The 72,089-nt window shown below is 43.6% G+C and overlaps 2 protein-coding genes and 1 pseudogene across 3 annotated transcripts; 1 reads left to right on the top strand and 2 right to left on the bottom strand.

Annotated features, from left to right (window-relative positions):
* Positions 1-27,706: 27,706 nt before the first annotated feature.
* On the top strand, positions 27,707-55,873 carry LOC110522298 (protein dispatched homolog 1). 2 transcript variants are annotated; one of them, XM_090232914.1, is made up of 8 exons: positions 27,707-29,542; positions 31,395-31,986; positions 48,887-48,916; positions 49,307-49,430; positions 49,634-49,761; positions 50,468-50,565; positions 50,678-50,775; positions 51,029-55,873. In XM_090232914.1, the coding sequence occupies exons 1-8, from the start codon at positions 29,533-29,535 to the stop codon at positions 54,629-54,631; spliced, it is 4,683 nt and encodes a 1,560-aa protein (XP_090089040.1). In that variant the 5' UTR covers positions 27,707-29,532; the 3' UTR covers positions 54,632-55,873. The 2 variants fall into 2 exon arrangements, with proteins under 2 accessions (XP_090089040.1, XP_021456251.3); XM_021600576.3 differs by having other exon boundaries at positions 27,881-28,154.
* A 5,783-nt stretch (positions 55,874-61,656) lies between these two features.
* LOC110521058 (toll-like receptor 5) lies at positions 61,657-64,942 on the bottom strand (annotated as a pseudogene).
* Positions 64,943-66,330: 1,388 nt separating this feature from the next.
* LOC149984121 (thrombomodulin-like) lies at positions 66,331-68,208 on the bottom strand. Its single transcript, XM_090232908.1, has one exon. It carries the CDS (start codon positions 68,088-68,090, stop codon positions 66,474-66,476), a length of 1,617 nt encoding a protein of 538 aa, XP_090089034.1. The 5' UTR covers positions 68,091-68,208; the 3' UTR covers positions 66,331-66,473.
* Between the last annotated feature and the right edge of the window lie 3,881 nt (positions 68,209-72,089).

The raw sequence follows: 72,089 nt of genomic DNA, 5'->3' as shown, positions 1-72,089 counted from the left end.
GGCGCCTATTCAATAAACTTGAGGTTGATCGGTCAGTAGGTTGGGTTCAAAAACCTGCCCTGAGGCTGAGAGCCCTCCATCCTCCTCCCCTTGCGGGAAGCATGTTTGGAGCAGGTGTTTGGTGACAGGGTCAAGGATGCATTTTCTGATTACTGTCGCTGGTTTCTCTGCCAAAACAGTTGGGTCTATGTGAGTATATGGAGGATGCTAGAGAGCCTGCTGGCCCCAGCAGCTAAAGCATGGAGACATATGCCCAAAGTCTGTTCTCACTCCCTGTGTGCCGGAGTCAAACGGCAGCATCACATGCAGACTTTCAAAATAGCAATTAGCTTGAGTATAGATCAACATGAGATGGCCTCAGTTTGGTGAAACTAATGATGAAGTTACATAGGCTTTTTCAAATAATTTCATTAATATATCATCTGGTTGTCCCAAAATGTCGGAACTCTCAATGAATATCCAACTATTTTTGGTTTTTAAGATATTTTCTGAAAATGTCTGTTCCCAGCAGTGGAATTTCAATGGAATTTCTGCACTATACCTGCGTTGTTTGACTGAACCCTCATTTGTTGGTTCTTTTTGGCATCCGGGCTGCCCCAGTAATACCATGGAGACCAATTAGAATATGCCTAGTGATATAATTCAGAAACTGTGTTGATGGAAACATGGTCCTAATGATCATGTCAGAGACCCAACCAAAGCAGAGGCCTCTTCTGCTGTTGCTCTTATCGTGGCCAGACGGGGCCCTAACCTGTTTGCCCTCTCCATTGCTGATTCATAGCCTGAAACTTCTCTTTCATAACCAGGCTCCCATCATTCATCACGTCTGAGCTGAAGCCTTTAAGAAAAATGTCAGTGCTTTAGTCCTCTACGTTTTCTACTGAAAGGCGTCCAAGAGTCTGAACTCTTAATTCAATAAGAGATAAATTGAAAAAATTTGCAAATGTAAGCCGTATTCGCTGGCCAGAACCTAGGAGTGGGATTTTATTCCCCCTCGCTCTCTGTGCTGTAAATCTTCCAAGAGTTCCATGTTCTTGGCTCCAAACAATTAAGAAACTGTTCATTAGACTGACACAAACCAGAGAGAACCATGAGGGTGGGAAGTGGCTCTCTGTACGCAAGAGTCTTGGACGGGGCCCAAAGTCCCCCTGAGGGGCCTGCTGATTTGGTCACCATACAGAAGGTGGGACTGGGATGGGAAGGCTTTGGGTTCAACTTAATCCATTTATTTTGTTTCAGTCAACAGAGACCTTTGTAAAGTCTGAGCCTATCCATACATTGAGTTAAAAGGCACAGCGACTGCCAAACAAATGATTTAGCTTGCGTTCCATCCCCTAAGAGGAATACTGGTTTTGATTGCAGTAGCCAATATTTTTGTTGAACTGAAGTATTTAATTTAATTGTGGTTTGAAACTGTGTGTTTCATTTCACTACTGTGAGCTGACTGTTTGGTAGAGTTTGATTGATAGACAACCAGAAATGTTTATATATCAACCAATGGAATTCAAATGTTTTTGGATGTGTTTTAGTGATTGATTAAAAAGCACATTCAGCAGACAGGTTCCAATAAAAGGCAACATTTTGGGGGGAAATGGTAGCCCGTAAGGGTAACAGTCAGAACTTCAAAGGTCTTCTCTCTTTTTTTAGTACTGCGTTAAACTGATGCTGATTTTGTTTTGGATTCCTGGTGGAATGGCAGCTCAGCCTCGCTCAGTAAAGTGGATGACATGACGTTGCCCAGCTCCCGGCTTTGGGGTTATTTTTTTCGTTAAAGAGGGAGCTCTGGTTAAGCCACAGTCAGGGCCTTGTGTCAGTGTTTACTAAATGGGATTCTCTGGAGCACTGGCAGCTCTTCAATCCCCATTATATGCTCTGTCTGGACCCTGATTGTGTTGTGTAGTGTAGTGGAGGAGCTGCTTGCTTTCTCCCAGCCCTGAGCTCCAGAGATGGCCAGGTCGTTACTGGAAAAAAAGAATGTGTTCTCAATGGGGTACCCTGTTAAATGAAGGCAATATTAATCTCATTCCTCCTACTACTCCTCTTCCTCCTCCAGATATCAGAGTTTGGAGTGAACAGTAAAGGGAAATAGTAGTTTAATGGAAACCTGATAGGATGATGCATTTTGGCCTTGACTTTAGATTGACTTTATTTCCTCTCTTTCTCTCCTCAGTCCACCCATGTCTACGTAAGTGATAACAGGGAAGAACGGCTGATTTCCTCATAGGTGAGGGTAAACGCTGACGGACTGTTCCCTGTTGGTGCCCTTGACGTGGGCTCCTCTAGGTTATCACACCCCGCCTTTGGCACTGGATCTGTTCTCATTAGACTGTTGTGGAACCTTGTAGCCATCTGCAGCGGTTCCTACAGCAGGCCAGGCCACCCTCTTTTTCTCTGTGGACCTGGCGTGCTACCAAGCGTTAGAACGGGAGACTGGCCTTTGTGATTTGTCTGCTTGTACCCAGGCCTGAGTTATGCCATCCATCCTGTACTGTAAACACAGGGATTGGATGGACCCCTGGAGACCAACTGGATCACCTCTTCTTTTATTACCTCAAAGCGAATCCACTGGTTGCCATTAGCTTGGAAATATGTGCTTCATCTCCAGGGTCAATCACATTCTTATTCATGGAAGTTGTGACTTTTTCATTGATCATCCAGTTGAATGATGGAGTAGGCCTATGTGTTCAAATAATTTTACTTCAACTTTGTTTTTAGAGCTCACTTCTTCAAGTAATATTTTCCTAATTTTACTCTGTAATTTTTGTTAATATAGAGCAGGTCATTTTGTTTGACAAGAAACTTCTCAAAGGTCACTGGTCACCAATCGCTGGTTAATCAATTCAAAACCCTTCTGGTTCATTATATCTATTGTTTTGAGTGTGGAAACATGAGCTTCCTGTTATTTTTGGAGACATTTTTGGAGAAAAAAAATCTAAGAATATTCTAAAACGTCTCTCTCCATTTTTACTATGGTGGCTTCAAACAATGGGTGTTAACCATGCTTTGAATTTCATCCCCCAGGGTTGCCTCTTTCTGTCCCTCTCTCCATCCAGAAACAGAACCAGCTTTGTTTTTGTAATGATCACTTAAATGACACTTCCAAAGCTCAAGGTCAGAGCGACTTCCCCTTTCGGTTTGATTTAAGTGGCACCTAGCCACGCTACTGTAGCTAATCAAAAAGATTTATGTAGTGCATCACTTTGGCCTGGAATAAGGGGTGTTTGTTGACACCCTCCTCCAGGTGTTTTGGACGTTTTTGACTCACTATTATTGTAGCTGATGGAAGGCAGCTGGGGAGACCTTCCACTTGTTTAGTTTTAAAGTGTTTGGCAGAACGTGCAAACCTCTCCTCCCGCTTATCCGGAAAGTCTGTGTGTAAGCTTCCATAATTACATTGATCTTGAGAGGGTTTTACGACCTGCTGACGCAGTCTATCACATTTCAACATGGCTCTTGTTAACGGCCGCGGTGTTTTGCATATTCCAAGTTCACGTACAACCACGTGTGCTTCTCGTGTTTCCTGGTAATTGGGATTTTTCACATGATCCTGAAGTAGAGGACCAGAAGTAGGGAGGATGGGACAGACAGGCAGACGAGGGGTGGGCCTCAGAGCATTGCCAAATGGTTCCTCTCCTTGATTGAGTCAGAGAGACTGTCAGGCCAGAGGCGTGGACTACGAAAACCAGATGTTGACTTCCACTCTACATCTCCATAACCCTAAAAACGGATTGCAGTATAGTCCTAGTATTAGAAGCCTCGATAAAACGCTGTTTCGCAGCATTGTGTAGTATGCTTTTGTGTTTTGTTTTTTCTTTAAATGCAGGATGCCAGGAAGTCATTATTAGGCCCCCTTATCCAAGGAAATGTATCGTGCCCCGGAGTTTCCACCCAATCTCATCTTTTGGTCTGGTTTGAGTGAACACAACAGCCTGGGACAAAACCCTCCAAGCGCCCTAAATCTATCTTAGGCACTTATTTGGAATTTATGTGTGATTACTTACCATTAAGTGCCTAATAAGTACCTTAGAAGGGTAACGGGAGGAGGATTTATGTCACAATAGAATGGCCGACAGGGGTACGACGTCTTAGGCCAACTTAAGATGGACGACCACAGTAAATGAAAGTGAGCAGTGAAGGATGGGTTGGATTGAGAACCTTTAGTCAAACACTGCCTCTGGCTGAGCTTCGCAGCCCCCTGAGTCCCTAGAGGCAGCAGGTCATTGTTGTGTTCAAATATCCTGACCTTTAGTAATGAGAAGGCAGGTTAGAGGACGACCTGGAAGCGCTTTGTCTGCATCTCCTGGGAACACAAACACCATCAGTATGCACAGGAACAGCTGCAGGGCGCTCCATGTCAATGAACACGTTGTGACACCTATTTGTAATTTCACTGCAAAGAAATTTGGGAACCCTTTTATGGGAGCCTTGCTGTGTGAGAAAAACAGATAGCCAAGTGTATGTGTTGTGGGAGCGGATAACTGGTAAATCAGTCACTCAAATGTTTGATATTAAACTTGAATCGAACAGTACACATAACCTAGGCCATGACCTAACATTGGCTTCCTAATAGTACATGTGTCATGGTTTGTTGATTGTTCTGGACGTGGTGGAAAAAATTAACGCTGGGGCGGTTAAGCTGATAAGTCGTTTTCTTTTTGATGAGAGCTCTGGGTTTGGCAGGGATGTAGATTTGTATGCCCTTCCTTCAAAAGTCCTCTTAAAATGATGTTATGTCACCTGATAATGATATAGGCTAGTAGGCATTGTGAGACAAGAATGGGTCCCAGACCCAATATTTGCTTGTCTGGTAACTCTATTCATCTCTTTATCTTTACAGATAATCCATAGGCAACTTTGCTAATAGCTGTTCCGCCCACTAAAGAATGAAGGTGTGTGTGTGTGTGTGTGTGTGTGTGTGTGTGTGTTGGTCTCAAGGTATTTTAGTAGTTCACAGATTCAATACTGGGGATTTAGTTTTAGGTCTGATTTTACTCCAAAGGGTGTCCGCTACTCCCCCTTTTCATCCTGCCATTATTTGATTTGTTTAGAGGATTACTCAGCCTACTTTGGCTTTGGTGTTGCCTCTCCCCACTGTGCTTTCATCACTGCAGATTTCCCATGTTGATATCCCCATGTCATCCGATCCTATTTCTTCCTGTCCTAAAACCTAGTCCCATACCATGTACAGTGTGAGTTTCAGAAGCAATTTACGTATCTAGCGTGAAATTGAACAGCTGAAATAAGGCGCAGCGCAGAGATGTTTCTTGGCAGCTCTCCAGAAAGGGCTGCGGTTGCTAATCTGCTTTCTGGGCTTTGCTTTTCCCCCTGTCTTTGGTTGTTAAGCACTTTAGGAAAATGTATCTTAAGTGCTCTTTCATGTGTTTTTGTTATACTTATTGAGTTTAGCTTGCATGTAAATTCGCAGCATAGCATGCTCAGAGCAAAAGTCAGCGAATGGAGAGGAGGAAGAGCAGTGCTACTTGGCATTGATCCTGGGAGATGTTCTCTCAAGGCTGCCTGCCTGGGTTTTTGCTCAGTATAGTTGATCCTATAGCAGAGGTTGCTTTGGCTTTTGGAGTTTTCTTGAAAGAAAAAACATTTGAACTTTGATCCAATACAATTGAGAGAGACGTCCATGTTGAATAGAATAAGACAGTAAGCCAGCAGGAATCCAAATGTCTATGACTCATTACTCAAATATAAAACAAAAATGGGGAAAAATATCTTTGAAAGCAAAAAGGGGATTACTTTTTCCTCAATGGTAGTCCGTCTTTTCCACAAAAGCTTTCAGGAGTTGATATAGGCATAGGCCTACCTTTACTCAGTGGTGGAGGAGACCAAATACTGCGGCGTCTTCGAACTAAAAACAAGAAGAGTTTTGGAATCTATTCATGCCATTGGAAACTCCAATGTAAGCCACGTTTATGATTTAGAAGTGAACAGTTTTCTCATGTCATTACTTGTTTTGAACCCCCAACCACCTTCATTCTCCTTCAGCAGACTGGGTGATTTGTTATTTTTCTATATTCTTCTGTCCTCCCGGGGTTTTGTTGCCAAGGCAATGGTTGACAAATGCGGCTTTGGATTTGTGCGGGTATGTATCTGCAAAATGCTTGTGTTAAACACGACCAGAGGATCCGATCAGACCCTGAGGCGCGGGAATAAGGGAGACACACTGGTGTCTGAGGATGCCCTTCACTCAAAGGAAATGAGCCTGTGATAAACAGTCGTTGCCCGAATTCCTCCCCTTCTGTTGTCATCGCAAAAGTAAATACTCTGGGTGATGGTTTTGTTGTCTAAATCAACAGGCTTTCTTGCTCAGCTTAAGAGGATAATTTCCCCGAATTGAGCTCAAATGTAAAGAACACTCGTTTTTTCCGAAACATCCATTTACATCAAACTAAAATGACATCAAACTTCTCAGAAGAGGATTCGTACACAGGACTCAGTGATTCCATGGTTTTGAACTTGCCCAGTGAATTGGAGTGACTCCTTTGGAAATGAGTGCTGACTGTGACTCAAGCCAAGCCTCATTGAAGTAATTGGCTTGCACCATGCTGGGACTGTGCCGTTCAGTGACCAGGCAGGGGGAGATGGAAATAATTTGTGAGCAGGATGTATGTGAATTAATTGGGCCTGTGTTTAGGACTTCATCTAAATTAGTATGGAAGTGTTTTACCCTCAAAGATCTTACAGACACATTTTTGTACCAAAACAGCAGAGACCAACTTAGTTTTGCCGCAGGAAACAACTGATGTTATACTGGAATTGTAAAGAAAATTTAGCCGACATAGAGCATTGTCTCTCTTACTACCCTTCAAAAAATGTTCAGCAAACTAGTGCATTTGTTGGTACCTTGGCTTGTCTTCTTGTGATGTAATAAATAAAGCCAGATGTTTTCCTTGTCAAATGCTAATGATGTTCCTTTCCCCTCCTAATACAGACCACATGGTCTATGTTGTAAATAGTAACATGCATAGAACATGCAGGCTACATATCTGGGAGACAGAAAAAAGCATGGAATGTAGAAGTGGTTTCCATAAAAAGTCAGGTTGAACAACTTAAAGATGCATTTTGCAGAAATCGCTCCACCATTTCCTAGTTGCTAAAATTCGAATTGTTCGCCTAATTTTAGTTTGTGACAAAACAAGCAAGTATAGTGTAGAGCAGGTATTCCCTGGGGGTACGCACAATGCTGTCGGGGGCACACCAAATAAAAATGTGATTCACATTTTTTTAATTTTTTTTTTTATCTTCACATTTTCAAACAGTCCATTTATGTTTTCCAACGGGGCTATACATTTGGGTGAGGTTTTTTTCTCACCTGAGTAACCTCGTTTCACTGCCAAAAATGAAACTAAACCATGTTCAGAGAAATAACAATACAATGTCAAATACAGGTAGCCTAGTCAAATAATTAACATCCAATCACATTAACCGTTAATCTCTCGCGGGAATTCCAAACGTAGCTGCTGATCATGTTGGTATCTGTACTGATGGCGCAAAAGCCATGACAGGGAGACATAGTGGAGTGGTAACGAGCGTGCAAGCAGTTGCTCCCGACGCCACTTGGGTACACTGCAGCATCCACCGAGAGGCTCTTGCTGCCAAGGGAATGCCTGACAACTTGAAATACGTTTTGGACAAAACAGTGAAAATGGTTAACTTTGTTAAAGCAAGGCCCCTGAACTCTCTTGTATTTTCTGCTCTATGCAATGATAAGGGCAACGACCATGTAACGCTTTTACAACATACAGAAGTGCGCTGGTTATCAAGGGGCAAAGTATGGCACAGTTTTTTGTATTGAGAGACAAGACTGGTGTTTTGCGGGAACTATTTAATGAAGCTGCCAGTTGAGGACTTGTGAGGCGTCTGTTTCTCAAACTAGACACTCTAATGTACTTGTCCTCTTGCTCAGTTGTGCACCGGGGCCTCACACTCCTTTTTCTATTCTGTTTAGAGACTGTTTGCGCTGTTCTGTGAAGGGAGTAGTACACAGCGTTGTACGAGATCTTCAGTTTCTTGGCATTTTCTCGCATGGAATAGCCTTAATTTCAGAAGAAAGTTATTTGTTTCTGCCCATTTTGAGCCTATAATCGAACCCACAAATGCTGATGCTCCAGATACTCAACTAGTCTAAAGAAGGACAGTTGTATTGCTTCTTTAATCAGCACAATGGTTTTCAGCTGTGCTAACATAATTGCAAAAGGGTTTTCTAATCATCAATTAGCCTTTTAAAATGATAAAACTTGGATTAGCTAACACAACGTGCCATTTGAACATAGGAGTGATGTTTGCTGATAATGGGCCTATCTAGATATTCCGTCAAAAATCAGCTGTTTCCAGCTACAGTAGTCATTTACAACGTTAACAATGTCTACACTGTATTTCTGATCAATTTGATGTTATTTTAATGGACAAAAAAGTGATTTAAAAAAAAAAACAAGGACATTTCTAAGTGACCTCAAACTTTTTAACAGTAGTGTAGGTGAGAGTGGATTCTCGGGCCTCACTAGAATGAACACAAAAATAAATGCACAGACTGTGTGTGGAAAATTATTTATGACTGAGACTCTCTCCAATACAAACCAACATTGCAGAGGTCTGTGCATCCTTTCAAGCACACCCTTCTCATTAACCTCTGGTGATTTAAAAAAAAATGTTTGATTAAAAAAGAAGGTTTTATATGTAAGATTGTTAAATAAAGAGCAAAATGATACATTATTATTATTTGTGCCCTGGTCCTATAAGAGCTCTTTGTCACTTCCCACGAGCCGGGTTGTGACAAAAACTCTCACTCATTCTAATGTTTAATAAATGTATCGTATAGTGTGTGTGTGGCAGGCTTACAATGATGGCAAAAAACAACATTTGAGAGTGCGCTGACCCTGTGCTAGAGAGGGGTACGCAGCTGGAGGTTGAATGTTTGAAGGGGTACGGGACTATGAAAGGTTTGGGAACCACTGGTGTAGAGAATCATTGTACCATCTAAACCACTGTAAAAGACGCAAAAAACGGAACTTGAGAATGGGAAGCATAGAAATAGTGCACATAGCCTTGTTTTAAATGAGAATGACAGATCTATAAAACACTTTTCTATGTGAATTTGGTCAGGTTGCCCCAAAAAGTGACATATTGAAGCTTTAATTGATGTAGAATTGTGGTGAATGTAGACGTAGGCATATGTCAGAGAGAAGTTCAGGTTTTGAACTGTTAGGTCTACTGTGTGAATTAAGTTGTTTAGAAAATGAGTCAAGTCATTAAAATCTTGAATTTATATTGAAGGAATGTCAAACAATTTGAGGATCTTGAAGACTGCACATTTATGTCCATTATGGTAATGTCCCTGTTACCTAAAGTTTTTACACCAATTTACCCCAAAAAACTAATCTGTCCACATTTCCCTTCTTCACTTGCTACAGTTCTCTTGATCTTCTTGTGGCTATCTCAGCACACCTTGGTAATTGGTGATGTGGACCACATGTTGGCTTTCAATAGCCCTCTGTTCAGTCAGTGGCACCAGGACCTCTGGCACCAGGACCTCTCTTTCCCAGGCACATAGTTGTTGGCATCATCGTTAAGGGAGGGAGGGGGAGGAATAGCTTCCTCTCCTCCCCCTTCCTCCCTCCAAACCCCTCTTGGTAGAGCGTTGGTTGGATGGAAAGCTGATCAGTGGGCAGGCTGTTTTGAAAGAGGCTCCACAGCCCTGCTGCTGCCAGTGTCTATAATCTTCACGTGACCTCCGTGACCTTATTAACGGGGCGAGAGTGGCAGGACTGCTGTTACCCCTCCTCTTGGGGGTCAAGGTGGTTGAGGCGGGGAGCAGCTATTAGCTTGAGAGCGTCCTGAGGAGAGGCTCTTTTGAAACCCCCAGGAAACATGTCACGTTCTCCTTTCCCTTTCTCCTCCAATTAAAGTGATTTTCCTCACTGGTGGTTTTTCAGGCCTGTGAGTTGGGAGTTGTTTTGAATCAGTATTTTTTGGGATGTTTTGTTGGGAGTTTTCTTTTTCTGTTGAGTAGGTAGGCTGTGTGAGGTAGATTTAAAACGTTTCTATCACAATTCTTTGGAATTGTCGAGGTAGGATGTTTTTTTGTTTGTTGGAAAGGTATTTTATATGGGACTGATGAAGTTCATGCATGCTTTCTGGTTGTTCTTCTTTGTAATGTCTGCTGCATACACTGGCTCAGCTCAGTGTTGGCTTTGTTTGGGGAGCCATAAAACATGCTGTGCCATCAAGTTTAAAAAGGAAGAAGTACAGTATATCACCATTGAGAGCCAGTTACTCCATCATGATGAGATTGCCAGAGTGAAACTTCCATTAAGTTTTGCTTAGAGACCCTCACATTTCCCAACGGAAGAAAAAACTGTTCTGTGGGGGTTAATTTGGTCTTTTTGTCTCTCTTACAGCTTACCCATTGGGAAGCTCTTTCCAATCTGAATTCATGAACAGCATCACTAGGTTGGACAATATCTTTCCCCTGGTAAGGTATTTTACTACATCTTTCTCTTTCCTCTTATACATGAAGCAAAACATTTGCCTTTGCAACACTATGCATGTTTGACTGATAAACAGATACAGGTCTAAATCCTCGGAATCAAGTACATACGCAGTATTTTCTTTCTTGACATTTCAGTTACTTTTAAAAGTGACCAATCCATTAGTTAAAATAAACAAACTTGCATTAACTAATAGTTACCAGTACTTTGTCTTCAAAGAGCTGTTGGATAATAAAGATTCCAACTTTAATGTAATCAGATACTGAGTATGTTTTTCACAGTGAATACACTCTGCTTTCCATTGTACCCTCTCCCCCTTTCCCATTCCTCTCTGTCTGGCGTGCCCAGACAAGCTGTCAGTAAAAGTCAAACAAAGTTTTTTTTTTCCTGCTCTTGCTACAACTGGGTCAGTGAGAAGCACAAGGTGAACATGTTTACCTGCAGCTCATGCAGGCAGCCCTGCTGAACCACTGAACCACCTCCAGAGCCATGTCAAAAAGCCCACAACTGTTACATTTTGCGAGAGGGTTTCCCAAGTTCATGTTGAAGACCATGAAGACCACGCAGTGTTGCGTGTTGCGGTCCAATATCTGTGCGTGTATGAAAGGTGGAGAGGAGCAGAATGGAACAGCTGGGTCTGCTATGTGTGCTTGTTTTGAAAATGTCAGAGTCTGGTGTTGATTCAGAGCAAAGCTGCATGCTCTACACCTTTCCTGCACAGCTGCAATGATTCTGCTCTTAATAAGGCCCACTTATGTACCCAAGACAAAGCTGGAGGGAATGGGATGGGGGTTAAGGGGTTGGAGGTGGGGGTGTACGTAGGTGGGGGTTGCAGTGCAGCTAGCTAAGTAAAAATATGGCTGCTGCCTGCGAGGGAACCTAGCAGCTGTGTTGACCGTCTCGTCTGACTGCGAAGAAAGGCACTGATTATAAAGTGCAACATTCTGGCACGGCCGCAGTCACAGCGAGGAGCAGCTTTGATCATTTAGCATTGTAAACTGCTCCATCATCTAAGGCCTCAGGTAATACCCTGGTTTATTAGCTTATGAAGGGGTTGAAATCTTTATCTACAGTACTGGGCCCTCAAGCACTTTTGATGCCAGCGCTGAAGTATCTTTTTCGTAACGAGCTCAGTGTTTTCCTTATATTCAATTAACAGCGGCGGGCCGCCACTGCTAAATCGCTGCCGCCACTCAAAAAAAAGTGTTTTTTCTATGTATTTTATATAATAATTTCTGTGATGGTAAAATGTTTTCAGTGTAAACTTAAATGACTAAAACCAGATGTAAACTATGTAAAAAGTTAAGATAATCTTTGAGAACTAACAATCATTAAAATAGAAACTAGACAGTCAAGGAGAATCTGTAAATTCCTAAAATGTCATGATTTTGTTATAGTGTTTGATTCACTCATAGCATAAGAATCCAGCATAATCCTTTGCAAAATGTGTAGAATTGCAGAGAATTTGCTTTAAAACAGTGAACTCCAAGGGGAAACACTGGAACTTTTGAGCAGTTTGTTTGTGCCCATTTGTGGCAGCTTGGAAGGAAGATATACTAGGCTGCTTAAAGTTTTTAAAATCTGTTGATTTTGATACACAATTGGCAACTATCTCGATGAGCTTGTTGATGAATGTGTTGAGAAAGTATGAGATAGTTGCCAATTGTTAGTCGGCAAGATGACTTTGAGTAAATTGAGTCATGTGTGACCTTCATGAAGGGCCTTGGATGTTTCAGACAAATGGAGCCCTGAGGTAAACTGATAGTCTAGATACCAGATGGCCCACAACATGCTGCCAGAGCTGCTCCTCTCTGCTTTGACATGTTCAAACCCACAAAGCATACAACCTCTCTACCCGCTTCATGAATGATTCAACCCTAGCAGGAGATTTTTCACCTAATGCTCAGTCACAGCTTATTTCTGGCAGTGATCCCATCTGTGTTGGACACCTCACCGCTGACTCCAGCATAGGCGGTGTAGTGAGTATATTTGTTCAGTAACGGATGCCCGAACTCTGAAACTCCCGGTCGGTCACTCTGATTGGAGTTTTCTTTTCCCTTATTGGGTTCCTCGCCGTCCTAGAGGTTTCATCAAAGGGCAGATGTAGGCTATTCATAGCTAGGGCAGCACTCTTCCCTATAATTCATTTTGGCTGTTGTTTTGTCTCATCTTTGGTCTATTGTGTTGGCAGTTCTGCTGGTGGTCCCATATAAACAACTCTGAAAGGGGTTCCCCTCTCTCTCTCTCTCTCTCTCTCTCTCTCTCTGTCTGTCTGTCTCTCTGTCTCTCTGTCTCTCTGTCACTGTCTGTCTCTCTGTCTCTGTCAGTCTCTGTCTGTCTCTGTCTGTCTCTGTCTCTGTCTGTCTCTGTCTGTCTCTGTCTGTCTCTGTCTGTCTCTCTCTGTCTCTCTCTGTCTCTCTCTGTCTCTCACTGTCTCTCTCTGTCTGTCTGTCTCTCTCTGTCTGTCTGTCTGTCTGTCTCTGTCTGTCTCTGTCTGTCTCTGTCTGTCTCTGTCTCTGTCTGTCTGTCTCTGTCTGTCTCTGTCTGTCTCTGTCTGTCTCTCTATGTCTCTGTCTGTCACTGTCTGTCTCTGTCTGTCTCTGTCTGTCTCTGTCTGTCACTGTCTGTCTCTGTCTGTCTCTGTCTGTCTCTGTCTGTCTCTGTCTGTCTCTGTCTGTCTCTCTATGTCTCTCTCTGTCTCTCTCTGTCTCTCTCTGTCTCTCACTGTCTCTCTCTGTCTGTCTGTCTCTCTCTGTCTGTCTGTCTGTCAGAGAGCCTGTGCCTCTGGTTTTAATGGGGTAATTGAAGTTAGAAGATGCCTGGTTCTGGTGTTGGGTGCCAGGAAGGACCAGCTCTGTGTCTCTGACCCCTCCAGTACAAAGGGACATTCTCATCCTCCTCTCTGAAAGCTGGGAAAAGTAAATATTTAGCAGGCTGCACAACAATGGCTGGCCCAGAGAGAGAATGAGACTTTCACCAGAACTCATGGCAGAGGAGGGGACAAGTTGGCTATTTCTGGAGGAGGGTTTTTTGGGGGAAGGAATCTCTCAAGCAGAAGTCTCATTTATAGGGCGAGGTTTTCACCAGAACCCACAGCAGCCACGAAGGGGACTTTCTGTCTAAATATATATTTAAGATCTTTCACACTGTTTGAGCGATCAGACATCCTTTCTGTCAGCGCTCTCTCTCCTCTGTTTGGAGAACTCCATTATGGCACATCTTTCTTTCTGCTGTTCTTTTACCCCCCTCTTTGACATTCTAACACTGTCTGTGTCTCTCTGTGTGTGTGTCTCTGTGTGTGTTTGTATTTATCTTTTTAAAAAGTAAAGTTACCAGCCTTCCTTTAGACACACTCTGGATTAGAGGTCGACCGATTAATCGGAATGGCCGATTAATTAGGGCCGATTTCAAGTTCTCATAACAATCGGAAATCTTAAAAAAAAAAAAAATTTACAGCTTTATTTAATCTTTATTTAACTAGGCAAGTCAGTTAAGAACACATTCTTATTTTCAATGACTGCCTAGGAACGGTGGGTTAACTGGCTTCAGGGCAGAATGATAGATTTTTACCTTGTCAGCTCGGGGATTCAATCTTGCAACCTTACAGTTAACTAGTCCAACGCTCTAACCACCTGATTACATTGCACTCCACGAGGAGACTACCTGTTACGCGAATGCAGTAAGAAGCCAAGGTAAGTTGCTAGCTAGCATTAAACTTATCTTATAAAAAACAACACATGGTTGATATTACTAGTTTATCTAGCGTGTCCTGCGTTGCATATAATCGATGCGGTACGTATTCGCGAAAAAGGACTGTCGTTGCTCCAATGTGTCCCTAACCATAAACACCAATGCCTTTCTTAAAATCAATGCACAAGTATATATTTTTTAACCTGGCTCGTTGCGAACTCTGTGAAGACTATTTCTTCCTAACAAAGACAACCAACTTTGCCAAAGGGGGATGATTTAACAAAAGCGCATTTGCGAAAAAAGCACAATCGTTGCACGAATATACCTAACCATAAACACCAATGCCTTTCTTAAAATCAATACACAGAAGTATATATTTTTATACCTGCATATTTTGCTAAAAGAAATCCAGGTTAGCAGGCAATTTTAACCAGGTGAAATTGTGTCACTTCTCTTGCGTTCATTGCACGCCGAGTCAGGGTATATGCAACAGTTTGGGCCGCCTAATTTGCCAGAATTTCACTTAATTATGACATAACATTGAAGGTTGTGCAATGTAACAGGAATATTTATACTTATGGATGCCACCTGTTAGATAAAATACGGAACGGTTCCGTATTTCACTGAACGAATAAATGTCTTGTTTTCGAGATGATAGTTTCCGTATTCGACCATATTCATGACCTAAGGCTCGTATTTCTGTGTGTTATTATGTTATAATTAAGTCTATGATTTGATAGAGCAGTCTGACTGAGCAATGGTAGGCACCAGCAGGCTCGTAAGCATTCATTCAAACAGCACTTTAGTGCGTTTTTGCCAGCAGCTCGTCCCTGTGCTTCAAGCATTGAGCTGTTTATGACTTCAAGCCTATCAACTCCCGAGATTAGGCTGGTGTAACCGATGTGAAATAGCTAGCTAGTTAGCGGGGTGCGCGCTAATAGCGTGTCAAACGTCACTCGCTCTGAGACTTGTGGAGCGATGGGTAACGCTGCTTCGAGGGTGGCTGTTGTCGATGTGTTCCTGGTTCGAGCCCAGGTAGGGTCGAGGTGAGGGACGGAAGCTATACTGTTACACTGGCAATACTAAAGTGCCTATAAGAACATCCAATAGTCAAAGGTATATGAAATACAAATCGTATACAGAGAAATAGTCCTATAATTCCTATAACAACTACAACCTAAAACTTCTTACTTAGGAATATTGAAGACTCCTGTTAAAAGGAACCACCATCTTTCATATGTTCTCATGTTTTGAGCAAGGAACTTAAACGTTAGCTTTTTTACATGGCACATATTGCACTTTTACTTTCTTCTCCAGCACTTTGTTTTTGCATTATTTAAACCAAATTGAACATGTTTCATTTTATTTGAGGCTAAATTGATTTTATTGATGTATTATATTAAGTTAAAATAAGTGTTCATTCAGTATTGTTGTAATTGTCATTATTACAAATACATTTTTTTTAAATCCGCCGGTATCGGCTATTTTTGGTCCTCCAATAATCGGTATTGTTATCGGCGTTGGAAAATAATAATCGGTCGACCTCTACTCTGGATGTCCTTTATCCCCCCCTTCTCTCCTATGATAGATTAGTTGTTAAGTTGTAAACCCTTGTACACTAGGCCTACATCACAATTAATGCCAACAATGAAAATGGGGGTTACGCTGTCTTTAGGCTTCAGCCGGGTTCCATTGGAAAGGCCTTAAAGCAGGTCTTTGTCTCCCATGCGCCATCAGTGTGACTGACATGAACAGCCCAGAAGACTGCGGGCGGCGTAGGGCTTAGTGTGCGAAGGTTGTACCCTGGCCAGGAAGAGAGGGAGCAAGCATGGGGCCCTATAATTCAGATTAACACAGTGGTTTACTGTAACTCCTAAATCCTCATAATTTACTGCCATTATTACTCCTCCAAAGGTGTGAGGTTCTTCAACAAAACGCATTGTGCCGGGGTGAATGGGCCTGACCCCTCATTCCAACCGTTTCCACTCCGAGAATCATTACGTTACGGCTTAGTGCTCACTGGCTGCCACTGCAGAGAGAGGTAGAGAAAGCCCAGTCCAGGGTCACTGAGCCTCTCTCAACACTGGGACAGCTTACTTCTACCACTGACACATAGTGGGGGGAAAGTAGAAGGGACATTTTGCCATGGTGTAGATGGCAGTTAAAAGAAACTCTAGCAACAATTAAGAACACCCCCGCACCCCACCCCCACAGGGATGCTGGCCCATGTTGACTGCAAAGCTTCCCACAGTTGTGTTAAGTTGGCTGGATGTCCTTTGGGTGGTGGACCATTCTTGATACACACAGGGAATCTGTTGAGCATGAAAAACCCTGCAGCGTTGTAGTTCTTGACACAAACCAGGGCGCCTGGCACCTACCACCATAACCCCGTTCAATCTTTTGTCTTGCCCATTCACCCTCTGAATGGCACTCATACATAATCCATTTCTCAAGGCTTAAAAAAATCTTCTTTAAACTGTCTTTACACTGATTGAAGTGGATTTAACAAGTGACATCAATAAGAGATCATAGCTTTCACCTGGATTCACCTGGTCAGTCTATGTCGTGGAAAGAGCAGGTGTTCTTAATGTTTGTACACTCAGTGTATATAATTGCATCACTGAACGTTAATGTTAGGTTGTTAATGATGGATTGCATCATGGAACAGAGGACAAAGACCAGTCATCACTGGCTAGAATCCTCCAACACTCCTCTCCAAACAAGCAATTTCTTTGTTAGAATTCATAAGCATGAGTAGGAATCAACACTTCAAAGGGAAACGAATGGAACAAACAAACAGACAGGATGAATATGGAAAATAACAGGCTGGCAATCTGTCTCTGTGTAGGGTTTTTAATTGGTGTGTTGTAATTAGTCCAGTTAAAGCTGTGTTGTTGGTCATGCTGCTCTAGCAGACTAATGGGCTGAGTATGGAGCTAAGTGGGTGCATGTCCACGGCTGTGCCAGCCAGCCAGCCAGTGGTTTATGAGCCACTCTCATTCACTTGTTCCTTAACACTCTCCCTGCTTGATTATGGATGTGTAGCCTTGGTGTGTGTGTGAGTGTGTACGTACATGTGACACAAACCCGGGGGGGGTATTGCATATGCGTTTATGAAAGGAAAAAAAGCATTTCCAATGCCTTTTGGGGGAGGCATGTTGACCCAAAGCATGATGTAATTCAATAATCCTGTCACTATAATTTTCCCACTTCTTTTAATGGGCAGGAGTTTAATCCAGGTTCTGTAGTAGGGCCCCATAATTTTCTCTGGGCGAGGAATTTTTCCTGCTCCATCCATTTTACTGTCATATTTCACTGTTTATAAATATTTATGCACATAACAGCTAATAAAGTCAGGTCTGACTAGGAACTGGACGGCTTTCCAGTTTTAATTTTGAAGATATTATATATTGTTGGTGGAGACGCCAAAAAGCTGTATCCACCCTTTTAATAATAATAATAACAGCTTGTTTTCTCATGTAAAATGAAAATGACAAACAGACCTTCACCCCTATAAGTATGCATATACATACACAAACATACCCTCATATGTCCATGTCTGCTCCGTACCCTGATGCTGTGAAGTGGGTGGATGGATGGGCCGGGGCATTCTATACAAACAGAGGGAGTTGTGAGGAGACACCTGTAGCTCTCAAGCCTCTTTCTCCTCGGCTCCTGGTACAGTATCAGTGTCCTTTTGATGTACGATTTGTTATTGGTTTTGGGGCCCGGGGCAGCAACGTTTCAAATGTGTTAAGTGGATCGGCTGTCAGAAAGTTCCACAGCCATTCTTTTTGAGTGATTCTTTTAGTATTATTTGTTTTTACTTTACGGATAGGGACTTTGAGATTAGCCCCCCCTTTCCCCACACTGCCCCCCTTCCCCCAGTGCACCTCTTCTATCACAGTGAAAAGACACACACACCCCATCCTCCACACCCGCAGTATCAGGGCCACATGTGAATGTGACAGACAGGAGTACACACATGTGAGTATTTACAGTCTACATGTCAGTGCTGCGTTCCCATGTCTCTCTCCCTCTGCTGGTACTCAGCGCGACACCCAGCACCTGCGCACCTGATACACACACGCACACACACACACACACACATTTTGCCTTACATTGATAAATGCACCCCTCACCACAGAAATCACTCTGAGAACTCACAATCTATCCAGTCTGGTACAGGAGAACTCGATGGGCCTAACTTTTCTACAGTCATTTTGTTGTTTGGTCTTAAGATTGTAAGGGGAAGAATTTGAAAGGTTTGCTCCATCCAACTTGCGTCCCTAGCCATTCTCTACATATGGCAGGGATAAGCCTTAAAGAGAGAGAAGTGTTGTGCCTACAGGGCTGAAGTGATTTTTATTTGGAACCACTTAATTAGATGTGTATTTGTTTTAATTTTTATTTAACCTTTATTTAACTAGTCACTTAAGAACAAATTCTTATTTACAATGACAGCCTACCCCGGCCAAACCCGGACGATGCTGGGCCAATTGTGCGCCGCCCTTTGGGACTCCCAATCACAGCTGAATGTGATACAGCCTGGATTCGAACCAGGGACTGTTGCACTGAGATGCTGCGCCTTAGACCGCTGTGCCACTCGGGAGCCCTGAAATTGCTTATTTTGGCAAGAATGGTAAATAACCTCTTGTGCCTTTTAACCAATCATAAAGTGCACAGAACTGTCTTAGAGTGCCTGTAAATTACACCAGTCCAAGACCAGCTTTTTACATTGGCTGCCATTCTTTACTAAACCCTCATAACAACGTATAGCTGGTTAGCTGCCAATAGCTAGCTGAATGCCATTACTCAGTCATTCTGGGAAAGGTTAATGCACTGTTCTGTACTGGTCTTGAGGTGTATAGAGTAGTATTACTTAGCTGTGAACAGATCTAATAACTGGGCCTGCACTTACCATGTAAAAACCAAAAAGAGAATGAGGTGGGAAAGGAAGAGAGATGTGAAAATCGTATTGTGTTAAAATGTCAACACTTTTCTGTTTTTTTTCTGTTCTGGAGGAGCAGCTGCGGAGGCCTAAGCCCCGTCTCAGTGGTTTACCCCCTCCGTAGGGAGCATGACAGAGTCCAAATGCCAACTCTGCCCCAACCCTCCTAAAAAGAGAGAGACCCATTAGTAAGGCTAATACACATACACACACACTCTAGCCCTCCCAAACCAGAGTCTCATTAGTGAGGCGAATTCACCCCAACCCCGTCAGAAAGTCTGCTTGTCCTTGGGCCGCTGAGTGAGATGACACAGGATGAAGTCATTCCATTTATGTTGGCACAGAGACCGGGCTGATGCCATGCCTGCCAAGAGTTCTTGGACACGTCTCACGATGGTGAGAGGGACAGGAACCAAGAGGTTTGTGTCGCAGTACGTTGGACCCACGTCCAGCATTGGCTTTGTAAAGCCTGTGTTGAAAACCCCACTGAAATAAGTCAGGTGGTGACGTTGAAGAATGCATGTCGGTGAGAGTTGGGAGAGGTTCCTGTTCATGTCTCCTCTCCTAAAGCATCTTTTTTTACATGATTATTTTTGGATAATGTGTGTACCTTATTATCCATAATTCCATTCATTTTGTGCTCTCCCAGTATTTCTGAATGACAGTATTATGTCAGTGGTGTGTGATCTCACACCTAGACTGTTTTGCCACAGAAAATGTAGCGTCGTGATTTTTCCTCTCTCTGTCCGGCACTGTGTGACATACCAACCGTTGAATCAGAGGGTCCCAGAGAAATTTGACATCCCCGTCCCAAAAGGTAGCCATCGGAGGCTGGATTTTGACAGACATCCCCCCACCCCTCTTCCTTCCCATCAGAGGCCGGGGAGGAGAGGAGCTGCCCTGTCCTGTGTTTGTAGAGCAGGGGCTAGGGGGAAGTTTGACTGGAAAGCTTTGGCTGTGTTTGGGCAATTCATCAAAGGCTCAGCCGACCTGATGAACAAACGCTAAATTTGGGCTCCTCAAAGAGTCTCTTTCCATTACCCCCAGAGGCCAACACCAGCCTCCTCCTTTTCCTTCCCCGTCGGCTCGGCTGGACTGCCCTGTCTGTCTCAGCCCTTCGTTAGCATCTCAGCAAGCCCAAGGTCAAACAACTACTCTTTCCTTCCACTGTCACTCTCCTCTAGTGTCTGTAGTGCCAGCCTCAGTTTGTTAGTGCTCTGAGAGCCCCCTTCTCGGAGAGGCTAGACAGGGATTGAAACTGTCATTGACCAGAGGAGGAACTATACCACAGTGTCTCTTCTGGCACGGAACGTGTTTTTTTGGATCAAAAATGTGCTTAGGTGGTGGGCGTGGCAATGAGCGTTTGCATTTTAAGCCAATTTTCTGCAATACTATAATAGATTTTTTAAAAATTTGTTTTTATTTGATTGAATATCTGAAACATACAATATACTTGCAGTATATATGACACCATACCAGTCATCCAACAGACTCCCATTCAGAGCAACACACAAAATCATCCAGGGTCAATGCTAATCTATAAGTACCTAGGTGTCTGGCTAGACTCTAAACTCTCCTTCCAGACCCATATCAAACATCTCCAATCGAAAATCAAATCAAGAGTCGGCTTTCTATTCCGCAACAAAGCCTCCTTCACTCACGCCGCCAAACTTACCCTAGTAAAACTGACTATCCTACCGATCCTCGACTTCGGCGATGTCATCTACAAAATTGCTTCCAACACTCTACTCAGCAAACTGGATGCAGTTTATCACAGTGCCATCCGTTTTGTCACTAAAGCACCTTATACCACCCACCACTGCGACTTGTATGCTCTAGTCGGCTGGCCCTCGCTACATATTCGTCGCCAGACCCACTGGCTCCAGGTCATCTACAAGTCCATGCTAGGTAAAGCTCCGCCTTATCTCAGTTCACTGGTTACGATGGCAACACCCATCCGTAGCACGCGCTCCAGCAGGTGTATCTCACTGATCATCCCTAAAGCCAACACCTCATTTGGCCGCCTTTCGTTCCAGTTCTCTGCTGCCTGTGACTGGAACGAATTGCAAAAATCGCTGAAGTTGGAGACTTTTATCTCCCTCACCAACTTCAAACATCTGCTATCTGAGCAGCTAACCGATCGCTGCAGCTGTACATAGTCTATTGGTAAATAGCCCACCCATTTTCACCTACCTCATCCCCATACTGTTTTTATTTATTTATTTTTCTGCTCTTTTGCACACCAATATCTCTACCTGTACATAACCATCGGATCATTTATCACTCCAGTGTTAATCTGCATAATTGTAATTATTCGCCTACCTTCTCATGCCTTTTGCACACAATGTATATAGACTCCCCTTTTTTCTACTGTGTTATTGACTTGTTAATTGTTTACTCCATGTGTAACTCTGTGTTGTCTGTTCACACTGCTATGCCTTATCTTGGCCAGGTCGCAGTTGCAAATGAGAACTTGTTCTCAACTAGCCTACCTGGTTAAATAAAGGTGAAATAAAAAAAATAAAATAAAAAAAAATGCCCTGCTCAAGGGCATGTTGACAGATATCCCATCAGGCCAAAAAACGTGAACCCGAATCCCCCAAGATCCCCCCACAGTTCCCCAATACCTGTCCATCAATCATTCGAGACCCCTCCCACAGTCCCCCCCCCCCCCCCACAAGAAGAAAAATGTAAATTAAAAATACAATGAATTCCATTCCCCACCCCCAAGAACCCCCCAATGCACCAACAACCAAGAGAATGAACTAAAGAGAACAAATATAAAGACAGAAGAAAACAGCAAACAGCAAGGCAAAAAAAAGAAAGAAAAATAATACATTTCAAACAAAGGACATCAAGGACAACTAACATCATTACAGCAATGCCAACTGTATATGTTTGTGTGCATGTCTGGCACTATTACATGTATGTGTCTGTGTTCTTGTATGCGTTTATTTGACTGAGAGTGTATATGCATGTGTACAAACACCTGCACGGCATCAGCCTCAGGCAAACCGGCATTAGCGGTAAAAACACTGCCCCTCAGTGTCATTCAAACGTACTATTTATTAAGTTTTATTTTGACTTTATTTTTGACTTTTATCTTTGACCATCATTCTATCTCTCACACAGCAACTCCACTCCCACTTGTCTCCAATTCCACATCCCAACCCTCAGCCCATCCCATCTATCTCTGCTGGCCACCCTCTTTGGATTTCTACGCAACATATATCTTTCAACTATGCTGTGATGGTTAACGTACAATTTCAATCTATCTAATCGAGTAGAATCCACAGATTGTGAGTTGAAGATAAATACTTTTACTAAGATTATTAGTAAATTGGTAATTGACTGACCCGGTCTCTCCAGATCTCCTAACAGTACTATTTATAGGGTCAATTTTAGATCAATGCTATGCATTTTCAGCCATTCCTGAGACCAGAAACAGGCTACCTGAGGGCAATACCAAAATAAATTGTCTATTGATTCTGTATCCTCACAACAAAATTTGCAGAGCTTCAATGATTTTATGCCCCAAATATTCAACGTTTTGTTGGTGGCAAGAATTCTATATAATAATTTTAGCTGAAAAGCACGAAGTCTTGCATTGTTTTATATATCATCTCATACACCCTGTACCATGGAATTGGTACATCAAAAATCTCTTCCCAACTATTTTGCAATCTGTATGGCACAGTTGTCAACATCCTGGTCCTCAAATTAAACTGGTATACTTTCCTATTTATGCTATTTTTTTCCTCCGCCAGTTTGAATCCTTTATATTGGGCAGACAGACCAGTTCCCTACCTCCTCCCGCTGCCACCTGCCTCCTCCATTTTTGGGGTAATTCTGTAATCAATTAGTTGTACTCTTGGATTCAGCAGACCTTCCCGTACAATTCTGATAACATAACTCTACCATGCCAATTTACAATATAATTTAAGAACAAAATACCCTTTTCAAACATCTTTCCCATAAATACAGGTATTTTATCAAGCAGCACATTTGAGTTCAGCCATAATATTTGCTGTAATATTTGTTCTATCTTTTCAGGGGAAAATTGTAGCCAGCTCTGCAATGCTTGTTTGAAAAAGAGAGACACTTTGAAAAAAGTATAATTTTCAATGAGACATGGCAATCTGCACAATGGATGAGCTTTTCTTAGTAATCTGCTTGGGAAACCATTTAGGGTTCAAGTAAAACTTTTGAATAAGTGAAGCTTTTAGAGAGAGGTTCAGTGCTTTTATATTTAATAATCTCAACCCACCTAATTAATATTCATTATACAGATAGGCACGCTTTATTTTGTCTGCTTTAGCGTCCCAGATAAATCAAAATATTTTTTGCTCATATGATTTGAAAAACGAATCATCAGGAGTGGGCAGCGCCATAAGTAAGTGAGTAAACTGAGATATGACTAAGGAGTTAATCGGGGCAATTTTTCCATAAATAGACAGGTATTTACCTCTACATGGTTGCAGGATCTTGTCTATTTTTACAAGTTTTCTATTGAAATTCATTGTGGAGAGCTTATTTATATATTTTGTGATATGAATACCAAGTATGTCTACTTCACCATCAGCCCATTTTATAGGTAAACTGCAGGGTAATGTAAAAGTTTTTTAAAGATCCAATACACTTATCATAATTAGGTTTTAGTCCAGAGAGTACGGAAAAGTTATCAAGATCTTCAATGAGATATTGCAGGGATCTATCTTGCGGACTATCTTGCGGGATCTATCTTGCGAAAATTCTGCCATAGAGCTGAGATTTTTACATTTTTAATTTAAAGCTAGTTTCCTGGAATTCTATGCATTTTTGCCAAGGATAATGCTGTTTTGCTCAAACATAATATCAAAATGGATACTGCTAAATTGATTGTTTTGGGAGTTTTCAATTCTCCCTGACTGTCTAGCTGAATATTATTATAATCAGTTTTTTTACACAACGCTTAGGTGGCCCGCCCAAGAATTACAATGGCAGAAAAATCCCTGCACTTGAGGAGAAGAGGAAGAAAAGGGATAGAGGTGGAGAGAGAGAGAGAGAGAGAAAGCCGAGGGTGCACTGCCGCTCTATGTGAAAGGAGGACAAAGGTCCAGTCCAAAGCCCTGACACCATGTGAAATCCTTTGTAAAAACAACTGTAATTAGAGGGCAGAGCCTGCTTTTGTGCCAAAGGGCTTTGTGAGGGTGGTACTGGTGGGGTGGGAGGTTACTTCCCAGTCCAAGGCTGGAGCAAGGCTGAAGAACAACCCTCTGTTAATTGGGTTCTAAGAATCCTTTCCTCTTGTCTTCTGAAACATACACATCTAGTTTTCTCTTTTTTGTGTGTGTGTTCTGGGATTGTCAAATATATGGCCTAGCAATTCATTGTGACCAAAAATAAGTGCGTTCTTGATCATCCCGATAATAGGCCTATTCCATCCTTAGAGGACTTGAAAGGAAAGGACAAACCATTTATCAGCAAATGACAAAAATGTCACTCTTCTATCAGTCTGTCAAAGTGAGTATAGAACAGGTGCTTGTGATCTCATTTACACCTCCAAGCTGCCCATCAACACCTATAAGAGGAATGTAGATTAGCATTATGGCCATCCAGCTACACCACCCCGGTATCTCTTTAATTTCAAGGTTTCTCCAGTCTATATTCATGTTTATCTTCTCTTCTGGGACATGAAGCAGGTCACATGGCTACAGCATGTAGCTGGATGTGGTTGCACTTTCTCCTGCTACTCCAGCAACTCCTTGCACTTGTTCTTTGGTCCCTTGAATCTCCAGCTAGACAATGAGGATAATTCAGCACAAAGGCTATTCTTCTAACTGTCTGTGGTCATAGGGAGAGGTGAAGATTCAGTTAGTGTGTATAAAGTCTAGTATACTTTAATAAACATACAGATTTAGGCCCAACCTAGAGTGTTCTCTTTAGGCCTTGTCTAACTTTGGCAGTAAGTCCTGGCCATCCCTGCGGACTTGGGGAGTGTTAAACGGGTGGGAGATGTCCGTCCTCACTCTGGGGGTGTCAGAGCTATTTGGTTTCCCTGGGTTTCCGAAACTTGGACTCACAGAAGCCACACAGCAATGTCAGCAATGCTGCAAGATGAGAGTGATACTACCCCCCCCCCCCCCCATTACCACATGCAGGGGTAACTGCAATGCACAATGGGGTTGTAACATCATCTGACGGATGGTTCCTGCCTGATTTCAGCTTTCACGATTGCCTATTAGGTCACCGTAAATGTGCTTCCAAATCAAAAGCGAGTTGGATCATGTTTAATTTATAGCAGGAAACCTTTGTGCACTGCATGTTTTTTTCCTCTCAGCTGTTTGAAGTTTTATGTCCTTGGAATGTGCAAGAGGGAGCGGCTTTGGCTCTTTACTTTGGGCATTTGTGCTGCATTTTGTTTAAGAGTAGGCCTAAATGTATTCTGCATCTGTGCAAACCTGAACGTGTATCTTTTGTAAGGGATCCTTCAGTTGTCCTACAGTATTTTACTAGTACTAGTCACCCTAGTACTTTCAATATTGCTTCGACCCTTGCATTTAGGAAGTACAAGCTCCAATAGAGCAGGCTATTGCAAAACCTTATCACATTTCCATTGGTGCTCCAAATTATAACAGGGAACATGAAACAGAAAACTCGTTCCTACAACTGTCTTACTCCAGGTCCATTCCTGGAAGTGTTTAGAAATGTCTCTCTCCTTCTTTTTTTTCTCTTTCATTTTTGGCGGAGCCCGTCAGTTTGAACTGTGGGTGATCAGTGCTGGGACCAGTATGCTTTGATTACAGCTTCATCCCGTTACTGTGCCCTTTGATGTGGTTTCCCTGCTGTCCAGGGCCGCAGTGGCCACCAGCCAGCCTCTTGTTATTTCAAAGGGGGCATCCTCACTGGACTCGGATGGCCTGGGCTGACCAGGCAGATGACCACCACAGGCATGGCTGGATACTGATACACCAGGCTTTAGTGTGATAATCCTAGCCACTCATGAGGTTTAATGGGGCTATAGGCTCTGCACTTCAACCATAAAGCCGTTTATTCACACTGAGCTAACTAGGCCCGTAATGCAGTGGTTCCTAAAATGTTTCACTCGGCCCCCCCCTTCCAGCATTGGCGAAGATTTGTGTTGGATGTTCTGCTAGGTTAACATTAGTATTGCTCATTGAAACTACAGATGTACATAACAAACCACAATGTAGGCCTATACAGCAGTTAGGACTCAATGAAAGTTGACCTGAAAGGTTGCTGCTGGTAAACGATGGTAAACACAACTGTTCTAAACAAAGAAATCCTAGGTACTTTCCTTGGAGCCAGCACCCTACTGCAGTGCATATTATGGTGTGCTATATGAACTGTGTCCTGATACTGGCGGACAGCTGAAATTAAAGCCAGGTATAGCCTCTCCCTTTCCATGATTCCATGTGAGGAAGAACCCCCCCCCCCCCCCCCCGCTGAGCAGAATGCTCTGAGTACAGAAAGTGTCCAAAGATTTTCCAACAGTCCGGAAGACGAGCTCTTTCCGTTTTTCATCTTTTCAATGTGGGAAAGATTGTGATATTGCATGGTGGTGTAATGGAGACATGCAACATGGGCACAAAATGTTCTTGAAATAGCTTAAAGGATATGGTAAACATTTTATTGTGTGGCGGAGGCCCAACTGTTGGTTGGGTATGGTTTTATCAGAAAGTCCACAGTGTGTTTTGAATCAAACCACAGTTATTTCAAGGGAATGGGCAGGGCAGAGAGGTCTGACCTAAAGGGAGGTCTGAGCTAAAGGGGAGTATATTTTAGGGAGTTATTACATTATAGAACCCAGCCAAAGGACGGAACACAGCTGGACTGTAATCTTTAATGTGGTGTAGGCCATGACGTGGGTGGGGTCATAATGAAGTGGTTTGAGGTAAAACAAAAAGGTGTATTGATACCAAAACCGTGATTATTTCACAACTTAACTTGACAGCTGATTTTTTTTTGGTCAGTTTAATTTGTAAACTTGGTGTTAGGTCATTATTCTCTCTTACACATCCCTCTGGCTGGAAATCCGCGTTATAATGCGCTTGACATTTAAAATAATAATTTCCAATTGAGCCGACATACAGTATGCAGCGTTTATCTTGAATGCAGATAGGCGACAAAGCGCGATCGGATTGAATCCTGGCCTTAGAAACCTCTCAATAATAGTCGGTGATTGTCTGAATAACATCCTAAAATAAGCAGGTCAGAAGATTTTCATTTTCCTGTTGTGATTATGAAATAAATCAGACTCATACATTGTTTCTAGTTTGTTTGGCTGTTTACTAGCTAGTAGCCTCGTCGAAAAACTACGTGATTTTGAAGGTATGGCAACGCGAGACACATGCCGCGTTCAAAATAACTGAGAACTCGGAAATGAGAACTGGGAAATCTCCGACTTCCTACTTCAGTGCATTTGAAATAACTGGGAACTCGGAAAAAAGACTGAGACTGAGAAAAATCGATTATAACGGTAATCAAACTCGGAGTTTCAACTCGGGCATCTTTCTAGAGCTCCGACTTTCCGACCTGAAGATCATTGACGTCATGATTTGACCTCATATTTTTCCGAGTCCCCAGTTGTTTTGAACGCGGCATAACTTGCTTGTGAGGGTAATACTACTACTGATGATGATGATGAGGATGATGACCTCCGTTCTTCCAGCTGCTGTGTGCTGCAGAGGCCTTGATTGGGTTAAAAGTCGACAAGCATCATCATGAACATCCTATCAGTGGGCTAGTGCGCAGTCCCACACCCAGACCACCGCCTGCGTTTACGGAGACAGGGTGCATGTATGTGTCATTCCGGCAGAACGCTTCTCAGTGAGAAACGACCTTCTTTCGCCGCGACGTGTTCCTCTCTTTCTGAGTGTTTTGTTAAACTAGTGGTGGATACTGTAAACGTAATCCGTTTTCGGTTAATACATTCAATTTAGGCGAGCGCGAATGCTTGCGTTTCGCAAGCATCCAGAGCTTGAACACTTCCAGAGCTTGAACACTTCGATAAGGTACCGTATCAAAAATCCATTAAATGTCTGCTGTGCATTGATCCTCTGAAAAATACTGTTTTAAAACCCATAATCTTAATGGTTTATAAATGTATATTTGTGTCTGTTGTTCCAACTGTTTTGGCTACTAAAGTGGGAGTTTAGGATACGATGTAGATAGCGGATTCCTTCTCCGCTGTTACAAGGTACTGGAACGAAATAATGAAAAGTGATGTTTCGCTGAATGGGATGCACCGGTCTTTTGCTGAACGCTGGTGTAGATTCCTATCGGAATGTTTTTAACCCCATCATGTAATCTACATAACTTTAGTTGATCAACATTATATTTGGTAGGCTAATATGGACATACTTCGAAAAAAACAGAGAAACTTCTTCAGTTTGACAGCAGCTTAGTTAGAACGTTAGTGGTCATTCAGCCTACCTTTAAAGTTGAAACAAAACTACATTTTACTCAAATGATTTAATATGGTTTCATATCTCATAGTGAAGCAACATTATAGTTTATTTTCTTATTTAATCAAAATGCTCTCTCTGGAGCAATGCATTGTAATACATTATGGCTAAAGTATAAAATAGAAGAAAAAAAAATATGCTGCTTGTCTTCATTTCAGCTTCACATTGATTGGTCAAGGCATGATGACGGTATGACACCAAACCAGCTTATTTACCTATTTAACTTGATACAATGCAGTAGCCTTGAGCGAGAACGCCATATAGGTATGTAAAACCCAGCTGTGGAACTGGGCCAAAGTTTCAGGCTTGTCATAAGTTTCTCAGACACTATTAGAATATGAATGTCAAAGTCCTCATAGTCCTCTCGGGCATGTACTCGTAGTTTCCAGGATAAATTATGTTATTAGGCGGAAGTTATTAACTGTCTTGACTGAGTCCTCTTATTAACGATTGTCCTATTAGCATTAAGTACAGGAATGAGGTACTTTGCCTCCTGCTGCGTACCTCGTAGTTGCACAGATTCACCCCAAATTAATCACAAACTCAACATGAATGCAGAAAAATGCATCCGTTATTCTAAATTTTTGCAGTTTCCACAAACCTCATTGTGTCGGTCGTAAGCATAGTGTGACCGTCAATTCTTAAAACCAAAATGTGTAACATACCAGTGTTTGCAGATACACACAAAAAAATAGATATATAAATAGTTTATTAATTAAGTAATTGTTAAGGACTTGTCCTCAGTGTTCTTTTTTAGGACAGTCGTTCCACACTGTAATCTGTCCGTTGTTTCCTGAGGGCCACAGACCCCTGTTTGTGTCAGACTACAGACTGGCCTAGATGTCTCACCTGGATTTCAGCGCTCAGTATTGGAGCCCACACAGCCATCTAAATTCCTGTGGCCGTGGAGCAATGTTGAAGGAAGATGTGTACAGGTAGAGGGATGCAACTGATTTTTTTAGCCAAGCATAGTCATGTTTTTCATATCACAGTTCATATCACAAAGATCCAGACTACTCTCTTAAGTCTCTTTTTCATACTTAATCATTTCATTGCCACCTTTCAGCTTTTCTATCATTGTTGGTAACTTGTGATTTTTGGTCAACTAGAAACGTAACCTTCATTTCCACTGCACTGCCTGCTATTCGGAGCCCTTCAGACAGAGTGAGGTTGAAGTTCTCCTTCCCCCCCATTCCCACAGCTCTGACCTGACTGGGCTGTCAGTCTCATGTTACCCCCTACCTTATTCATGTTGAGGCATCGCAGAACACAGTCATTCACATTCACTGCATCATGGCTGTTTCCCTGCATAGAGAAAAGGTTTTCCTAGAAGGCTATATTGTATATCTTAATGGGTGTCGGTTGAACACAAACACATCCAGCTTAGTTTGGCGTCAATATATTTGATGTAGCCTACGATTGTGTGTGTGTACTGTGTTCATATGCGATCACATGGAGCCAAGCCAAACTTGGAGGAATGGGACCGTAGTGAGTTTGAGGGAACGTAATTTGCAAGAAGCTGTGTCATGTGTAAAGTTTGTCTTGACAGATGTGAATATTTTTAAATGCAAAATCTCTACAAGGTTCGGTAAAGAAAGTAGCCTTTAAAAAAGTTGCATAGTTTATCAAATAGGAAAATAAAGAAGAATAGAAGCCACATTCATTAGATTTGTTTTTTAAGGCAATATTTATGCGTTATGATATGGTAGTAATAATGTGTTGTGATGTACAGGGGGATTTTCTGCACTGCAGTACATTTCCATCTAGTGCAGTTCCATATCTATCTCTCGGTCCTAGGCGTGATGTGGATGAAGTAGACCGTACTGTGTGGGAACTAGTGAGAAGTAGTTTTTTTTCTCCCCACCTCAGCCATTAGTTATTGTAGGGAGATGAGGTTCTCTCAGGACTCCCAGTCACATTAGACTGAGAGAGATTTATTTATCTGGGTTCACGTCAAATCTGTTTCAGCGGGGGTTGGTGTTTTGCAACCTTCCAACTTAACAACCAACCACAACCGTGCATTACCTGTGAAAGGCAATTCACTACTTTTTTTAAGTGTGTCAAGCCATATCATGGCAAAAACATATTTTTTATTTTTTATTTTATCTTACTCCAAAATGTCCCAACTGAAGTCATTTTATATTACACATAGCCTGAAAGTATTCTTTAATAAGAGTCATAGGGTCTGAAATGCTAGCAACATGAACACTTGAAGACCTCTGTTTAATCTTATTCTGTTGGAAATAGTTTATACTTTTCATAATGAAGAAATAGCCTATCTCATACTCCATGAACAGAGGCTGCCAATTCATACCCTATCGTATCGTATTCATACATTATACATCACACTATTTAGACAAAAATGGCAGTGAGGAAGGTAGAGAAATATGGTAAAGTAACTGACTAATATTTCACATTTAGCTTTAATTCAGAAAATCAATGAGGATTGATCACTAATTAACTTTGTGTAGCTTGTATCTGTTCCCAGTCTCCTGGCCTAGAAAGAACAAGTTAATTATCTGTTTTCCTGACTGGTCATTGCATTCTGTTTTGATCTGAGTTTTGAGTGTGAACCCTTGCACTGTTTACTGTCTCATTCTCTCCCCTTCGCCCACGCTACTCCCTGGCTCCAGGCCTCCTTTCCTCTCGTTGCCCCATTCAGCTCAGCTCACCAGCTCTGTGTGAATAGAGTCAATGTTCATCTGAATGTCAACATGACTAGCTACAGTTAAGAGCTAACTATTGGCCTGTCTGCTTTACCTCCCCTTTTCCGTTTATGTTCTGCAGAGGAGTGGCAAACCCTGCGCCAGGCCAGCAGGAGGAGGACGATGGCCCTGAGTGACGCCAATGGTGACCTCCTGCTCCTCAGCAATGGCAGCCTGTCACCCAGCGTCACAGAGGCCAGTGCGAGCCTCAGCAGCACGGAAAGAAGGGACGTCAGCGTTGTATCCACACCCAGAACACAGCGGAGGCAGAGGCACCAACCAAGGCCAACACCACCGCACAAGGAGCTGCAGCAGAGATCCAGAGTGAGTCAGAATGGAAGCATCATCAAGCAGAATGGTTCCCTAAGGGCCTCTTCCTCCACCTCATCACACCTCACAGACTCTCAAAGGTTGTCCAAGCTCCTGCCCTCCACAACCTCCTTCCCCTCTACTCCTCCGCTGTCTCCACCTCCCCCGTGCTGCCACCGCTGCCCATTCCATCCCCCCCTGTGCTGCCACGGCAACCAGCAGGAGTGCCACATCTTCCAGACCCATGCCCCTGCCCTGCCCCTTCACCCGGGCTCCTGCTGCCTGCAGGCCTCTCCTCCATCCCTTTGTTTACACCACCGCTGGCAGGAGCACCTCCAGAACCAGCCCAATGTGGCTGGCCTCAGGTACGTGTGTGATGACTGTGTGTTTCTGTGTGTACGCCGGTTCGTGCTTCTCTCTGCAACGGGGTGGCCTTAGGCATATCTCTATTACCCTGCCTCTCCAACAGAAGCCCTTTCATTGCATTTCCTTGCCAAATGGCTGCTGACTGAATGCTTACTAACATATCACGGTATTTAGGGATAATGTTAGGGGTGCTATGTAGTACCATTATGCACATGGCTGTTTAAGAATCTGTACATGCATGTAACTGTAGCCTTGCCTTTTCCCCCAGTTATGCCTCAGAGGAATGTTTTTTGAGTCTGTTTATGTAGGGTAGGTTTTAAGTTCTGATAGTGTGATATCTGAAACATTTTCGACATTTGACATGGTTAAGTAGTACTTTTGCATTACACCATGTCAGTCATGTAACTGCTTGCATGCTACAGAATTGGATCCTGTATTGAGAAATCATAGTTAGAACTGCCCTTTTCTCCTAACACATATCTAAATTCAGCTCTATAATCCCTCTGCCTGCCTGTTGACCCATTCCTGATTGTTCTGCTGTGTGGAGGTCAAGGTGATTTCCTAGGGAGATAACCTGTGGTCCCAGGGGTGCCAACCCAGTAGATGCAGGGAGGAGGAGGGGTCAGCCAGCCAGGCACCCAGGTAGCACAATACCAGCCCCAGAGCCACCCCTTCTGCACCCCCAACCCCAATAAAAGAGAGCTTTGAGAGCCCCAGGGGCTGCAGGGCCGCTGTCCCTCCTCAGGGTACCAGCCTGTCCCGTCAATCCACAGGGACTGTCCCCCTGGCCTCTCCCAAGCCTCCCTCGCTCATCAGCATTGAGGCTCTTCTAGGACAGGTGCTGATGGTTTCATGGTCTGGCTGTCCTCTTTCCCAGGCAAACACAATGCAGACAGTACCAACACACAGCTCAGCCAGACGAGATAATCTCTACAAGTATGTCTGGCCGGGGACAGAGGTTTCCTCCATGTGGCTTCTCCCTGATGTCATAACTCAAATCATTTTGCGTAACTGCCATTTCCTGCAATCTAGAACACAAAAATAGCCATTAGGGTGTGGTGTCTGGCCTTAAATTATAACAAATAAAGTTTAAAAAAATATACATATACACATACACTACTGTTCAAAAGTTTGGGGTCACTTAGAAATGTCCTTGTTTTTGAAAGAGAAGCACATTTTATGTCCATTAAAATAACATCAAATTAATCAGAAATGCAGTGCAGATATTAATGTTGTAAATGACTATTGTAGCTAGAAACGGCAGATTTTTAAAAATTGAATATCTACATAGGTGTACAGAGGCCCATTATCAGCAACCATCACTCCTGTGTTCCAATTGCATGTTGTGTTAGCTAATCCAAATGTATCATTTTAAAAGGCTAGTTCATCATTAGAAAACCCTTTTGCAATTATGTTAGCACAGCTGAAAACTGTTGTTCTGATTAAATAAGTAATAAAACTGGCCTTTAGACTAGTTGAGTATCTGGAGCATCAGCATTTGTGGGTTCGATTACAGACTCAAAATGGTCAGAAACAAATAACTTTCTTCTGGAACTTGTCAGTCTATTCTTGTTCTGAGAAATGAATGCTATTCCATGCGAGGAAAATGCAAAAAAAATTGAAGATCTGGTACAATGCTGTGTACTACTCCCTTCACAAAACAGCTCAAACTTGCTCTAACCAGAATAGAAAGAGGAGTGGGAGGCCCCGGTGCACAACTGAGTAAGAGGACAAGTACATTAGAGTGTCTAGTCTGAGAAACAGACGCCTCACAAGTCCTCAACTGGCAGCTTCATTAAATAGTACCCACAAAACACCAGTCTCAACGTCAACAGTGAAGAGGCGACTCCGGGATGTTGAGTTCCTCTGTCCAGTGTCTTGTGTTCTTTTGCCCATGTTAATCTTTTCTTTGTATTGGCCAGTCTGAGAAATATATTTTTCTTTGCAACTCTGCCTAGAAGGCCAGCATCCCGGAGTCGCCTCTTCACTTTTGATGTTGAAACTGGTGTTTGGCGTGCATTCGAAAAGTATTCAGACCCCTTGACTTTTATCAGATTTTGTTACATTATAGCCTAAATCTAAAATGCATTAAATTGTTTCCCCCCCTCATCAATCTACACACAATACACCATAATGACAAAGCGAAAACAGGTTTTTAGAATTTTTAGCAAATATATAAAAAATACAAAACTGAAATACCACATTTACATAAGTTTCAGACCCTTTCATCAGTACTTTGTTGAAGCACCTCTGGCAGTGATTACAGCCTCGAGTCTTCTTGGGTGTAAAACTACAAGCTTGCTAGACCTATATTTGGTGAGTTTCTCCCTTTCTTCTCTTCAGATCCTCTCAAGCTCTGTCAGGTTGGATGGGGAGCGTCGCTGAAAGGTATTTTCAGGTCTCTCCAGATATGTTCGATCGGGTTCAAGTCCAGGCTCTGGCTGGTCTACTCAAGGACATTCAGAGATTTGAACCGAAGCTACTCCTGCGTTGTCTTGGCTGTGTGCTTAGGGTCATTGTCCTGATGGAAGGTAAACCTTCGCCTCAGTCTGTCCTGAGCACTTTGGAGCCTGACTAGTCTCCCAGTCCCTGCTGCTGAAAACATCCCCACCGCATGATGCTGCCACCACCATGCTTCACCGTAGCGATGGTGCCAGGTTTCCTCCAGACGTGACGCTTGGCATTCAGGGCAAAGAGTTGATTCTTGGTTTCATCAGACCAGAGAATCTTGTGTCTCATGGTCTGAGAGCCTTTAGGTGCTTTTTGGCAAACTCCAAGTGGGCTGTCATGTGCCTGATTGGTGGAGTGCTGCAGAGATGGTTGTCCTTCTGGAAGATTCTCCCATTTCCACAGAGGAACTCTGAAGCTCTGTCAGAGTGACCATCCGGTTCTTGGTTACCTCCCTGACCAGGCTCTTCTTCCCCGATTGCTCTGTTTGGCCGTGCAGCTAGCTCTAGGAAGAGTCTTCCATTTAAGAATTATAAAGGCCACTGTGTTCTTGGGGACAGACAATGCTGCAGAAATGTTTTGGTACCCTTCCCCAGATCTGAGCCTTGACACAATTTTGTCTCGGAGCTCTATGGACAATTCCTTTGTCCTCATGGCTTGGTTTTTGCTCTGACATGAACTGTCAACTGTGGTATGGGACCTTATATAGACAGGTGTGTGCCTTTCCAAATCATGTCCAATCAATACAATTTTCCACAGGTGGACTCTAATCAAGTTGTAAAAACATCTCAAGGATGATCAATGGAAACAGGATGCACCTGAGCTCAATTTCGAGTCTCGTAGCAAATTAGAATTTGGTTTGGTCCCCCCAAAAAGTTACATATTGCAGCTTTAATTGTACGTAGTGGCCAGTCCACAAGGTGGTGCAGCACCGCTCTTACATTCTTTGGGGGAGAACTCTGCCACGTTTGTTGTCAAACATTTTTTTAAGCGAGACGCATTTAGCAAGTCGTTTTCCCCGCCTTCCTGCAAACCACAGACTGAAATATATTTTACACTGGAGCCATTTAATGCTTTCCTTAATAATTTACTTACTTTGTGTATTTTGTTATTTATCTCCAACTCCACAGCATACAAAATAAAAGTAAATATTGCAGTTACTCATGTCAGCTCCTCTTTATGGTAGCAAGTAGTTATGGAGAGGTTCATTTGTGTAAAACCATATTTTTGCTTACATCTTTTCGCATGGAAATTTCCTACCGAATTGAGTTAGATCCCTGTAACTTCATTAGAGAAATCTCTTCTGTGGCTGTGAGAGATTAGGTATATACTCGTATCAGGTGCCGGTGTGCGCACAGCAAGCTCCATCCACGCACATTAGGCAGTTGGGTGGGCAAGGTGTGGCAAAGGATATCATTGCAGCCATTTGGATGCATTCGCTGGCATCTGTGGCTTTCTTTAAAAAAATGATATATTCTGTGTCTGAATAAAGAGCTGATGTTCCTCAGCCGCTGTATTTAGTAAATAGGTCCCTCTTGTTCTGTGATGACAGGTTTGAATTACAGGCCGACGTTGAGTTGCTCTCAGTTCCAATCCCCTGTACAGTAGTATTGTGTCTCCAGAGAGATTGGAGATGGAAAGATAAGAGGGAAGGATAAGCCTGGCTGTCTGGTACACAGTCTCCGGTCCCTGACTGGCCCCAGACGTTCAGGGCTTTGGGCCTCTCCTTTTACCCTCGTGTTGGAGCACAGTGCGCCACAGAATCCCTCCTCGCATGGAGGGAGAGGCTTTTTAATGCCTCGGTAATTTGAGGGTACGCAGTCAGACAAGATCGTGTCAAATATCAATTTGATCTCAAAGGCTGTGATCCGTGAGATTAGGCAGGGGATTACATGTATGATTACAGCACTTGGCTGTTACGCCCTGCTTTATAGAGGCCCCTTCCTCCTCCCCCTCCCGATAAGGTTGCACTGGAGTTTCTTCCTCAGGCATTTCAGGCCTTTGTGTGTTTGTCCAAGAACTATACATTTAGGAACGACAGTATATAACTCCTCTTGAGAATACATGGAAAGTATTAATCCACCCATTGTAAGATTATAGTCTCTCTTTCTGTGTGTATGTGTTTTACTCTGAGAAGTAAATGGATTTATCCTTGAATGTCATGACCAAAATCCACTATTAAGGAGAAGGCCAGCTCAGCAGATCTGTTGAGTAGATGAAGGATCTCTCTGTCTGGGTCTGGGAAATGCATTAAGATTGGCAGTGTCTGAATGGTAAGATTATCCTTCATGGTGACTTTGTTTTTTTATGATTTGAGGATCATGGGGAAACAGTCAGAGCTGGTTTCTTCCAAGCCTGTAATTGTCTTGATAGAACACTCTCAAGGCACCTTTCAGCTCCTGCTGGTCTCCCAGAGAGAGAGTGAGAGAGCTGCGTCTACCTGTGCTGCCGAGACTGGCTTGACCTTCCAAGGCTGAACAACCCCCAAAGAGCCCGCTGACACTGAACTATTCAGGGTCATGTCATGTTTGTAACCTCTTCCTTCACACTCCACTCACCCGGGGAGGGGTTTTGCCCGTGCGTTGCTTCCTGCTACAGTACATTCATGTTATTGTAGCGGCCACAAGTTTGGATTGGTTTCATACTTTCTCAGATAGCCGGCATATTTTTATTATCTCACGCCTGTTTGATTTTGTACCAAGTACCATTTTTTTGGTTTCCATGGTGTGCAGAAAAACATATAAAACATGACACCTCATCCAGCTGGAATGTTTCATCATATTGGATGAATTAAAACATTTCTATCAGTTGAATATGTGATTATGACTAGGGGCCATATATGGAAACATGCAGAAAAGCCTTGATATGAATGCATAGACCCTCTTTTAAAAAAATCATGCCTCAGATAACTTTCACCCAGTGCGAGATCATTTTCGGAGACATTAACTAATATGCCAAGCTGTCTGACAGCTGCAAGTCCTGACCAGCCAGGCGGCCTGAAATTGATCTTTGTGCTATGGATTTCAGGGTGTCAGTTTGACAAGGCTTTGCACATTATAAAGAATAACAACTGTTTGCTATGCCTGCTGCGGTCTGAGGGAGCCTGGAGTCCTGGACCTGATGTGAACCCCTGTGAAGTAGCGGCAGGGCTCTTCACGCTACCGTTTTATCCATTTGGCCCATTAACCACTGTACAGGACATCCATCACGCCCAGCCTCAGCCTTGACTTATGAAGAAGCACCCTGGTGTCTCTGGGGAGATCAGGGGAAAGGAGAGATGAGCACTGCCTTCCCCAGAAAGATGAGGGAAGGAGGGAGGGAACCACCCAGTTTGCTTCCAGAGCCTTCCATTGGCTTCTTAGAACAGGTCTGCATCTATGTGGAGTGAGTTAAGCCCACAGATAGGTCAACACTACCCTGTTTCTGCCCTCAGGGTTGCTATGTTGTACATAGTGTTTTTGCCTCATGCATACAGTGGGGCAAAAAAGGATTTAGTCAGCCACCAATTGTGCAAGTTCTCCTACTTAAAAAGATGAGAGAGGCCTGTAATTTTCATCATAGGTACACTTCAACTATGACAGACAAAATGAGGGGAAAAAATCCAGAAAATCACATTGTAGGATTTGTAATGAATTTATTAGCAAATTATGGTGGAAAATAAGTATTTGGTCACCTACAAACAAGCAAGATTTCTGGCTCTCACAGACCTGTAACTTCTTCTTTAAGAGGCTCCTCTGTCCTCCACTCGTTACCTGTATTAATGGCACCTGTTTGAACTTGTTATCAGTTTAAAAGACACCTGTCCACAACCTCAAACAGTCACACTCCAAACTCCACTATGGCCAAGACCAAAGAGCTGTGAAAGGACACCAGAAACAAAATTGTAGACCTGCACCAGGCTGGGAAGACTGAATCTGCAATAGGTAAGCAGCTTGGTTTGAAGAAATCAACTGTGGGAGCAATTATTAGGAAATGGAAGACATACAAGACCACTGATAATCTCCCTCGGGTGAAAATTATCACAAGAATCCCAGAACCACACGTGGGGACCTAGTGAATGACCTGCAGAGAGCTGGGACCAAAGTAACAAAGCCTACCATCAGTAGCACACTACGCTGCCATGGACTCAAATCCTGCAGTGCCAGACGTGTCCCCCTGCTTAAGCCAGTACATGTCCAGGCCCGTCTGAAGTTTGCTAGAGAGCATTTGGATGATCCAGAAGAAGATTGGGAGAATGTCATATGGTCAGATGAAACCAAAATATAACTTTTTGGTAAAAACTCAACTCGTCGTGTTTGGAGGACAAAGAATGCTGAGTTGCATCCAAAGAACACCATACCTACTGTGAAGCATGGGGGTGGAAACATCATGCTTTGGGGCTGTTTTTCTGCAAAGGGACCAGGACGACTGATCCGTGTAAAGGAAAGAATGAATGGGGCCATGCATCGTGAGATTTTGAGTGAAAACCTCCTTCCATCAGCAAGGGCATTGAAGATGAAACGTGGCTGGGTCTTTCAGCATGACAATGATCCCAAACACACTGCCCGGGCAACGAAGGAGTGGCTTCGTAAGAAGTATTTCAAGGTCCTGGAGTGGGCTAGCCAGTCTCCAGATCTCAACCCCATAGAAAATCTTTGGAGGGAGTTGAAAGTCCGTGTTGCCCAGCAACAGCCCCAAAACATCACTGCTCTAGAGGAGATCTGCATGGAGGAATGGGCCAAAATACCAGCAACAGTGTGTGAAAACCTTGTGAAGACTTACAGAAAACGTTTGACCTCTGTCATTGCCAACAAAGGGTATATAACAAAGTATTGAGATAAACTTTTGTTATTGACCAAATACTTATTTTCCACCATAATTTGTAGAATTTTTTATGAATTTATTTGCAATGTGATTTTCTGTATTTTTTTTCTTCTCATTTTGTCTGTAATAGTTGAAGTGTACCTATGATGAAAATTACATTTTTAAGTGGGATAACTTGCACAATTGGTGGCTGACTAAATACTTTTTTGCCCCACTGTACCTTTACCCAGGATCAACCGAATTGGGCCAAAAAGCTTTCTCCCCCCCCGGTACAATTTATCACCTGCCTTAACACTGAGACACTTCTGCCTGTTGTAAAACTTGAGAAATGGGACCCTCCTGGCCTCTTACTTCGGCAGTTAATTTGCTGGTGAAGGTGACAATCTGGTGACAATCTTAGAAGCTTGTAAGCCGCTTTTGTTGGTTTTAGACGTTTTCACCTAAATAAACCCAACTTAATGCTCTCATCCATGGGTGAGAGGGATTCGGGGGGGTGGGAAGGATTCGGGGGGGTGGGAGGGATTCAGGGGGGTGAGAGTGATTCGTGGGGGTGGGAAGGATTCGGGGGGGTGGGAGGGATTCGGGGGGGGGGGGGGGATCCCGTACATGCACGTACGAAAAATAACAGGAGGGGTGAGCTCCCAGTGCCCCTGCTCCAGACTGTGCTCCAGTCCATGCTCTATACTAAATGGCCCCTGAGCATGGCGCAAAGCAAAGCCCATAAAGGTACCCACCCAAGCCATACTATCCTATAAACCAGGATCAAAGCTGCATCTGAACAGCACTCTGTCATAACTTCAAATTTGGTTGCTCTTTTTTCTTTCTTCTTCTGGTAGAGAGAGCAGTTAGTGAGGCTTCGTTACTGGTCCTCCCACGGCTGACTCGGCTCTCTGGGGGATTAGGCCTAATGGAAGATTTGATAACTTTTGTAATGCTTTATAAATAGTTACTAGCATGTAATATGATCCCGTATAATGCCCTTTTAACAGCCTGTCCAAATGGTATTTAAGTTGAAGGCACAATCCCTCAATCATGTATGTGCAAAATTGCATTGTATATTTAGTTTATAATGGACCTTCATCTATGGTTCCAATAGTGACTCCCCTATATTTGTTCTCATAGTTTTTCAAAACAGTCTTGAGAATACACTGTATTATTCTTCCTGGATTCAATTAATATTCAAACATTTAACATAACAATGCATGCAGCTTGGTGTACTAACGTCATTCTGATATACTGTAGATGTGAAGGTTCTTATGAATCACTAGTTTTTTTCTCTTAGTTTCTTCAGCCTCTGCGCACTTGGTGAACATAGCTAATGGTTGGAATTTTCCATCTCGGCCACCACCCCCATCCTCACACTCACTCTCTCAGCTCAGGGAGGACAGGTCAGACTTCATTACTGGCCTTAACTGACGCTCAGCCCCAACAGCCGCTGGCCCTGGTCTGCAACTCACCAGACGGCTGTGTCACCAGACACTTCCAAGATGTCACAGCGCCGTCTCGCCAAACCCTCTTTGTCAAGAGTTGCGGTTAGAGCTGGAGAGCCTTCAGACACTGTGGCCTTAGATGGCCCGGAGAGAGCAGAGAACATGGATAGAATAGTATAAAGAGGAGCTGGGAGGGATGAACATGTATCTCTTTACACAAAAGATACCCTGATATCTCTGTGAGATCAGTCCCAGGACAACAAACGGGCGTGCTGGATCAAAGAGACCCAGGCAGGAGCTAGAGGCACTGCTGTGCTTGAAACTGGATATTGTAGGTAAACAAAGAGGATTATGTGGTGCTTGGGCTTTTTACATGAGTTTACCTTTCTGTCTAGACATGTATGCACCAGATCACGTATCAAGTCTTAATGGAGGGCGTATCTTGAAATTGGGCCAAATGATGAGTAAATAAGAATTTGCTTAGTTAAATAAAGGTTATATAAAAAAATATATAGAAAAACGAGGGGGAGGTTTACTCTCAAAATGGCCACCACTACAGGCAGGGAACTCTAGCCTGGTTACCATTCTGTTTAACTGCTCTAGCCAGCATGACATCTGCAACAGAGTGTCAACTAGGGGTGGGCAGCTCATGTCAATCATGCGAAACTCCCAGATCTCCTTATCAAGCAGCTTCCAGGCCTTAATATGTTGTTGGACATCTTCATAAAGGCACTAGGAGAGGACTTGATGGGTCAGCACAGCTGCTTGCCGTTGGTTCCACTCCTTGACTTTGTGCAGTAGAGGAATCTCGGTCATGCAAGAAGCAAATGGTAACACAGCCTCCCGTCTTGCAGAAGCCCGGTCCTCAAGGTCTGAATGCGGATGTTGGATGTGATGGGTTGGGGCTGGTTGGGCTGGCAGCTGAAAGCCATTGGTTCCACTGCTGGAGGTCTTGTGCAGCCGCTTGTACCGAATGTGTTCAGCAATAGAGACTTTGACCTGTTGTCCTGCTACAGGAATAGGCCAACATACAACACACTCATCTAGTACTGCCTCCTGTTGGATCTGTGTCAAGACTGACATGAAGTCCATCATCATGACTATGAAATTAAAGGTGTTGGTATTGGTGGTATATTGTAGGAATTATTGCTTAAACCGGTTAAACTTGCTCATCGTGGATCTAGTCTATTGAGCAAATAACTTATGAACACCATAAGCCACCACATTAATAATTCATGACATGGACATACTTATTGCCATAATGACTTATCGGTATCGGTAATTCGCCCTGCTCGGCCTAGTTGACAATGTCTGTTGGTTAGCTCAGTGCAGTGTTGGTGAAAGCATGTGCAATACCCATACATTCTTTGGGGTTGGTCCTGAAGCCCCTGGACTCATGGGGGATAAGCTGGTTGCTATAAAGGGAGCGAGGCCACAGGATGATAAAGACATCTCTTGGACAGCTTGTAACTATTGGCTACAGTGTTGAAATCTGGCCTGTATGTATGGAATTTGTACACTCCCATATTTCAATCCCAAGAATGTGGAGATGGCAGCTGTGACCTCCAGACCCGATGCACTGGCTGATGTGGCTGTTCCGTTTCCCTTCTACAAACACACAAACAAACTGCGCATAGACTTATTATACAGCAGTAACCTCTTATTCAGACTAACATTTTCTCATACACGCTTGCATCCAGAGGCCTTGTTCTCTCCCCAAAATAACTAGACCTGTGCTGTGTAGATAGCTTGTAAATACAATTTTACGAGCTTGTAAGAATGAATACTGTACCTCATAAATCTATTTAAGGTGTACAATGGAAGTTGATGAGCCCTGACTTTGGTGGCTACTCCCTGATGGTCAATACTTTTTAAAACTCAGCATTTCACTGCTGTATGTTATGCCTATGGTATCGTGCTGATATTTGTATTTCACCCTCAAGCAACTCTTACAATTCCATAACTTGAACAAGACTCTAATTGTGTGCAGTGTTCCAGTGAGTTTTAATCACAGGAGCAAATAATTGAGAGTTGACAGTAATTGGGCTGACTTGAGCACTTCATGCAGCCCCTTATTACAGAATATATGCTGTGTCTGTTAGCAGTTTTCCCTCCTCAGCTCTGTAACCCCTGACCCCTCTCTCTCCTCCCTTCACTCCACCACACGTCAACATGGCCACCGCGGCCTGACCTGGTTGCTGCTCCCAAGTAACTTTATTAATTAACCCTGTGATCCATAAACATTCCCCTTTCGGGTAAATAGAATAACATTTAGGAAGGGTAGCTGTTGTAAGTTTGTGGAAGAATTGTGGGAGTTTGTTTGAAGGGGACTGGGATCAGAGAAGGGGAGGAAACCTGACTCTGTGGGTTGTCATCCTGCTGGATTTAGAGCCTGTGATCATCAGTCAACGGATTTCTCCTCCCCACCCCAGCACCTCCTCTCTTCTCCTTTAGAGGGTGTTTTTTCCAAGGACATTAGTCTGCATTTTTTCACATTACTACTCCCATTGACAGATTGGAAAAAAGAGAATTGAGACACAAAGCTGATATTTTTAATGCCAACTTCAATTCATATTCTAGGCTTATACTTTGTTTTTTTTTAAGTGAAAAAATATTTAAAAGTTTGCTTCATGCAAAAAAACATGCTGAAATAGAATCTGAGGATTCGGATGTCTGTCGTAAATCCAAAGTATAGGGCTACCTCTGTTTTAGACATCTTCTTATTCGTCTGAAATGTGGTCAGGGTTCGGAAAGTTTAAAATAGATCCAAAACAGATCGCGCAAATAAATAGGCAGCAGTGCTTTTTTTGATGGCTCCACGACTAAAGATGCTTTATGAATCCAGTTCAACCATTTACAATAACTCTCCTTCCTTCTGGGCCATATCTCTGTCCCGAATTCCGCTGTTCGAGGCCCGTACATGGAAACTAACAGACGGCATAGAATAAATGAAGTTACAGATTTTTCCTTGGCAAACAATGCTAACTTAAGGTAGGGGGAATGTGTTTTTCATTTGGCATTGTTAGTATCAGGCTCTCGTATTTTAAAAGGTTAAATCCCTGTCTACTTGAATGCAAAAAAAAATAGCAAAGAGCTTCACTCCAGGTTGGTAGTGTTAATGGGACTCAACTTGTGTCTACAATATGATGATTGTTCAAAGCCTGTGCCGTACAACATCTGGTTGTCATATTAACATGTTCAGCTAACTTTAAAGTGGATTTACTGCCTCCCCAGAAGTTACCCTGTGGTGAAAAATTCCTGCCAATAGCTTTTGTTCATCTGTGCTTCACAGTGCCATGGCAACCACTAATTATAGCATTCCATGGATTCCCTTTTAAAGGGGAGAATGAGGAAAAATACAGCCACCTCCTGGCACCTGTGTGCGTGCACTGTGATTGACTAATGCAGAGAATCGTCTGAGCTCACTTCCCTGTTTGGGATACTGATTTCCTTGTTTATGTTTCTTGTGTAATCTTACCTTGTCCATGATGTGGGCTGTGAGGCCTGTGCCAAATTGTGACCGTGGTAGTGCAATACTCATGCAGGTTGCAGTGAATAGAAGATGAGAATGAGGATGAACATGTCACGGTTGCAGTGTAAAGTAATAATGTCTATCGTCCCTAGGACATAATGTTAGGACAGTCTGTCCACAGTTCTAGAGACTTCATAGCCACCAGCCTGTGTGTATGTGATCATGTGAGTCTGTCACTGCCATTCGCTGTCAGTTTGACCAGTCAGAGTATACACTGAGTGGACACAACATTAGGAACACCTCCCTAATATTGTGAGTCACCCCCTTTTGCGTTCCAACAGCCTCAATCCGTCAGGGCATGGATTCTACAAGGTGTCAAGTGTTCCACAGGGAGGCTGGCCCATGTTGACTCCAATGCTTCCCACAGTTGTGTCAAGTTGGCTGGGAAACTGTTGAGTATGAAAAGCCCACACTCAAATTGGTGTGACTGGCACCTACTACCATACCCCGTTCAAAGGCACTTAAATCTTTTGTCTTGCCCATTCACCCTCTGAATGGCACACACACCCAAACCATGTCTCAATTGCCTCGAGGCTTAAAAATCCTTCTTTAACCTCTGTCCTCCCCTTCAGCTACACTGATTGAAGTGGATTTAACAATTGACATCAATAAGGGATCATAGCTTTCACCTACATTCACCTGGTCATGTTTCTAATGTTTTGTACACTCGTTTTTATGGCATATGAAGACATCTCCCACCTAGGGCTGGGCGGTATACTGTATTTTACGATATACCGGTATTGATGCACGGACCGGTTTGGGTTTTTACTTTACTTTCTATAACGGTATTTGAATGTTTGGTTTGTTAAATGTGATACGCCATATGTAATGTCAATTTTTGTAGTTTACTTCGCTACTTGAGTCATCTCTCTCCATGCCGCTTTCCACACAGTCCTAGCGCCGCCCCATCATTCAAGGAACAGATTTGTTGTTCCTCGATCACAAGACACTTGCATTAAGTCATCATGGTCAATGCAGCGATTGCAACAATGTTGATGACAACGATGCAGTTTTCACTATGCTTCTTCATTTAAATTCACTAGCGTTCTATAATTACACTATTAGTTTGTGTATTTGTAAACAAAAGCTGGTGCACGAAATCTAAGGAAGTCTCTAGATTTTGCTCGCCTGAAGTAGAGTATAGTGTGATAAATTGCAGGCCACACTACTTGCCTAGAGAGTTTTCAGCTATACTTTTCGTGGCTGTTTATTTACCACCACAGACATATGCTGGCACTAAGACCGCACTCTGTATAAGGAAGCTGTATAAGGAAATAAGCAAACAGGAAACCACTCACCCAGAGTCGGCGCTCCTAGTGGCCAGAGACTTTAATGCAGGGAAACTTAAATTAGTTCTACTAAATATCTATCAACATGTTAAATGTGCAACCAGAGGGAAAACAATTCTAGATCACCTGTACTCCACACATAGAGACGCGTACAAAGCTCTCCCTCGCCCTCCATTTGGTAAATCCGACTACAACTCTATCCTCCTGATTCCTGCTTACAAGCAAAAATTAAAGCAGGAAGCACCAGTGACTCGGTCTATAAAAAATTGGACAGATGAAGCAGATGCTAAACTTCAGGACTGTTTTGCTAGCACAGCATGGAACATGTTCCGGGATTCTTCCAATGGCATTGAGGAGTACACCACATCAGTCACTGGCTTTATCAATAAGTGCATCTAGGACGTCGTCCCCACAGTGACTGTACGTACATACCCCAACCAGAAGCCATGGATTACAGGCAACATTCGCACTGAGCTAAAGGGTAAAGCTGCCGCTTTCAAGGTGCGGGACTCTAACCTGGAAGCTTAAAAGAAATCCTGCTATTCCTTGCGACGAACCATCAAACAGGCAAATTGTCAATATAGGGCTAATATTGAATCATACTAAAGCTTCGGAGCCGGTGGTCTTATGTGGCAGGGCTTGCAAACTATTACAGACTACAAAGGGAAGCACAGTTGCGAGCTGCCCAGTGACACGAGCCTACCAGACGAGCTAAATCACTTCTATGCTCGCTTCGAGGCAAGCAACACAGCGGCATGCATGAGAGCATCAGCTGTTCCGGATCACTGTGTGATCACACTCTCCGTAGCCGACGTGAGTGAGACCTTTCAACAGGTCAACATACACAAGGCTGCGGGGCCAGACGGATTACCAGGACGTGTGCTCCGGGCATGTGCTGACCAACTGGCAGGTGTCTTCACTGACATTTTCAACATGTCCCTGATTGAGTCTGTAATACCAACATGTTTCAAGCAGACCACCATAGTCCCTGTGCCCAAGATCACAAAGGCAACCTGCCTAAATGACTACAGACCCGTAGCACTCACGTCCGTAGCCATGAAGTGCTTTGAAAGGTTGGTAATGGCTCACATCAACACCATTAACCCAGAAACCCTAGACTCACTCTAATTTGCATACCGCCCAAACAGATCCACAGATGATGCAATCTATATTGCACTCCACACTGCCCTTTCCCACCTGGACAAAAGGTACACTTATGTGAGAATGCTATTCATTGACTAGAGCGCAGCGTTCAACACCATAGTACCCTCAAAGCTCATCACTAAGCTAAGGATTCTGGAACTAAACACCTCCCTCTGCAACTGGATCCTGGACTTCCTGACGGGCCACCCCAGGTGGTGAGGGTAGGTAGCAACACATCTGCCACGCTGATCCTCAACACTGGAGCTCCACAGGGGTGCATGCTCAGTCCCCTCCTGTACCCTCTGTTCACCCATGACTGCATGGCCAGGCACGACTCCAACACCATCATTAAGTTTGCAGACGACACAACAGTGTTAGGCCTGATCACCGACAACGACGAGACAGTCTATAGGGAGGAGGTCAGAGACCTGGCCATGTGGTGCCAGAATAACAACCTAGCCCTCAACGTAACCAAGACTAAGGAGATGATTGTGGACTACAGGAAAAGGAGGACCGAGCACGCCCCCATTCTCATCGACGGGGCTGTAGTGGAGCAGGTTGAGAGCTTCAAGTTCCTCTTCGTCCACATCAACAACAAACTAGAATGGTCCAAACACACCAAGACAGTCTTGAAGAGGGCACGACAAAGCCTATTCCCCCTCAGGAAACTGAAAAGATTTGGCATGGGTTCTGAGATCCTCAAGGTTCTACAGCTGCAACATCGAGAGCACTGGTTGCTTCACTGCCTGGTACAGCAATTGCTCGGCCTCTGACCGCAAGGCACTACAGAGGGTAGTCCGTACGGCCCAGTACATCACTGGAGCTAAGCTGCCTGCCATCCAGGACCTCTACACCAGGCGGTGTCAGAGGAAGGCCCTAAAAATTGTCAAAGACCCCAGCCACCCCAGTCATAGACTGTTCTCTCTACTAGTGGTACCGGAGTGCCAAGTCTAGGACAAAAAGGCTTCTCAACAGTTTTTACCCCCAAGCCATAAGACTCCTGAACAGGTACTCAAATGGCTACCCGGACTATTTGCATTGTGTTTGCATTGTGCTTCCCCCAAACCCTCTTTTTACGCTGCTGCTACACTCTGTTTATCTTATATGCATAGTCACTTTAACCATGTCTACATGTACATACTGCCTCAATCAGCCTGACTAACTGGTGTATTTACAATATTCGGCGCACATAACAAATGAACTTTGATTTGATTAGATTTATTTCCATGATTCCAAAAGTGTCAAATAGCATTTGCAACATTTGGTTAAAAATTAGGCCTAGATTGTTTGCCCATATCGTGTATCCGTACGTGGCAGTGTGGAAATGATCTCAAATGAGTACAGCAAATACAGAAATGTATGAAAATGCTTGAAATTATTTTTGAACAGTATAAAACAATCAGAATGGAGAAAGACCCATTGAAATCACTTAGAATGTATGTGTTGCCACTACTCATAAAGCAAATGTACAACTTTTATTATTCAAAAACATAAAAAATATAGTCAAATACCGCCATACCATCCAATTCTTTTAAAATACAGTGACATGATATTTGGCTATATCGCCCAGCCCTATCTCCGCCCCACCTCTACCCTCCCTCCCTCCTGTCCCCATATCCTCACGCTCCTGGCCTTGCTCTTATCTCTCCTGGGCCCTGTGTGATCCGGTGGCCGTATCTGATTCCCCCTGACTTGTGCTTGCACTCTGCAGTCCGTAGGCTTCCCACTGATCTGGGAAGGTGCTGATGGGAAGTCCAGACACATCCAGAGCCGCTGAAAGCTTCTTTTGGCAACGGGGAAGCCCAGTGCTGATCCTCTCTGTCTGTGTTTATGGCACAAGAGAGATCACACTAATGGGACTCTAGTCCTCTTCATGCACTACAGCACTGTGTGGGGCTTTGTAGGTTAGAAACAGAAAGCAGACCTAAAAGAGATTGATATTGATGTTACTCTTGTCTAAACCGGTTAGTGTCAGAGATTCTTCAGGCGCTACATTTGTGTGTGGTTTTTGAATACATTATTATTATTTAATGAAAACCAAAAGTTCACCAAAAAGAGGTCGCTGTCCCCTGAGGGCATGTAAGTTTGAATAGAGCTAGTTGTTCCACACAAGGTGTGTGCTGCATTGCTGCTCAAAAACCTTTCATGAAGAAACATATTCCCCCTGCACGGATGCCGAGACAAATCTGGTTCTGATTGGATTTTGCTTTGACTTCTAAATGTAAATCTGATTTATCTCTCTTTTGTTTTTCAGCCCTGCAAGGCCTTTTCGGTTCCCAAAAAGGTAAGATCTGCCAAAAATAATTATCTTATTTTTTTTTTAACGAAAGCTCTTCTCTCGCTCTCCTTGAGTCCATCAAAACCCTGCCGAGCTGTCATTCCTGTGTAGTGAATCATCACAGTTATCGATGTGGAAAGGGCTCTCTGTGCCTGGAACCTGCTAACCACCTCACATGTTCCTCTACAAGACATGCCTTCCACTGAGTTTCCCTCAAGTCAGAACACTGAATATACTTAAATATCTACATGACGTTTCAATGAGCACCTTATACTCTTTTGGATATTCTACTAGTGTACCCTTCTCTTTTCTGTTTGGTTATCAGTACATATAATATTCGTATAGTAATAAAGCCATCAGCTTTGTGTTTAATCAACACCTGACCTTCATCTCCAGCTATGCAGAGCTGATTGCTGATTGGCCAGTGGTGGTGCTGGGGGTGTGTACAGTCCTCATCGTGGTGTGTGCCCTGGTGGGTATTCTGGTGCCAGACCTGCCAGACTTCTCAGACCCCTTACTGGTGAGTAGGCCATGCCAATCGAAGGAAAGCACAAAACTTTCTCCATAGAAAATACTGGACTTTATTTTGATCAAGATTGAAAACTTAGTGTTTCTGACACACCAAAATCATTATATTTAGTGCATGTGAAGAGTCCAATATGTCGAAGGTCAATTTCCTGGTGAACTAATAAATAGATGTCCTCTGTTTGTCTGTTTCTTCAGGGATTTGAGCCACGAGGCACGGCAATAGGCCAGCGATTAGTCACATGGAATAACATGGTGAAAAACACAGGGTACAAAGCAACCCTAGCTAACTACCCATTCAAGTATGCCGACGAGCAGGCGAAAAGGTAACAAAGCCGAACTCACAGATCCTGTCCATTTAATGTCATCCTTCTAACCCTTTAGTGACACATGTATTGATTCAACATCCCTGATGAAGGGGACTGGTCAGGATCAGGCCTCAGGCCATGAAATGGAGTGATGTATCCTGCTGACAGACAGAAACAGACAAGCACACACACTAAATCTCAATCCCATCCTGCAAGAGGATTGGTGGGGGAGATTGTTCAATCCCCGGCCCATCTCCATTACTCATCTTGATCACTGGGGAGGGGGAGGCTCCAGGGTCAGGCCTGTCAACAGGACTCTCTGCATCATTCTGCCATGGCCTCAGTCTCCTCTGACAGACTCCTGATTAAAGGAAGAATGTCTCTTTCAGATGTGTCCCTGAAACCCCTGCTCATCACAATGATCTGGCTATTATAATGATTAGAAAAATAAAGATTGCAATCTGATAGTGATCACTTCACCGATTATGATATAATCACTGGCTTTGTAATCGCTTAAATGGGTCGGTCTAAACCCGTTTCCTTAGTTTGTTTTAAGAATGACCTTTTCGTACTCTTTGGTTACCATGTGCAAATCTCTGCTGTGTGTTTGCTTTAAGCGGATTCAGTCTCGTTCTGTCATGTGGATCTTCAGAATTGATAGAAAACTTCATTGTAATGTATGAAGTGTTAGCAGTGCAATCACACCATTACTTTTGTATTCCAGTCACCAAGAGGACAGGTGGGCTGAAGATCACTTTGACAGAGATAAAAGACAAGCTGACTGGGACTTCAGTAAAGACAGTTTCTTCTGTGATGTCCCAGGTACAAACTCATCATGCTTCTCCCGTTTCAAGTGTTTGTCTAGTAAGTGTTTGACTGACTGAATGTTTGACTACGATGAAATGCTAACCGGATGCTCTTAATGTATGTGCAGGTGACAGATACTCCAGATTAGTATTCACATCTGCAGAGGGGAAGAACCTTTGGAATATACAAGCAATTAAATCCATGTGCAATTTGGACAATACACGGGTAAGTGGAACAGCACTGTTGATGATGTGCCTCAGCGTTTGCTCATGTCAAATTGTGCCATGTTAATGATTTTTCAATGCCTGAACTAAGCCCCATCATATTAGAAATTGTATGTTGGGTGTCTATGCTGCCTCAGGCTGGAACTAACCCAACTGATATATTGGCCTTGTCTCCTGTTATGGTCTCCTTGGGTCAATAGTTATGTTCTAGTCAGACTCTGTTCTTATATCTTGTTGTATTGTGTTGTCCCCAGGTGCGCTCCCATCCCCAGTACTGGAGCCTGTGCCAGCGCACCACCGACGCCTCCTGCTGCCCCAGCTGGACCCTGGGTAACTACGTAGCCATCCTCACCAACAAGTCCTCCTGCCAGAAGATCACAGAGCGCGACGTGTCACACACCCTCAAGATCCTGCGCTCCTGCGCCAAATACTACCACAACGGAACACTTGGCCCCGACTGCTGGGACATGACCACGCGCAGGAAGGACCAATCCAAGTGCACCATCGTCCCCCGCAAGTGCACCAAGTACAACGCCGTTTACCAGATCTTCCACTTCCTGGTGGACAAAGACTTTATGAGCCCAAAGAACACCGACTACCTTATCCCTGTCCTGAAACATGGCATGCTGTTCTCCCCCACAGAGAAAGGGGAGACCATGATGAACATTTACCTGGACAACTTTGAGAACTGGAACTGCTCGGACGGCATCACCACCATCACGGGTATTGAGTTCGGTATCAAACATAACCTGTTCCAGGACTACCTACTGACGGATACCGTGTATCCGGCCATAGCCATAGTGATTGTGCTGTTTGTCATGTGTGTGTACACCCGATCTGTGTTCATCACCCTGATGACCATGATCGCCATCATCAGCTCCCTGATCGTGTCCTACTTCCTGTACCGCATGGTGTTCGACTTTGAATTCTTCCCCTTCATGAACCTCACGGCCCTCATCATCCTGGTGGGCATCGGGGCGGACGACGCCTTTGTCCTCTGTGACGTGTGGAACTACACCAAGTTCGACAAGCCCAACGCTGAGCTGTCGGAGACGGTGAGCATCACTCTGCAGCACGCCGCCCTCTCCATGTTCGTCACCAGCTTTACCACGGCTGCCGCCTTCTACGCCAACTACGTTAGCAACATCACCGCAATCCGTTGTTTTGGCGTTTACGCCGGCACGGCCATCTTGGTTAACTACATACTGATGGTGACCTGGCTGCCGGCCGTGGTGGTGCTCCATGAGCGTTACCTGCCCAACATCTTCACCTGCTCTCAACCTCCCCCACAGCAGAGTGGGTTCTGCACTCTCTGGGCCAACCTGTGCCAGAAGGCCAGCAAGTGCCTGTTCACCATCTCCGAGGCCTCCCGAATCTTCTTTGAGAAGGTGCTGCCCTGCATCGTGATCAAGTTGCGCTACCTCTGGCTCTTCTGGTTCCTGGCCTTCACAGTGGGAGGGGCGTACGTGGTGTGTGTCAACCCCAAGATGAAGCTGCCCTCCCTGGAGCTCTCAGAGTTCAAGGTGTTCCGCTCCTCCCACCCCTTTGAGCGCTACGACGCAGAGTACAAGAAACTGTTCATGTTTGAGAGAGTCCACCATGGGGAGGACCTGCACATGCCCATCACCATCATCTGGGGGGTCACCCCCGTGGACAATGGGGACCCCCTCAACCCTAAGAACAAAGGCAAACTTATGCTGGACAACACCTTCAACATCGCCAGCCCAGCCTCCCAGCTGTGGATCCTCAACTTCTGCCAGAGGCTAAGGAACCAGAGCTTTGTGTTCCAGTCGGAGGAGCAGGACTTCACCAGCTGCTTCATTGAGACCTTTAAGCAGTGGATGGAGAACCGGGACTGTGAAGAGGCCTCGGTCTACCCTTGCTGCAGCCAGTCAACGTTCCCCTACAAGCAGGAAATCTTTGAGCTGTGCATCAAGAGGGCCATCATGGAGCTGGACCGCAGCACCAGCTTCCACCTGGACAGTAAGACCCCCGGGCCTCGCTTCGACATCAACGACACCATCCGGGCCATCGTCCTGGAGTTCCAGAGCGCCTACCTGTTCACACTGGCCTACGAGAAGATGCACCAGTTCTACTATGAGGTGGACACCTGGATCCAGGAGGAGCTGAAGAGCGCCCCGGCCGGGCTGAATTACGGCTGGTTCGTCAGCAACCTGGAGTTCTATGACCTGCAGGACAGCCTATCAGATGGCACTCTTATCGCCATGGCATTGTCCGTGGTGGTGGCCTTCGTGGTCATGCTCCTCACCACCTGGAACATCATCATCAGCCTCTACGCCATCCTCTCCATCGCGGGCACCATCTTCGTCACGGTGGGCTCGCTGGTTCTATTGGGCTGGGAGCTCAACGTGCTGGAGTCAGTCACCATCTCAGTGGCGGTGGGTCTGTCGGTGGACTTCGCGGTGCACTATGGAGTCGCTTATCGCCTCGCCCCTGACCCCGACCGCGAAGGGAAAGTCGTCTTCTCCCTCGGCCGGATGGGTTCCGCTATTGCCATGGCGGCACTCACCACGTTTGTCGCCGGGGCGATGATGATGCCATCCACGGTGCTGGCCTACACCCAGCTGGGCACCTTCATGATGCTTATCATGTGCATCAGTTGGGCCTTCGCCACCTTCTTCTTCCAGTGCATGTGCCGTTGCCTGGGCCCCCAGGGCACCTGTGGACAGATCCCTCTGCCCAAGAGGTTTCAGTGCCAGGCTTTCAAAGAGGGCACCACCAACGTCCCCTCGCCCCAGGGCAAGCATGGCACCAAGTACCAACTGGACAGTCGAGGAGGAGAGGTGGAGCATGAGCATTACGAACTGGAACCATTAGCTTCAAACCCTAGGAATGAGGAGAAACCTGCAGAGGAACAGGAGACGTGCACCCAGCTCTATAATGGAATAGCCCCCCACTCTGCCCTCTGCACACACATCCCCTTTAAGAGCAAGGCAGAGCCCGGCAGAGGGTCCTGCTCTGAAAAGGGACTGGGCACACTGGCTACTAAACCCAGATCCAAATGCCAGTACTCTCATAACACAACCTGCACATGTGGGGACCCCCCTCCTCCTCAGCAGTCTATGGGTATGCAGTGGACTCCCCACCCATGCACTCAAACAACCCAGGACTCCCCATGCCCCACTCCTCAGTTCACCCTCACAGGCAGCCATGCCAACAAAGGCCAGAACTTCCTATCCACTCTGGACGCCGTCTACAAACCCATAGATTGCCGTATGAACTATGTACACTGTCCCCCATCCCACTTCCACCACTGCACCCCGGGCAGGATGCCCAGACAGGGCCCTCACAGCTGCCACCTCAGAAGCTACTGTGTTCACACTGTCCCCGTCCTGGGTGGCCTCCCCAGGGACCAGAGCGCTGCCCCAGACCCATCTGGGCTGGAGGATTCACACCGGACTGGAGGGTCCTCTGGCCCTGGTGACAGTCCTAACACCCCAGCTCAGACTCAAGGTCCTCCTGCCTCTCCTCTGGGCTGCACGTTAGCCCACACACACCAAGGCTGCTGCAGGGCCAACCATGGAACGGAAAACGCTCCAAGCGTGGATAATCATGTGTCCACCACAACGCAAAAGGGCGCTTGTCATAAGATGCCCAGCAACCAGGAGAAGCTTGAAACTAGTACTACTCCCATCACACAGGAAGAAAGTGTTGAAAAGTGCAAACAGAACCCCAAAAAGGAGAGGGCATCCTCAGCCTCTCCTAAGAAACTCTACTGTTTTAACAGAACTTTGAAAGTAAAGTGCAATTCTGTCGAGTTTAATGTGCCAAAAGCTGAAGCCAATGTGCCTGCTCTTGCAATAAATTCAAAACCCTTATCTGAAAGTTTATGTTGACAGCAAATAAACTTATAAGATAATTCTGAAAGACTATATCTAAAGAGTAAACGTTTGTCATATCAAGCTATAATGTGCAGTGTCCCTGTGCAATTAAAGTGCTTGGTATATTTCATAGACCAAGTGCCTCATGTATTTCATCTAAAAGTATGGTCCTATATGTTCTGTGATTACTGTATCTACTATGCAGATAAAATTGGTTTGATCAGTCAGATGTACTGTTTTTGAGTACACAGTAAATATGTTGTGTGTTTATGGAGCTCTAACATGTCTACGGAAAGGTGAACCATTATACTTTATTCTCTAAGAACCACAGGCCTTCTTAGTTAGACATTCTGTTTCACGTTGCCAGATGCCTCTCGGTCCAATATGAAAGATGTACTGTATGATTATAAAGTCATTTTAACCCAATTGTCTATTTTTTCACACAGCTCCTATAGTATGAAATGAAAGTATCTCAAGGTTTTGTTCAAAGGGCATGGTTTGGAATAACAAATGGTACACCTGTTTCATTGTCTCACTCCCACTGGCGCCTTGAGAAGATTTGCTCTGTCTGGCCTGAGGCCACAGTGCTGTGCTGGGCTCTCATACATCACACAGATGTTTGATTTCTAATCTCCACTCCTCAAGAGCCTGCATCACATTCCAAGCTGGTCATACACTGTAAGTCTATGAGAAATGCTGACGTCCTACAGCAGGGATCCTCAACTAGATAAAAAATAAAATATTGAGCGGATGGTCAGGGGACCGGAACATAATTACAAATTATTTGTAGACTGCAGATTGACCGCAAGGAGCCCAAACAGATATATATTTGACTAAAACACAATCATTTGAAACCTTGCTTACATTTGCATATAATCACATCTCTCTATTATGCGTTGGAATACTTGGCAACAGATTTCCAAAAATAAAATCACTTGGAGCTGATTTTCTGGTGTGGGCGGGGGGATAAAACCATCCGCATGCCAAATTCCCAGTTGGGGAACCCTGTTATAGACCATCCACACCCCTCATCCACAGAGTCATTTTCTAACAGTGACCAAGGACGTATGTGAAAAGGGCATGAATTTCAAAGATAAACTCTAAAACCCAACAATAGTATAACACATATGGGTCCCATCATTTGATCTTGTAACATATCAATGACATGCTATTTTATTACCTTTCTCAGAATCTTTGGCTGCCCTTTGTTAACTCCGTCCAATAAAAAGTATCCTATTCATTTACGAATTCCATTCATTCACGAATCCTGTGTTTTATTTGCTCTTCTGGCTCCTGCCATCCATCCCCCCTTCTAACAGGTTTCCCTGGTGGTCCAAGATCCTGGCCAAACCTTCTGCTACAGAGCAAACATGTACATTAGACCGGGCTCTGCAGGCAGTATGACTCACTACAGCACGGCATACAGATTTATAATTACACTTTCAGTCTTGAATTAGTGTCAGATGCGCAGCTCTGAACTTGTATTGTAGGCTACCAGACGCCTGTAATTATCTGTGAGAGAGACACCAGGCTGGCACTGTAGCCCATCTCCCCGTAGTCTCTGACACCATCACCCTCTCAAAAACAAAGATCAGCAGCAACTCTTAACTTTAATCAGGGGTACAATAAAACTTTGACATATTGTGAGCGAGGAGAAATTCCTCTAGCGACTGCTAAGTCCTCTCTAATTACTCCCTTCACTCCCTCTCTCTTGCACACTCTCAGGCAAGGGTCATACAGGAACTAGGCATGGACATTTCTTAGCTCTAGTTCCAGCTAATACATATCCCTATTCCTGTTCAGCCTTGCCAATTACTGAGGGATGCAGATGGGATTTTAGGTCAATCATAGGTATGACTGTTCGAACCTCTCACCTCGCGCTACCTGGAAGCTTTTCAAAATGACATGTCTCCTGTGTAAGATTGCCCTTGTTTAACTAGCCCCAATGTTTCTGCAGCCCTGACCCCTGCCCTGAGGAATGGCACAGATACATCAGTACGTGCCTTTGACTGGGGAGGAGTGGCTAGCCACTTCACTGCAAGGAGACAACTACAAGAAAGATACACTGTTATACAAAAGTATGTGGATACCCCTTCAAATGAGTAGATTCGGCTATTTCAGCCACACCTGTTGCTGACAGGTGTATAAAATCAAGTACATGAAATGGGTTTCCATGACCGAGCAGCCGCACACAAGCCTAAGATCACCATGTGCAATACCAAGCATTGGCTGGAGTGGTGTAAAGCTCGCTGCCATTAAACTCTGGAGTAGTAGAAACCCGTTCTCTGAATTGATGAATCATGCTTCATCATCTGGCAGTCCAACGGACTAATCTGTGTTTGGCAGATGCGAGGAGAACGCTACCAGCCCCAATGCATAGTGCCAACTGTGAAGTTGGATGGAGGAGGAATAATGGTCTGGGGCTGTTTTTCATGGTTTGGGCTAGGCCCCTTAGTTCCAGGGAAATCTTAACGCTACAGCATACAATTACATTCTAGACAATTCTGTGCGTCCAACTTTGTGGTAACAGTTTGGGGAAGGCCCTTTCTTGTTTCAGCATGGCAATGTCCTTGTGCACAAAGCAAGGTCCATACAGAAATGGTTTGTAGAGATTGGTGTGGAAGAACTTGACTGGCATGCACAGGACCCTGACCTCAATCCCATCCCAACACCTTTGAGATTAATTGGAACACCAACTGCAAGTCAGGTCTAATCGTCCAACATCAGTGCCCGATCTCACTAATTCTCTTGTGGCTGAATGGAAGCAAGTCCCCGCAGCAATGTTCCAATATCTAGTGGAAAGCCTTTCCATAAGAGTGGAGGCTGTTATAGCAGCAAAGGGGGGACCGACTCCATATTAATGCCCATAATTTTGGAATGAGATGTTCAACGAGCAGATGTCCACATACGTTTTGTCATATAGTGTAGATGGTACAAATTGAAACACTTGTCTCAGAAAGTTAACTGAAGAACTCAAGTCAGGGACAACATTTTGGAGAAGTATAGATCAGGGTTGGGTTATAATTTTTTTTTAAACTTTGAATATCCCATGGAGCACCATTAAATCCGTTATAAAAAAATATGGAAAGAATATGGCACCACAACAAACCTGCCAAGAGAGGGCTGCTCACCAAAACTCATGGACCAGGCAGGGAGGGCATCAGAGGCAACAAAAACATCAAAGATAACTCTGAAGGAGCAGCAAAGCAGACTCCCCAAACATATGAAAGAAGGTACTCTGGTCAGATGAGACTAAAATTGAGCTTTTTGGCCATCAGGGAAAACGCTGTCTGGCGCAAACCCAACACCTCTCATCACCCGGAGAACACCATCCACACTGAAGCATGGTGGTGGCAGCATCATGCAGTGGGGATGTTTTTCATCCGCAGGGACTGGGAAACTGGTCAGAATTGAAGGAATGATGGATGGTGCTAAATACAGGGAAATTCTTGAGGAAAACCTGTTTCAGTCTTCCAGAGATTTGAGACTGGGACGGAGGTTCACCTTCCAGCATGACAATGACCCTAAGCATACTGTTAAAGCAACACTCGAGTGATTTAAGGGGAAACATTTAATGTCTTGGAATGGCCTAGTCAAAGCCCAGACCTTAATCCAATTGAAAATCTGTGGTATGACTTAAATATTTCTGTACACCAGCAGAACTTGAAGGAGCTGGAGCAGTTTTTCCTTGAAGAATTTGCAAACATCCCAGTGGCTAGATGTGCCACGCTTATAGAGACATACCCAAAGAGATTAGCAGCTGTAACTGCTGCAAAAGGTGGCTCTACAAATTATTAACTTTGGGGGGGTGAATAGTTACGCACGCTCAAGTTTTCAGTTTTTTTGTCTTATTTCTTGTTTGTTTCACAATAAAACATATTTTGCATCTACAAAGTGGTAGGCATGATGTGTAAATCAAATGATACAACTGATGATACAAATGATGGAAAACACTGTCACTGTACTTGCTTGTTTTGTCAAAAACTGAAATTAGGCAAACTATTAGCCAATGGCGGAGCACATTCTGCATAATGCATCTTTAATTAACTCAGGAACCACACCTGTGTAAAAGAACCTGCTTTCAATATACTGTGTATCCCTCATTTACTCAAGTGTTTCCATTATTTTGGTACTTACCTGTAGGTTTATCACACATCATTCTCTGCCTAATATTCGGAGTATACAGATGAACGGCTAGCCCTTCATGATATAGACTGAGTAGTCTGAAGGTCTTCTTCCTGAGTAATGAGGTGTCAACCCCCGGTTACAATGTAACCATTTATCAGGCAAAGATCATCAGAGTTATTTTGTTTGGAGAGCTCCTTGGTCTTCATGGTGCCGCTTGCTTGGTGGTGCCCCTTGCTTAGTGGTGTTGCAGACTCTGGGGCCTTTACTAAGATCGTGTGACACTTACATTGCACACAGGTGGACTTTATTTATCTAATTATTTGACTTCTGAAGGTAATTGGTTGCAACAGATCTTATTTAGGGGCTTCATAGCAAAGGGGGTGAATACATATGCGCACACCACTTTCACTTCACCAAATTGGACTATTTTGTGTATGTCCGTTACATGAAATCCAAGTAAAAATACATTTAAATTACAGGTTGTAATGCAACAAAATAGGAGGGGATGAATACTTTTGCAAGGCACTGTATATAAACTTCCTGGTATCAAAAATGCACTTATTTTCATAAAGTTGGCTGCTCTTGCAGTCTCGTAGGAAGTGTCTACCTGGGGAGATAACTTGAATAATGTAGAACTTTAAACTGTAGGTGAGATATAGCTAGAAAAACAGGTGACGGAGGCAGGAATAATTTCCTAATCCTTTATCCCTCTGCTCTCTCTCTCTTTTCACGTTGGCAAGGCTACACCAGTGTTTCAAGTGCAGAAAACACCTGTTTCCGAAGGGTCAATTGGGAAATAGGTCCTCTCCCCTTCCCTGCCTTTCCTTTCCTTTCCTTTCTGGAATGTGAAGGCTGATCCTCTGGCGGAAACATAAGATACGTCCCTGTACCAAACACTTACAGCCGGAGCCCCAGGGGTAGATGGGAAAGCAGTTATGCTCTATTAAAACTCCATGCTCTTGATGGCCACTCAGGCCCGTCTTTCTCTCCGAGGACAGACAGCACTCAGAGAAGTTGACTGTAGATGCTCCATCAACTCCTTTACTACCACAGGGCCTCTAACCTGGGTTGGGTAGGCTACCAGTGCCTAAATGTTTCTGCAGTCAGCAAGTACAGAAAACTGGAAGAAACAGGCCTCTGTGGCTTTAAATGGAAATGTTTCAATATTATTTTCCCTTATCCCCTTCCGAAATAGAGATACAAGTCAAAGGTACCACTGTACGTCACTACTGACCTCTGTTTTGATATGGGCAATTCCATGGTAACAGAATTACACTGACTTAGGTTCTTAACTTGGCATACATTTTAAAGTAAAATATCAGAGTCTCAGCGTAATTCCGTTCTCGTGGAATTGCCCCTATGTATCTGCCCACCCCCGCCCTCCCAAATCCCATACACACAAACACCATACAAACCTACAAGCAAACCCTTAAAAACACATTGCGTAAGTTTAATCACCAAGGGGGAAAGTGAGGCGTTAGAGGGATTCGCATGAGAGCTCCTGTTATACTGAACTGATGGGCTTCATACGACCCAGACTGGATGTTCTGTGTTCCCTGGTCTTAGGTCTCCACCATGGGTGCCTTCATACATCAGGGCAGCTCACTGTAGATTGGCCACTCCGGTCAATGGATTTCACTTCAGCTTGCACGGAAGGTATATTATATTTGTTTTAACAGAGGCCAAATATTGGCTATGGTTAGGGGGCAGTGTTTATTACATTTTCTTGTGAGGGTAATCTGACCGGCGTGCGCCTGTGTTCCACAAACACCACGTATCCCTGAAATAACTTGAAAGGGGAGACCTGCAGTTTATTTACTTGGTAAATATTTGCTAATCTTTTTAAATTGAATTCTAGGGTCCTTGAAAATAGAGGTCTAAACATGTGTGGTGTTAATTACCACAGGTCAGGAGAGGTTTCCGTATGCAAGTCCCAAACACTGTGACTGCTGAGAGAGGATGAGTTGATTCTCAGCTCCTCCTTACTTGGATCCCAGATAGAGTTGCTGCTACATCAGCAACAGCTAATGGGGATCTGAATAAAAAAATAAAAAATACTTACAGAAGGAAGTTTCTCTGTCCAGTGGCATCCTGTTTTCAGACATACACTCTATATTGAGGAAATAGGGAGGAGATAGGGGATTTAAAAAAAACAGTGACTGAACAAGTGAAAGAATGCAGTCAGTATAAAAGTTCACAGAATGATTCAAATTTATAAGAGTAGTGCTGTTGAAGTGTTAATGGTTTTCATTAAAAGTAATACAATTCTTACAATAATTATATTACAATGTGTAAATGTATAATAGGAGAGAATTGCAACGTACACACTATAAAACACACTAAACAGGTCATATTTCACAGGACCAAGATTGGTGAATACAGGTTGAGTCTACCATCTAGTGGTAAAAAAATGAGCTATGCCAAAATACAGAGGACCCTCTCCATTCAAATGCAATTTAAATTGGTCACATACACGTGTTTAGCAGATGTTATTGCGGGTGTAGCGAAAATGCTTGTGTTTTGACTGTAATCAATATGGTAACAATGATTTATGTTGTACAGTCAAAAAATGATGTCATATTTCAAAATACAGTTCACAATACAGTGAAGGGGCTCCTGAGTGGCGCAGATGTCTAAAGCACTGCATTTCAGTGCATGAGGTGTCACTACAGACACCCTGGTTCAAATCCAGGCTGTCTCACAACTTGTATCACAACTTGGGAGTCCCATAGTTCAAATTGGCATTTGGCCCAGCGTTGGTTTCCATGTATTTCTAGCCATTCCATTTGCTTCGTTCTGGACATTATTATGAGCCGTTCTCCCCTCAGCAGCCTCCTGTGTTTGTAACATATAGTAAGAATTGGATTTGTAATATATGATAGGAATTGCAACAACAAAAAATGTGAGCACCACTTTCAAAACTGCTGCCTGAAATCATACAAAAGTTGGAGAGTGCATCTTTAAGTTCCAACTGCTTGCATATTTACAAGTGTGATATCACCATTGTTATCTTTGGCTGTGTCCTTTTTGATCTTCCTGTCGTTAAGAATCTTGGACATAAGCTTCTCATAAAACCATTCTATGTCCTGTGTGTCCTCCGGCCGCTGTAGATACTCCCTCTTCTGGAGAAAGGTCCTAATGGCTTCGCATTTCATCAGTCCGTAATGGGGGACTTTCCCCACGATCACCATGATGAGAACATCTCTGAGCTCCTCCAGCATCCTGCTCGGAGCCAGGGTAAAGGCCTCCAGGCACCAGCCGTCCTTAAGGAACTCTTTAGACACGATACACACAGTCTTCCTGCTCCCCCATATGGAGTCCCTGATGTTGGACAGGTGATCTTCACCTGGGATGAAGTCTCTGGCCTCGAAGCAGCAGTGGAGGATGTTGCACTCTGCCAACTGAAAGTCAAGCTTCTTCAACAGGGCAGTTTCTACCCACTTGTATTCGTTGTTGCTGAAGCATAAGTAAGCGTCCTACCGGGGCCCATCAGCAGGATGATCCTTCCTAGGGCCCTCCAGGATCCTGGCGATCACCTTTTTGTAAACTTCTAAGAAGTATCCACGGAGACAGGGCTAAAACAATCGTTCCGACGGTGATCAGGGCTGAGCAGACAAAGAGCGAGAGTCTCAGCTCCTGAACCAGCCCCTCGTCATTCTACTCACATGATATGACTGATGTAATTCAACAGGCTGATGCCATGGAGATTTGAGGAAAAATCACAGCTGAATTCATCCACGCCAGGGTCTGGAAAAGGCACGTTAGTCCTGTTCAGCCACGTCAGAAAGTCCTCCAGGCCGCAGTCACAGTGGAATCGATTCCTACACAGGTTGATCCAGCTGAGAGAATGGAAAGCGGCTGGGTCAGGAGAGGCCAGGAATTGTAAGAGAGGTGAAGTGTTTTGAGAGTCTCTGGGAAAATGTCTGATTGGAGGTATGTGAGGAAGTTGAAGTGGAGATCTCATCTCTTCCAGAGAGATCAGGCCTTTAAATATACCATCTGGGAGAGCCTGCAGGGAGTTCAAGCTTAAATCCAGACTAAAAAGGTTGGCAGGATTTTCAAAAACATGCAAACACTCTCCCCGTGCCCATATCACCTGCAGAGCGGTGTTCCTTAGCTCAAGCAACTTTAAATAGTTCACAGCTGGCACTGAAATATTATTGTTAACGGTGCACCACTTTTTGAAGTTGTTACCATACCAGAGAAGCTATATGCATTCATTTAGCTAAAACAATGTATATATACATCCTCTAAATGAGTTACCCTGTTGTTTTGAATATTAAGTATGATCATACTATCAGCAAAGCCAGCGAGGCCTTCTAAGGATGTGATCTTATTATCAGTCAAACGAAGAAGTTGGATGTTTGGGAGTGGTGCAAGGTAACCATTTGTACCTAGATCACGAAAAAAGTTTTCTGTAAGATCAAGGACTTGCAGGTGTGGAAGTCCTGTAAATGCTTGATATCCCAATGCACCAATATGGTTGTAAGATAAGTCTAGTTCTAAAATACTGGGTAGATTTTCAAATGTGTAAGAATAGATTTCCCCTATAAGATTGTGTGACAGGTTCAGCCATTGTAGGCCAAAAAACTCAATCTTGTTCATTTTGTTTTGGGCTATTGTTAAGTCCTGTACCTCTCTCAGTGGACTGAATACTGCATATTGCAAAGTAAAAATAAAGCATTTGGACAAATCTAGAATCTTGACACCACTATTCTTCAAGCCCTCAATGTTTTCCTGTCTGGGTCTTTGACGTCGCTGAAACAAAATGATTTCCCCATGGTGCTGTGTTCCAGAATAAGATGGGGAATATTGGTTCCTCGGATTGCACTGAAAAACAGTTTTGCCTTGTCCACATTGAATCCATTGGACGGTAAGTCAAGTATCTCCATGGACATGTTCCGTAAGGGATTTCTGCATATTTCCCAGTCAAAGCCACATTGAGTCATACTATTCAGTTGGATGCTGCTCAAGTCAAGTAGCTGAAAGTGTTTGCCTTGAAAGCCAAGCAAATCATCTTCACATAAGCTTTTCATCCTATTTAGGATGTGACTATGATGTGAACTCTCTCGCTAAATAATTGTGACCTGACTGAATCTGTGTTACAAGGTGACTATCTCAGACCACTGGTCTCCTTGGTATCACTAGATCTGTATGGTAACCAGATGAAAGGAATTCAACCTGCACTGATCTTTGTGAACATGACAGATTTCCAAAAGCCAAATTAAAGGAATTGGACCTCAGTTGGCAACGAGTAACAACATTTAGCTTTTGGAAATCTGTCATTATTTTAGGAACATTTAATAATTTAAATAGCCTATGCAAAAGGTGTTTTGTTTCATTTTGTTCAGAAAGTTTAATGGGCTAAATTAAGTTCTTTATTTAATTTTGTGCTCCATATTTAGTTTAAGGTTAAAAGTAAAAATGTTGTAAAAATAAATAGCATTAGCCAATTGCTGTCATTTGTTTGGTATGCCTTTGTTGGTAATGAATTTAATGCTGCAATATAATACCCTGTTCGTATTTTCCCGATAAACACTGACTTAACTTTATTAGGGTAATATCAAAAGTAAGCAACTTTTGTGAAGGTTTGGTGTGGTATGGATATTATTAGGCTTACAGTACCTACAGCAGGGCTATGAAGGCAGTACACACCTGCACTCTAACTGACTCCGACAGTTGAATTTGATGTGAGGAAGAATGTTTTAGGACTACCAGAGTTAGCCTACTCCCTTAATCTAACAATATAATGCTTATCTTTTATAAAATATATTCTATATTCGAAAATTAACGAATTAGCCTCCTTCTTTACGCCTATATGTATCTGTATAGCAGTAGTAGCCTATCTGACAATAAAGAAATCCATGTTGATGTTGGGAACATGGCGCAGGCATATCTCTATCTTTCTCTCGGTCTCTCCAGGGCTAGGCCTAAACTTGTCTCCTTTAATATGTTTTTTACAATTTTAAATATGAATATTATACTTTGGACTCCTAGGCCTATATGCATGCCATGCCTTGATACATTTATTGCTCAAATATCCGGCAGCTGAACCGTGAGGTAGACAACTATTGTTTTAGTCGGAGGTTTCTTTATCTCTCTTACTCTCGGATCTGAACGGGTCTCTCTGATCCGAATCAGCACGGGTCTGTTTTCCACGGTCCTTTTCGGAACGGGTCTGACTGTCTTCAGGTCCATTCGGAATGGGTCTCCTTCTTTTAAAAAAGTATTTATGCATATTGGGTCTGAAGACATCTACTATGGATTATATGTGTACCTATAACCATGTTTTTATGTGAGTAAAGTCCTACCTTATAAAACAAATACAAATCCTGACAGCTGTAATGAAAACAGGAAGTTTTGGTACAATTTTATAAATGCGGACAGATCATTTGTTCGTTCCATATGTGTGTTAACTTTTTGTCAGTAAAATTAATTACATGAGAAATAGCAGTGCAAACATTGTGTGTGCAAATATTGATATAATAACCCATATCAGCAGGAAGTAGGGGTCCTGAGGGTGCTGCAGCACCCCCTAAAAAATCGGAATAAATCAAAAATAGTAATACATATGTTTTTTTCACAAAAGTCGTACACTGGGCCTTTAATAGTCCTGCATTACTGGACCAATGTAGCCATCTGTAGTAAAAATAATAATTCTGCACCGTTCATTAAGTGACAAGTTGAATCAGGTGTACTTGTCCTGGGCTACAATAAAACTGTGTACTGCTGTGCTTACTCGAGGACTGGAGTGATGGCATTAGCCTTAAAGGCTCTGCATGGTCAATCCGACATCTGCTGTGGCTGTACAGCATTTACTGTGATGCAGCCACAGCAGAAGTCTGTAGTGACGCCTCTAGCACTGAGATCAAATCACTACAGACCCTGGTTCGATTTGATCTCAGTGCTAGAAGCGTCACTACAGACCCTGGTTCGATTCCAGGCTGTATTACAACCGGCCGTGATTGGGAGTCCCATAGGGCGGCTTACAATTGGCCAGGCAAGTGAATTTATATAGCCCTTCTTACATCAGCTGATATCTCAAAGTGCTGTACAGAAACCCAGCCTAAAACCCCAAACAGCAAGCAATGCAGGCGGTAAAATACCACTAGTGGGAAAATGCAGATATTTTCCTTATGCAGATTCTAGAATATTCACACGAAAATCTGTTGCCAATTGATTGGAAACCTTGCTATAGTCAAAGAAAAAAGGCTGACTATTAAGCGATAAGGATAAATAAGCGTCATCAGAAAGCAACCTCTTTCAGAGCCCACAAGGGGTCACACTTCACAAAAGATTGGGTATTGTGGTGAGAACGTAAAAGACGCACAAATAATGACAATTTAATATACACTACCGTTCAAACGTTTGGGGTCTACACTGTATTTCTGATCAATTTTATGTTATTTTAATGGACAAAACATGTGCTTTTCTTTCAAAAACAAGGACATTTCTAAGTGACCTCAAACTTTTGAACGGTAGTGTATATATAAAAGAAGAAATTATAATTTGCAAGTTATAGGCCTACTTTGTATTGGTTACTTAGACAGGTCTGCATTTTCAGTAATGAGATGCTTATGGAGCCATTACATTTATGATAGGTTTACTACAACTGTATGAAATAAAAATATAAAACATTCAAACATCTGATTCTCCTTTGCAGACGTGTAAAAAGGTAATGACAATGAAAATGACAAAGTTATCCAACAAAATTTTGATTGTCCTATATCTACTGTCTGTCAAATGATAATGTTTTGTACTTATCCATTGTGACTTGTTGCAAATCGTGATTACCAAAATCTTGGCTTTCGAAAGCAATGTCTAAATTACCTCGACGTTTTAGTATCAGGTGAATAAGTACAACCATCACCAAAATAACAATGACAATGCATACTATAATTCCAAGAAGACCCCCAGCCTTTACAGTGGAAGGGCGCTCAGTTGGATGCTTAACAAATGGTGTAAATGGTATGGTAAAACCTGAAACATTTGACGGTTCTCTCTCAACACAATCATTGAAACCAACCAAGTCGAATCCCTCATCACAAGAACACAGGTAACCTCCATACGTATTTGTACAATTATGATGGCACTCATCCATCTCACATTCATCTATGTCAACACAAATTGACTTCCCATTTTTGTCATCGAGTATGTAACCATTTGGACAGTTGCAATGATGTGGTTTACTTGGGTCACATTCTGGGGAACACTCGGCTAAACAAACAAATTGGCACCGGTTGGTGTCTTCGGTCATTCTTATGAATCCATCCCAACAGGAGCAATTGTAACTGCCTATTGTGTTTCTGCATTCGTGGTCACATGGACCCATGGAGCATTCATCTTCATCGACGCATTTGTCATTTTCAAACACATATCCCTTATGGCATTCGCATTTAAATCCACCAACAGTATTGACACACTTAATGTTATGTCCAGGGCACTGTCTGTTATCGACACAATCATTAATGTCTTTGCAATGCTTCCCATCTTCTGCCAGTGCATACCCATGCTGACACATGCAAGTGTAGCTGTCATCTTTTTTTTGGCAGAGATGTGCGCATCCTGAGTCAAGGCAGGGGTCATTTTGCGCATCTTCACATGTGACGTTATTGTCCTGGAGAGTTTTTCCAGGTGGGCAGGTGCATACAGGTTTAGTATTGACTGAGGAACAGTCATGCGCACAGCCACCTTTGAATACCTCGCAACTCCACGGTGCTTGTAGCCACTGTTCAGATAGACAGATATACTTCGACCCGATGGATTTGAGCGTTGCAGTGGTTCCGAGGGGTAATGTCAGTAGGTTCTCGCCCTTGAATCCCAACGGAGTCTCATACAGAACTGATTCGTCCCCTTTTACAATTACATGTTGGCAGGGACTGTCAAGTTTATATTCACAAATATATCCATCTACTTTACTTTCGCATGGTTGTTCCTTCCACACAAAGTCGTATTTTGATACCGAAATACATTTTGAAGAACAGACATCTTCAAAGCGCCCCCAGTTCTGGAATTTGGTTTCATTATCTCCAGTTATCCACCTGTACCCTCGTAAAAACGATGCTTGGTCGGGGCATTGCCCGCTTGGTAAATGTAAACCAATCCAAAAATCTCCTGTATGAATACCAAGTAATATTAAAAGGATGCTATGTGATATCAAAGATCGAACTGTCATTAAATATCCATTATTATTTTCCTCACAACGTTTTTGAGCGGTTCCAAAGTTAGCTTGGTCCTGGAAAACGGCAAAGCACTGCTTCCCCATGCAGTATCCGACGAGGGGGGCTTCCCCGTTCACTCTCAAAAGGAACGTCAGGGCAACGAGTATTGCTACTGTATCCCCCATTTTTTTTAAACAATCTCCTACGCCTCAAACTAAATATAAAAAATCGCATATAATTTAGATGTAGGCTACTCGTCTATTAGGCATGGCTTGAGTTGCAGAATGAACGTTAAGACTGCCGATAACTCCCATTTATATAAGCCTCCCTCCATGTCTTCGATTGATCAAGGAAGGAAGTTCCTTTCTGGATGGCGTAGTTGCTGACCAAGAACAAACAAGTTCTCTCTTAACCTGCCTATCATGCTAAACAACCAGCCACTGGGTAACAGCTGGGTGAATCAACATTGTTTCCATCTCATTTCAACCCCAAATATCAATGTGTTGAGGTTGAATCAACGTGGAAAACTAATTAGATTTGCAAAAAGTAACATTTTCACCCAACCATTAACTAAATCTAACATGGCGATTTTTTTTCATGTTGAATTCACGTTAGTTGACAACTCAACTAAATGTAAATCAAACCTAGACATTGAACTGACACGTGCACACACAACATACACACGAAATGTATATTTATAGTAAGCTATAGCCAAATTACGCACATATGGCAAAACTAGCATTTAAATAAGAAACACATTGAAAACACATCAATGACATCAAAAACGTAGATAACATCTTTCAGTGATATGCAGCCTAATTTGCTCAGTTCTCTCCTTGTGTTTACATGGTTCTCTCTCATGAGAATGCCTATTGGGCAGCCAAATGGCACATTCTGAGGACACGAGGACAAACACATTCTTCATGAGGTGATTTAAACACGTTTTAGGTTATATTTGAATACATTAATTCGGAATAATATCTTATTATGCTTGATATTCAACAAGTCAGTTTATCAAATTTCTGCCCTGCCAGAGCTGCCCCGGTCAACTGTAAGTGCTGTTATTGAAGTGGAAACTTCTAGGAGCATCAATGGTTCAGCTTCAAAGTGGTAAGCTTCACAAGCTCACAGAATGTGACCACTGAGTGCTGATACACTTAGCGCATAAAAATGGTCTGTCCTCGGTTGCAACACTCACTACCGATTTTCCAAAGCAACGTCAACACAAGAACTGTTCGTCGTGAGTTTCAGGAAATGGGTTTCCATGGCCGAGCATCTGCACACAAGCCTAAGATCAATGCCAAGTGTCGACTGGAAAGGTATAAAGCTCGCTGCCATTGGACTCTGGAGCAGTGAAAATGCATTCTCTGGAGTGATGAATCACGCTTCACCATTTGGCAGTCCGACGGACGAATTTGGGTTTGGCGGATACCAGGAGAATGCTACCTGCCCCGATGCATAGTGCCAAATGTAAAGTTTGGTGGAGGAGGGATAATGGTCTGGGGTTGTTTATTGTTGTTCATGGTAGGCCTACAATGCATACAATGACATTCTAGGCGACAACAGTTTGGGGGAAGACCCTTTCCTGTTTCAGCATGACAATGACCATGTGCACAAAGCGAGGTCCATACAGAAATTATTTGTTGAGATCGGTGTGGAAGAACTTGACTGGTCTGCGCAGAGCCCTGACCTCATCTCCATCGAACACCTTTGTGATGAATTGGAACACCAACTGCGAACCAGGACTAATCGCCCAACATCAATGCCCAAACTCACTAACATGCTGACCACACCACCTGCGTTACGTGCATGAGCATTGCAAAATAAATGTACACATACATGTTATTCAATAATTTCATCCAAACTGCTCGCTCGCGTCAACTAGCGTTTGCGTTGCCAGGCGCTAAAATAGAACATGGTTCTATTTTTGACGCTTAACGCATGGCAAGTCCCGCCTCTCCCATCTCCTCATTGGTTTTTAGGAGCATATACCCACATGGGTGATTGCAAGATGAACTGAGGTCCACAGTCCAGTCCAGTTGGTGGTGGTAATGCACCTTAAATATGTTTGCCAACCACCATATAAAGTCCGAAGAAGAAGAAGAAGACGACGACTGAAGGAGGAGATATTACTAGAAACTAACTAAGTTTCCCCTTTTATCTTTACATTTTTTTCATTTTTTATTTCACCTTTATTTAACCAGGTAGGCTAGTTGAGAACAAGTTTTCATGTACAACTGCGTCCTGGCCAAGATAAAGCATAGCAGTGTGAACAGACAGCAACACAGAGTTACACATGGAGTAAACAATAAACAAGTCAATAACACAGTATAATTTTTTTTAAAGAGTCTATATACATTGTGTGCAAAAGGCATGAGAAGGTAGGCGAATAATTACAATTTAGCAGATTAACACTGGAGTGATAAATGATCAGATGGTCATGTGCAGGTAGAGATACTGGTGTGCAAAAGAGCAGAAAAGTAAATAAATAAAAACAGTATGGGGATGAGGTAGGTAAATTGGGTGGGCTATTTACAGATGGACTATGTACAGCTGCAGCGATCGGTTAGCTGCTCAGATAGCAAATATTTAAAGTTGGTGAGGAAGATAAAAGTCTCCAACTTCAACGATTTTTGCAATTCGTTCCAGTAACAGGCAGCAGAGAACTGGAAGGAAAGGCGGCCAAATGAGGTGTTGGCTTTAGGGATGATCAGTGAGATACACCTGCTGGAGTGCGTGCTACGGGTGGGTGTTGCCATCTTGACCAGTGAACTGAGATAAGGCGGAGCTTTACCTAGCATGGACTTGTAGATGACCTGGGGCCAGTGGGTCTGGTGACGAATATGTAGCGAGGGCCAGCCGACTAGAGCATACAGGTCGCAGTGGTGGGTGGTATAAGGTGCTTTAGTAACAAAGTGGATGGCACTGTGATAAACTGCATCCAGTTTGCTGAGTAGAGTATTGGAAGCCATTTTGTAGATGACATCGCCGAAGTCGAGGATCGGTAGGATAGTCAGTTTTACTAGGGTAAGTTTGGCGGCGTGAGTGAAGGAGGCTTTGTTGCGAAATAGAAAGCCGATTCTAGATTTGATTTTGGATTGGAGATGTTTGATATGAGTCTGGAAGGAGAGTTTACAGTCTAGCCAGACACCTAGGTACTTATAGATGTCCACATATTCTAGGTCGGAACCATCCAGGGTGGTGATGCTAGTCGGGCGTGCGGGTGCAGGCAGCGAACGGTTGAAAAGCATGCATTTGGTTTTACTAGCTTTTAAGAGCAGTTGGAGGCCACGGAAGGAGTGTTGTATGGCATTGAAGCTCGTTTGGAGGTTAGATAGCACAGTGTCCAAGGAAGGGCCAGAAGTATACAGAATGGTGTCGTCTGCGTAGAGATGGATCAGGGAATCGGCCGCAGCAAGAGCAACATCATTGATATATACAGAGAAATGAGTCGGACCGAGAATTGAACCCTGTGGCACCCCCATAGAGACTGCCAGAGGACCGGACAACATGCCTGTGGATTAATTGTCGGAGTAGAGAACACACAATTTTGTGTGACTCAAAATGGGCCAAAATTCTACAAAGATCCAGGAAAAAAAGGACCTTGGTGCATTTCAAGTAAAATAACAACCCAATGTTTACATCCCAGGACAAATTAGCTAGCAACAGCAAGCTAGCTAGCTAAATGGCCATGTATGTTTCATGTGTTTTGACCTGTCCACAAATTAATATAGTTGGTTCAAAGATATTTCAACCAGTGTGTCCTGATCTCGTCAGGACCAAATCAACATGCGATTGTGCACGCGGACGCACGTACCTGGTCTAGTCAGCATGTAATGCTCTTGTGGCTGAATGGTAGCAAGTCCCCGCAGCAATGTTCCAATATCTAGTGGAAAGCCTTCCCAGAAGAATGGAGGCTGTTATAGCAGCAAATGGGGGACCAACTCGTGATTTTGGAATAAAATGTTCTATGAGCAGGTGTCCATGTAGTGATTCTAGGTCTCTCTGTTTGTCTGGGAGGAGTAGGAACATAATCACTCGCGGGAGGGACCCTTCCCAGGGGGAGAGTGTGAGTCATGAGTGACACATTGTGCTACAGGACGTGGAAGGTGGGCTCACTTCCTCTAAGGCCACCCCACAATTCACGGTAGCAGTTGATAGAAACGGCATGCTATTTCAGTGTC

This window comes from Oncorhynchus mykiss, chromosome 4, assembly GCF_057628025.1.
Source record: "Oncorhynchus mykiss isolate SJ-2025 chromosome 4, ASM5762802v1, whole genome shotgun sequence".
NCBI classification, from domain to species: Eukaryota; Metazoa; Chordata; class Actinopteri; order Salmoniformes; family Salmonidae; genus Oncorhynchus; species Oncorhynchus mykiss.
Note: the sequence above shows the minus strand (reverse complement) of the source record. Positions and strands in the feature narration are given on the sequence as shown.

Excerpts from the sequence above, each read along its gene's own strand:
- LOC110522298 (XM_090232914.1), top strand. Across the intron at positions 31,987-48,886 it reads CCCAATGTGGCTGGCCTCAG|CCCTGCAAGGCCTTTTCGGT; the intron begins GTACGTGTGTGA and ends TTTGTTTTTCAG. Across the intron at positions 49,431-49,633 it reads ACTTCTCAGACCCCTTACTG|GGATTTGAGCCACGAGGCAC; the intron begins GTGAGTAGGCCA and ends CTGTTTCTTCAG.
- LOC149984121 (XM_090232908.1), bottom strand. The coding sequence starts at position 68,090 with ATGGGGGATACAGTAGCAATACTCGTTGCCCTGACGTTCCTTTTGAGA.